The sequence below is a fragment of the Odontesthes bonariensis genome, chromosome 14 (genome assembly GCF_027942865.1).
Source record: "Odontesthes bonariensis isolate fOdoBon6 chromosome 14, fOdoBon6.hap1, whole genome shotgun sequence".
Classification (NCBI taxonomy): domain Eukaryota; kingdom Metazoa; phylum Chordata; class Actinopteri; order Atheriniformes; family Atherinopsidae; genus Odontesthes; species Odontesthes bonariensis.
The window spans coordinates 22,130,620-22,191,567 of NC_134519.1; the positions used below are offsets into that span (position 1 = coordinate 22,130,620).

Here is a 60,948-nt window from a genome sequence, read left to right on the forward strand (position 1 = left end):
TTAATAAAGGCACGAATATCAGGTAGTTCAGATAAATCTGAGTCTCCCAAACACTGGCTGGCGCCATTTATCGTCACCAGACATTACCGCACCAACCAAACTTGTGGAGTAAGACTATTCATCTGCGGCATGTGAACGCCTAACAGTTTATATATGTTTCTTCCATCTTTAGGGCCAAATTTGTACCATAAGAAGAACAGATTGTGAAAAGCATGAATACACCTCCTCTCCCAACACCTCTAAAACGATAACGCCAAACTTGCTCTTAATTTTCACTTAACCTGTTTTAATTATACCCTGTACGATTAAATAGATTCAGTTCCCAATGTCTACGCCAGGGTTTCTTACTTTACTGAAGCTTGAATATAGTTAATCTCTTTTAATCCCCTAAGTGAAAGTGTCTACAAGATAACTAAAATGGAAATGAAAGAGTAGGACGCTGATGCATCAGACTGCAATTTGACTTTAACGATATTTTTCAAACCACTTGTCACCAACAAGATGTGAAACACACAGAAAATGTGCTCCGCCACAGGGATGTGTCTTCCCAAACTAAATGTAATCCCGTTCTAAAGTGTATCTTATTTTTGGCGTATTTAACTCTGAACTGGACAATAATTTGCCAAATTAGTACTATTCCGTATTGAAAAATTCAATTCAAAAGTTGTTTCAGGTTTGATTGAACTGCTTTAAGAAAGTTAACTCTTAAAGGCAGGGTAGGGGATCTTTTTCTGTAGCATTTTTTTACATATTGCTTGAAATACTCTTCACACCTCCATTGCAACCAATTAATTAAAAGTTTTGACACAAATATGAAAAGTTTTAGTGGCCTCTAGAACGTACAATCTAGGAAAAACAGTATCCAATCATTGTGAACGGACCGTTCACAATGATTGGATACTGATGCCGTCTATCAAACTGCAATCTGCTCCTCCCTCCCCCTCCTTCCCTCCGTGCTCTTACCCTGCTCCGTGAACGAATTATGTGTCCAGAAGCTTGGCAGAAAGCTAAACTAGAGCCAGCTTGGCTAGCACCTAGCATTATTAAACGTATAGTTAGCATATACTAAATACTAAATACAGCAACGATCGATGCTTGCTGTCAGAACAGCGCTCGTGCACCTTCGTGCTCGTGCACGTTCATGTACTCTAGAGGCGTGCCTTCGGGGGGAAAGTGAAGAAAAGGGTTGGGACTTTTTACCTGTGTATTTTCAAAATGCAGCTTCCTGGACTCAAAATCCAGGATCTCCTACCCTACTGCCGTTTGTCTTTGTAGCTGCTTTGTAGTGAAAGATGGTGACTGGTCCAACGCATCTGTACTTTGGCCACAAACACAGTCTGTCAAGGTGGAATCGCGTAATTGTGATCAGAGCATAGTGTTGGGAAGTCAAAGAGGGGGGTGCCCCACAATGAAAGGACCCCCTACCCCACTCTTTGTGCACGCCACTGTCTGTCACATACATACGGCATGATGTACTGTGATACATCATTGTCATTCAAAAACATGCCATTATTGTTTCATAATAACAAGTCTGTAGATTAGCTGAAAGTTTGTGGGTCGAGTGGATGGATGCAGGCGGTGCCCCGCAGGCAGCAGCAGAAGGCAGGCAGGCAGGCAGGCAGGCAGCAGGTTGGGCTGGGCTGCATGGGCTGGGCAGACCGCAGTCAGCGTATCGGCACAGAAAGAACCAGCAAGGCAGGGACACAGACGCGGAGGAGGGACCGTTAACCAGCAAAACAAACGGCGCTGACGATACCGAGCGGTACCGTCGTGACACCGCCTGTCGACAGCGTGGACAGAGTCCGGGGACAGCGTTTTCATCCCATGTATTTTTAGAAACAGGTGAGCTTGAGTTAATGGCAGCTCAGCGGCTGTTTTTTGTTGTTGGGTGGAAAGCTGTCACCCCGCCCGTCCAGCTAACTAGCGGATGATGCCTCTCCCCTCCTCGGCCTGGCTTTCCCGTCAGTCTCCCTCCTACAGCTGGTAAAATTAGTCCGCTTTGTATGAGATTTGACAGTAACTAGCTATTTGGTGGTATTGCTTTAATCCGGTGGCTAAATTCGATGCCTATATAAAGCTAACAAGTAGCTTAAGCTTCTTATGCTGTTTGACTTGTGGCTTAGAGCCAGTATTATGGGCTAACCATGTCTCAGGCTAGCTTAGCAGGACTGCAGTGCTTGTGCCTGATTATTTGCTGGCCCGTTAAAGTAGCTTTCTGGCTAGTTTATTTACAGCTGTTTGTGTGTAAATAAAACCTCGCCCATACGGCCAGATGAGCACGAATGTGTCAGGGAAAACTGACAGTTAAAAACGAAGTTGTATTGGGTGTTTTGTTCTGTGTGGACACAACACGTGAATGGCTGTGCATCATTTCAGGCTGTGTTAGATGAAGCAGTTTGTGACTTCACTAAAAATCGTTGCACTTCACATTTCGGTCAAATGTGATTGAAATGACACCACACCACCCCCAACCTATTCACGAGGAGAAATTCAATAGATAAAGCAATTGTGTTGTAAGTCAGATACTGAGTGTCCTGTGTCAGACTCACTGAGTTCATTTACATAAAGCACATTATAACAGCAGACTGGTCAGCTGGGATTTATAGCTTCATATGTGTGCTGTAGTTTTACTCCAGTTAGGAGACTTTTGTTCAGCACATTTGCTATGGTGACAGTGTATCCATTGGAATTTATTTGATTATTATTATTTTGAATCCCCCCCCCCCAAAAAAAATGAGACTTCGTGTCACATTTATACAGTTGTCAGTCAGTGCAGCTGCCCAGCTTCACTCCAGCATTTGAACGTTTCTTTGACTGTAATTGGAGAAACTCCAGATCTGAGAGATCAGACTGAAATCGACAGTCCATTCAAATATATTCATATTTTTACAATAGATGCTCGGCACGGGCAGAATCTGGTCGAAAGACACGACAGAACCCCTCAAACTCTTCTGACCGCTCTTTTGTCATTTGTGTTCTGATTCCTCCGGTCATCGGCAGTCCGTCGTCACCATGACAGCGGAAGAAACCATAAATGTGAAGGAGGTGGAGATCATCAAGGTGATCTTGGACTTTCTCAACTCCAGGAAGTTGCACATCAGCATGCTGGCGCTGGAAAAGGAAAGTGGCGTCATCAATGGACTCTATTCAGACGACATGCTCTTCCTCAGGTGATCAGACTAAACTTTCGCACTCCACAGTCTGGGTTTAGAAGACTTAAAGTAGAGCGGCACAAAATATCGAAAATGTGTATGTCTTTGGGATCTCAACATGCTAAGTATCGAAAGACTTTTTTTTTCTTTTTTTTTACTCCAAACAATGGTAGAATATAGACGTTTTTCTGAAGAAAAAGAAGAAAGATGGTAGGAGAAATTCTCGAGGACTTGGGAAAAGATCATTGATCACCTCCACCCTTCTGTCCTCATATTTATCAACCGGAATCGCAGCTGGAAGCACCGATGCTCCTTTCTTTAGCATTTAGATTAGCATTTGGGCAGCTCCTGTCATGGTTGAGCTGAAAACGCTAAACGACCAGACCCCAGGTGTCTTAAAGAGGGCTGCGTTCCCCTTAGTGGAGGTTCTGATTTTGAGCATTGTTCTCAAACTAACCGGAAGTGGAACCAAGCTCTAATGAATACGTCTGAGCTTCACTTTATATCCTCAACATCGCCACAACATGTAACATTGATGTTGCATGTTTTCCAAACTTTTGTGCGGCCATAACTTACAGTTTCAGTTCCGTGAAGCAGAAACAGGTGGCGAACAAACTCCAGCCTTAAGTTTAGCGTTTCCGACTGTATTCGCCACCCTAAAGATTGCTTTACACTGCACACCTGTGATAGACGTGAGCCAATGATGTGTCGTATCACTTCTACGCAGTGTTTAATTCCCCTCTGCGGCGGCGCATCTTGTCACGATAAATCTTTTTTCAGAAAATCAGGAAAAAAGCAGGAAATCAGAACATTCAGAAAGGTTTTTTTTTTTTTCCCCCTCCGACTGTTACGACTCTGCACACGTGTGTGATGGAAAGTAAGGCAACGGTTTTCGTTTCCGTTTCAGGCAATTGGTCCTCGACGGCCAGTGGGATGAGGTCTTGCAGTTCATTCAGCCTTTAGAGGGCATGGACAAGTTTGATAGAAAAAGGTGAGCTCGTTTCACTCTTTAATCTTTGAGGACGTGACTTTTAGTATCGATTGTAAACAAACGTTCTGGATGTTGTGCGCAGGTTTCGTTACATCGTCCTGAAGCAGAAGTTTCTTGAGGCTCTGTGTGTGAACAACGCCATGTCTGCCGAAGACGAGCCACAGCACGTAAGTTCAAACGCTACAATTAAAGAGACTGGTTTAGGAGGCTTAGATAACTTCAGCAACACCTCACAACTAGACTTGGATCTCTCTACTTTGTAAGAGCGCCGCTGCTTTGTCTTGTAATTTGGGGTCATGACGAGAAGACCACTGCTGTCTTTATTCGCTCTGTTGTACGGTATCACACACGCGTGAGTGTTGCTGGATCAATAGTGAAATAAGTTGGCATCAAAATTAACCCAATATGGCAATAAAAGTTTGACTTATTACACAGATGGAGAGCTCAAATCTAAATGAGACTATTTCAAACGAGTATCTGGCTTGATCAGGATCATTTTCAAAATAACAGCCGATATATTATACTTTATATTGTATTATATTATATTATATTATATGTACTAATGCAAAACTTTCTGAATTTAAGAATTGGTCTTTCTCTGCCTTTCATGACTCAATCATTTGGAGTGACAAATTGTCACACAAAACGAATGACGGTGTGACTTTGCCTTTAGCTGTTGGATGTTGTTGCGGACATGCTTCAATGTTTTCTAACATTTTATATATCGGCAGATGAATCCATATTTGAATCGGTGCCAGTTGCCCGGATGGATTGTTGCAGCTAGTATTAAAGTGGATGTTTTCCATGTGTTGCATAAATGTCAGAGCATAAAATACTGACTTCAGCGCTGGTGGCAACTTAGTAATAAATGCTTGTACAGGCTTCAAAGTGTGTTAGATTACTAATGTTCTCTGTTAATGCCAATGAATAGATATTTCACTTTCTAAATGCTTAATAAATATGACTCACTGTTTCAGACAGACAGTTGCAAAACTCACTTTACTTCTCCGTTCATGGTCTTTGTCTGTGGAGGCAGCTTCCAACACAGTCAGAGCTACATTATTGTTTCCTATCAATTGGATTAGCTCGGATACTTGGTTGTGTTCTGTTCAACATGATTTAGTACACAGCTTCAGGCGTTAGGTGAAGAAGCTTCCCCTCTTGTTGTGGAAGCTAGCATGCATACCTTGCCAGTATCCTCCCGGAGTGGAATGTCCTTCAGTTCTTAATCCAGATTAGGTACCGCTCTGCTCCTGTATCAAAACATCATCCACACGACTGCCAGGATCTGGGGCTTCTAAGGACAACCTTTTGTAAGATCTGTTGTTCAAGTCACCTCTCAGTGGTGTTGATGTTGTGGCTGGTGTATATTTATTGTTTTTCAGTTGGAGTTCACCATGCAGGAAGCAGTCAAGTATCTCCACGCTCTGGAGGAGTTCTGCCCCACTAAAGATGACTACAGCAAACTGTGTCTGCTCCTCACACTGCCACGCCTCACAAACCACGCTGAGTTCAAGGTGTTTTATTCTTGAATTTATCCTCCGTTGTCTTATTGTTTTTTTTACCTTTGTTTGAAATGTGAGTCACCTGTGCAGGTTTACGTCAGTTAAAACAAAGATTTTCGACTTTCGCCTGGTTGTTTTGCTGAAGGTTTGCTTTTGTCTGAACGTCTTGATTTTTTTCCTGTCAGGACTGGAACCCGAGCACGGCCAGGGTGCAGTGTTTTGAGGAGGCCTGCAACATGGTGGCAGAGTTCATTCCTGCGGACAGGAAGCTGAGTGAGGCTGGGTTCAAGGCCAGCAGAGATCGACTCTTCCAGCTGCTTCTGAAGGGAGTCCTCTATGAGTGCTGTGTGGAGTTCTGCCAGGTGTGCACAGTGTTTCCCACACATAGACTAATTCGTGGCGGTGCGCCACAGATTAAACACCGGCCGCCACATATTGTGTTTCGTTATTATTTTTTTTTAACGCTATTTAAAAAATACTCTTATTCGTTAAGCTGCATTTCCTTTCCCTGCTCTACCTCCGTCTCTCTGTCCCTCGCGTCTCTATCGCATAGCCTACTCACACACACAGCCCCTCCCCTCCGTGCTTCCCTGGAAGCTTGGAAGCTTGCTAGCTTCAGCGTCGCGTTAGATTAGCTCAACCGAAAGAATTCACGAAAGGTTGGTATCACGTGCACCTTTATAAAATCACACATTAAAAAGTCCTATAAAAATATTTTATATTTTTAATACAATGTTGTCCCGTCCCGTCCCGTCCCGTCCCGTCCCGACCCATAGCAAACAAGCGATTAAGCCTTCTTTATAAAGTTAACTAGTCGCAAGTTTGCCGGAAAAAAAAAAAGAAAATGTAGTTGGGTTTGTCGAGGTCTAAACACTAGCAGCTGTGAATCAAATAAAGTAGGTTTTTTAAACTCTTACACTGAATGTTTGCTGCTTCAATCCAGATGAGTATTGAAAAAAATTTTCCGCGATTGAAAAAGAGACGTGCGTGTTGAGGATGAGGACCAGCCTGAACCGGAGGTATCAGTCTGAAACAGCTGAACAGTCCGACCAGTGTAATTAGCTATGTTATTAATTTGTTTACAATGAAGATGTGAAAATCTGCAGATAAGCCGCACCTGTGTCACCCACCGTGACACAGGTGTCACACATCCTTACGTCCCCCATAATTTTCCTTGATGGAGAAATTATCCAGGTTCTTAAGTCCCAATGTGACATATATGTCACATTACAGATCTCTGACAGTGGGGGGTGGTATTTTGGAAACAAATTCTGAAATGGGTTCTATGTGGTCTATTTAGAATTTTAATTTAAGTAGAAATGGGTCTGGGTTCTTATGGGTTAATACAATAAAGTTCTGTGAGACCAATTATTAACGAAGGAATTATTTTGAAGAATTTTTTACTCCCCCCCCCCCCGTGGCCCACCACCACCACACATTGCCTTCACATCTGTGGGAAACACTGGTGCACTTCTAAAACTAAATAAGTGAATAAATACTTTAACCTAAACTCATTTCTACCTTGTTACTGCTTGTTAGCTAGCTTATATATGAGTCACCTTGATAGCACCTTGAGGTATTCCATTTTGAGTGAAATGCTTTTGTGTGCAGAGCAAGGCGACGGGTGAAGAGATCACAGAGAGTGAGGTCCTCCTGGGTGTGGACATGCTGTGCGGTAATGGCTGCGATGACCTGGACCTGTCTTTGCTCTCCTGGATGCAGAACCTCTCCCACAGCGTTTTCTCCTGCGCCTTTGAACAGAAGCAGCTCAACATACACGTAGACCGCCTGGTCAAGCCCGCGAAGACCGGCTACTCTGACCTCCTCACCCCGCTGATCAGCAAACTCTCGCCGTACCCCTCCTCCCCCCTCCGCCGCCCTCAGTCCGCTGATACGTACATGTCCCGCTCCTTGAACCCAGCATTGGATGGCTTGTCCTATGGGCTTTCTGGTCAGGATAAGCGAGCGAGTGGTGGGGAGGTAGCGCCGGGTAAAGGGGTCTCTCCAATGTCTCATTCGTTTGCCAACTTCCATTACCCTGGAGCAGGAGGGCAGAGCCTGAGCAGGAGTCTCATGATGGAGAGCTCCGACTGCCACAGCATCTTTGAGGAATCGCCTGAAACGTAAGAGCTGAATTAGAGATGAAACCCGTTTCTGTTTTGTCTTTAAATCCTCCCCCCAGAGACACTAAAGGAATGAGCACAGTGGTGGTTTAGATTTAGTTTTTATGTCGCTGTGTTTTCTCTGTGTAGGTCAAGGACAGACACACCTGTGGATAAGATGATGAGTTCAGGTGGAGTTCAGAACACGCGTCCCGCTTCAGCTCCAGGCGAGGACGCACCGTCAGGTGGCCCTGCTGAAAAGAATGAGGTAAAGGCCACTGACGAGGTTTCCATACACTTGCAAAGCAAGTGTAAAAACAGAATTTTAAATCGGACACATTTTCATTAGCTGGTTTGAAGCGGAAAAAAACGTGGGAGCATAGAGTCTACCGAGGGTGGCGTTATAGGGTATATTGCCAGTGTTTGTAATTTAGTAAAAGAAGTAGATGTTTTAACCAGAAAGAGAAAAAAAGCCATAACAACTGCGGTGGACATCCACAAGAGGAAAGGAGAGAGCTCTTCTTCAGGAAGTGCTTTAATCTCAGTGAATATCTGGAATGATCTATCTGGGAATATGCCAGTGTCTCCTGTGAGCAGTGTTGTTTAAGTTCACACTTTACGAGAACTGGTCCGTCAATAGTTCAAAAGTTCTGTCAACACAGATTAAAACTGAATTCTGAGTTCATCAGATCGAATCATTCTTGGTGGCAGTGGAGGACAATGCTGAGGAGAGTCGGTGAACCTGTAGCTGTCAGCACCAAGTCCAAAACAAAAGCTAAACATACAGGAGCTCTCCTCTGGCTTTCTGCTCTGCACAGGCATCTATTACATCCTTGCGATTCAGCTAATGGGCCTTTTTTTTTTCACTCCTTTATAGTTCTTCTGAAACCTCCTTTTGTTTGAATGTGCTACTTGTTGTCTATTTCTGTCATGCCCTCTGCTGCTAGGGGTTCTGCGCAGTTGAAACAAGTCTGTAATTGTCCTTGCACCGTTGCTTTAGGTCTATAAACAGTATTTAAGGTGGTGATCGGTGCAGAATTCACTGCAGAGTGCGCGCCTGCGGGGCGAATGCAGCCACAACTCGGCATGACACGCTGCTCAATGCTGTGAAGGAGAGTTTCACTCAATTCATGTTTATCAATTAAAAAGCTGCTTCATTTAGTTTTTTTTTCTGTTTTTACTGTTGCCGTGGAATTTTTCTTCTTCACATCTCAGGTGACCCCAGGTCGGGGGTGACATGGGGCTGGAGAGCCCAGGGGCTCATGTTGCCTGTAAACACGTTGTTAACAGAGTATATGTGTCTGACTGCCTCATGGTTTCTATTCTGGGCCCCCTTGTGCTTTGCGCTGCTCTCCCCATCACCCTGGAGACCCATGAAGAGGTTAGGGAGAGAAGCAGTCTTTGGGGCCTCTGTGATCTCACTGTCACGTCCCTGCCCCCACTTTCTGGTTTTCCTGTCCACCCTCTACCCCACCCCACCCCACCCCCCGGGGCTGGCACTAGGCCAGTGTGCGTCCTCTTTCCAAACATCCAGTAAATCTATTCCCATCAGATTGTTAGGGCAGGACACAGAGGACAGAAGAGGGAAGTGACCTGTCCTCAGCTCTCAGTCTCGCCCTCCTTCCTCCTCTAATACCCGAGCTGACAAGAGTGAGGAGGAGAAGGGTTCACATGACCACAAAGCTGCCGTCGGATAGCGTTGAAGCTCCTGATCGAGCCTCGCTCATTTGAAATGTTTATAATAGTATTTTAAGCCATCAAACAAAAAACAAACAAACTTTTGCTTCTTCAAATGAATGCAACAGTAGAATATAATCATAAATAACCAGAGAATTTGAATGAATCTGTCAGTTGTCATGAAATCATGAAATCTTCATAAATTCTCTTTTTTATCAGCATTTCTACTGTAACTGTATATCGTCTTCTTATAAGGGCCATTAAGATTATATATAAACAATTTAGATTTCTGAAAGGGTTCAACCCCCCCCCCCCCCCCCCCTGTCATTCCAGTTCAAGTATAACCCAGCAAGTGTGTTTATAACAGAGGAAGTATTTTTCTTACATAAAAATGGATGTGCTTCTCTGGAGCACGGCCAGTTTACCAGCACTGCGTTTCATCCCCAGCTTCGTGACTCAACAGAGAAGTATGAGGAGTATTATCGCCAGCGTCTGCGTGTGCAGCAGCATCTGGAGCAGAAGCAGCAGCAGAGGCAAATGTACCAGCAGATGCTGCTGGAAGGAGGGGTCCAGCAGGAGCCCCCGCCCAGCGAAATGCAGAACAGCCTCACAGAGAAGTTCCTCAATAGGTACAGACACAGCAATAACACCTGAGACTGGCAGGACTCAAACGTGTATTTGTGTTCCTAACATTTAGGGCAGATGTGAAACGTAAGGTGAAGGGGAAAAAAAGATTCTAAGTCGGGCTACTTTGGGCATTAAGCATGTTAATTATTGAATGGCTTTCAGTATGGTCAAACAATAGAGGAGCAGCTGTCAGAAAACATAAAGCTGACATGTTAAACCCTGAGAATGATGGGTCCCATGTGGTTTTTTATTATAGTCACTCCCCCCCAGCCTGCACGGCACCATCTGCTCTGATGGGCTGCATCTCATGTTTATCATAGTTCTGCACAATATTGAACCCTGTCAAAACTAGCATAATCCTGCATGCATCCTGCCACATCAGCATTCTCTCAAACCACCACGTCATTACATTTGGCTGGAATACAATGAATAAAATGAGGTAGGAAAACAGTTTGTTTTCTTTTCCTCTTTCAGCAGGACAAAGGGCCTTTGATTTACATTTCCTCCCAGTCCTCCCTCTCCACTACATCTGTTGTCCTCTGAATAATTGCCTAGGGTTGCCATGCATAATGACATCATTATTTCTGTTTCCTTTGGTCCCTTTTCTTTAAGTTTGAACTAGATTTCACTAACATGTCAGCCCAAAAACAGCCTGTTGGAAAAAGCTCAAATGCCTTTTAAAGGAAAAGAGAAGAATACTAAAAGAAAGAGTCCAAAAAAAACGTCATTATGGATACGAGCTCTCATATGTCTGTGCTTGTAATTGTTGGTTCAGGTCCATCCAGAAACTGGAAGAGCTCAACGTGGGGATGGAGAATTTAGGAGAAGAGGTGAAGTCCTTGGCCCAGCAGTGTAATGGCAACGGGAACACGCCCACCTCAGAGGACAATAACAATCCTCCATCTGTGACCCCGGAGCAGAGCCGGACCCAAGGGGAAGGGTTGCTCAGCAGCACCCCGCAACGCACCGTGGGAGGTCGGGTGGTCCCGCCTCCAAACGAGTCCCCCGTTGTCTCGCAGAGGTTGGTGTGAATTCTTTTTGCTTTTTTTGCACCACAGTTTTGTTGAATGAGACGATGACTGATATTTCCTGTTTGTTGACAGCGAGCAGAAACCAAAAAGTCAACCTGGAGATTCTCCTGGATCTTTATCCCGAAGCAAAGAGGTAAGAGGTGCACAAGAAACAGCATGACAGGGCAGAAACAAATCCGGTGCAGAAAACACAATTCCATCAGGCCTGCTGTTAATAATTTATGCTTGGATGATCTTCACAGTCTGACTCAGTTTAGATCCACAGTTCTGTGAGAACAGTAATTATGCAGCACACCTTGTCTCTGATCCGATTGTAAAGCTAACTCTCCACGAGACGATGCACAGTAATGATACGTTGGTATTGTGCCAAGCAGATTTTATTGGTTGCTATATGAACACGTATATATATATATATATATATATATATATATATTTTTTTAAATGTGTTCTCAGGATGACAAACCAAAAAGCCTGTTTGTACCGGTGCATACTTTGGAGGACACTCAGGCTGTGCGAGCTGTTGCCTTCCACCCGTCTGGAACGCTGTACGCTGTGGGTTCAAACTCTAAAACTCTACGTGTGTGCGCATATCCAGAAACACTGGACACGAGGTAAGCTGTCGATAATCAGCTGAAGAGCTTCATTTTAAAAACAGCTTCAGGGGAGACTCGTTGAATGGAAGTGGAAAAAAAAATCATGACTAATGACTTTTATGAACTATGGACAGACTTTTTTTACATGTAGCCTTACTTCATGTTAAACAACAATATTTTTCCACCTTGGCTCACTTTAGTCTTTAGTTTTGTTTCTATCCAGATGTTTTGAGTCCAAATTGAAAATAATGCATAAAAACAGCTGGATGGAAACAGTTGAGATGTTGAACACTTGACAAAGGTACAATGGAAAAGGGTTCATTGACTCTACAATGCACACTGGGGTGTTGGAAAAAGAAAAAAGAAAAAAACTATTTCTTTTGGTGATTTGATCAGCATCTTTTTTTGCCCCAAAGTTTGGACACGTCTGTTACTGTCGTTAAGCACGTTTTTCGTTTTCCTCCTCTCTCCATTTTTCCTCTCTTCAGCGAATCGAGTCCAACGAAGCAGCCGGTCGTTCGCTTCAAGAGGAACAAACACCACAAAGGCTCCATCTACTGCGTGGCCTGGAGCCACTGCGGGCAGCTGCTGGCGACGGGCTCCAACGACAAATACGTCAAAGTCTTACCTTTCAGCGCTGAGACATGCAACGCCACAGGTGGGGCCGCTCTGCAGGGTTACCCGATGGCCGTCGAGTTTGGTGCAGTCGGGATTCTAATTTTTGTGCCTCCGTGCGTCCCAGGTCCAGACCTGGAGTTCAGCATGCACGACGGAACCATCAGAGACCTGGCCTTCATGGAGGGTCCAGAAAGCGGAGGAGCCATCTTGATCAGTGCTGGAGCAGGAGACTGTAACATCTACACCACCGACTGCCAGAGAGGACAGGGGCTGCACGCCCTCAGCGGACACACAGGTACGCCCACTGATTCAACCCTCCACCCGAGCACAAAGCGAGGAGTCCAACAGAGAAATATGCGTACAGACAAGTGAACAATGTATCGTTTCTGTCCAGGTCACATTCTGTCTCTTTACACGTGGGGAGGCTGGATGATTGCCTCCGGTTCTCAGGACAAGACGGTGCGCTTCTGGGATCTCAGGGTGCCCAGCTGTGTGCGGGTGGTGGGAACTGCTTTCCACGGCTCAGGTATGGATCACGCCTCGTGGGCTGTGAGTTTCACCTCCATAACGCTCTTCACACAGACTTAGAGGCTGTGAGCAATACATGAAACCAGAAGCAGCACTACGTGGACAGTTAGTGCATATTATTGAAACGGATGCTGATGATGACTATAAATCAGAACAGATACTATTTGTAGTGAAATAGTGATTCATACAGCTACACCCACGTTTTTTACCATACAGGCAGTCCCGTTGCCTCGGTAGCAGTCGATCCAAGTGCCCGTCTCCTAGCAACGGGACAGGAAGACAGTGCCTGCATGCTGTATGACATCAGAGGAGGACGGATCGTCCAGGTGTACCGGCCGCACAGCAGCGACGTTCGGTCCGTCAGGTTTTCCCCCGGCGCTCACTACCTGCTTACTGGTTCCTACGACACAAAAGTCCTGGTCACCAACCTTCAAGGTACGTCTGTGAGCCAGTAAGAATAAAATCCTCCACTGTGGTGTGTAGGATTTAGTGTGGCAACTAACTTGACTTCTTCGAAGTGATTATTTCCCTTAATTATTTCCCTTTACTCACAGACTACTAAAACCGAAAATGGGCTGTTTCTCAACTTCAGTTTTTCATGTCTTGTTTTCTGTTGAAAACCAGAGTATCATATGTGCAGGACAAAAAAGAAAAAGTGGTGCGAAATGGTTGTGTTGTTATGTACTTTTGTGTAAGTGTATGTGTAGTGTAACGGTTCCCTGTCCTCTGTTGCTAGGTGACCTGACCAAACAGTTGCCTGTGACTGTGGTGGGAGAGCACGGCGACAAGGTGATTCAGTGTCGATGGCACACACAGGACCTGTCCTTCCTCTCGTCTTCGGCTGACCGCACTGTCACTCTCTGGACACACAACCCTTAACGCGCCCACGCACACAAACAAGACAACTAGTTGCTAGAATCGGAAACACACACGCACATTCCCCTTTCTCTGTAAAACACCCGTCGTACCCTTTCGCCACACTTCAGTTGGAAAAAAAACCCACTTGCGCACACTCGCACGCCGGTTTCACAAACAGGTGAATGAGCCCTTGGTGTCTGTAGGACACCAGTTGGATATGCATCTGGGACACATCAGAAGCACATGTTCTCCCCTCTCTGGACATCTCTCACCCCGATTGTTGCAATGCTGAGGTTTAAAATTGCTGGATTGTCCACTACTCTCAGTACACGCCTCCATTTTCACCCCCCCCCTTACGAACACCCATCATTCACTGCATGTCTGTGTGAGGTCACTGAGGAGTTGTGGAGGTTAACAGGACAGGAGTGCGTTGTTCATGATGGTGCCTTCCTTGAGTTATCAGTTTCCGTAACAACAGTGATACTGTGGTAATCTTTTACGATCAAGTTCCAAGTCGTTTTGAAACGTTGTCCATTCCTTCTTTTGCATCATTTTCTCTCGGCTGATGTAAATGCTGCTATTGTGTAGAAAAAAGAACAAAAGCTCGTGTAAATGTCAATTTTACGTGGTGAGCTTTTCATATCCGGAGGCTGAGTCTGTGGAGACCCTCATACTCTCTGTTGATCCCCCGCGGGACGTCTAATGCTACTGTATCAGCTGCAATGCTACGACTCAAAAATGTGTTAATTAGCTGGTGCATTTGTTCCAAAATAGTTTTTGTTCATTTAGCTGAAGCTGTTAGTCTCTTGCAGTGGCTTGTTTGCAGTGGAAGACCATTATTAACTCAGCATCAAAGGGAAATAGGAAAAAAAATAAATCACTTTTGGTAGGGCACCCCTACATTGAGTTAATGCTGTTGTGGTGTAATAACAGTAGGTGGCAGACTTCCACTACCAAGAGTCTAACCATATGCACAATGAAATCTGGATGAAGGAACGGGTGTTTTTCTTATTTATTTAGAAACTGTATTTGGGGCATATAAGTTATGTTGTTTTATTTTCCATGCGCACTTTGTCTTTTAACATTTTCTTCTAATATTGATTTACTTACAGAGATGCATATTTAAGTTTTTATCTTGATGTAAAGTATATATTGTTTTCAGAAATGAGGCCAAACTAATACGAACATAGCTGTATTTATTTCATTGCGTTTACGTATATAGTTACTTGTTTTTGAAACGCTAGCGGCTCTTGTATTTAAGCCTTTCTAATTCTTGTTTTTAAAAAAAGTGACTTAAATTAATTCAAGCTAACCGAAGTCTGTTTGCTGGTACGTTCAATAAAGTGTCTTTTACAAACCGTTCCGTTATTTGTACGCGAATGCAGCAAGTCCAGCCATGAATGAAGTTTTATTTCTGACCTCACTCGGACTCATTTAGTACAAAAGAGCAAACGGCTGTACATGGGTTAAATTCATTCAAATGCAACTTATTTCCTTTTGCTACCCTGCGATAACTCTAAAACCAAACAAAGACCTTTCATATAAACACAATACAGGGTGTTTCTATGCAGAGTGCTGTACCTCTGTCCATACTGACTCATACACCGCTGTGAGTAAGCGCTTACTTTATAGTGGCGGGACGGCAGTTAACAGAATCATAACAATCGTAAAAAGTACAATAAATACAAACATATCTGCAGTCGTGTATTAAAAAATACACTTTGGATTAAATGAAATATGCAGCAGTACAGAATCATTAAAAGACTTTAAAAAAATACATATATTATTGTCCCTGATGCTACTGAACACATTATTTTGAGATTTTTCTATACTGACTTGTTCATGTAATGCTGATAGTGCTTTGTTTCGTCCAATAGGACAAATGAAAGAGACACAAGTGTTATATACTGAATCGATAGCAATGCTGGCCGCACCTTCATGAAATTAGGAAAAAAAAAAAAAAACTTGTCTGTTTAGTGCTTAGTTCAGCTTGAGCTGGAAGTGGACCTGGCTGCAGTGTTGGCTGCAGAAGGCAAGGTGACGCGTTGCTCGTCCATTCGTTTGGCCTGAGAGCGCATGATGAGGCTGAAGAAGTCCTCGTCCGGTACAGTGGGTCCTCGGACCGGAGGAGGGGGAGGGGCACACCGCTGGTCATCCAAGCGTGAGCCCTGAGAGGAAGGTGAAGAGAATCGAGGTTTTGACATCTGGTGATCTACAATTATATCATTTGTTATCATCATGTTACATTTAGTCTGTACTTCTCAGTTCGGACCAAACAGGAGATCGGACGTGCGTTTCCTTCACACGCTTTCTTCTAGCTAAGATCAAGTACCTGGCACTTGACGAGCATATCAAAGAAGTCGTCATCGGGCTCAGCGTTGTCAGCGTTGGCCATCAGGTGGCTGAGCACGGCCTGACTGCTGCTCTGATTGAGCCTGAGGCCGGGCAGGCTCCCACCTGTCACCGCCACCGAATCCTCTAACCGCCTGCCTGTGGCGCCTGAGATGTTGACGGACTCGGAAACAGCTAAAGATTAAGGAGAGGGGAGGTAGATCAGTCTGAAAACCAAGTATCACTGTGATGGCAGACAAAAGTGCGACTTGAAGATGAACATTTTCAGAGACTTAAGGGAACGTTGTTAAAACACACACCGCAGAAGTGGGGGCTGCTGACAACTCGTACAGAAATTCTCCGACACGCACTGGCTTCGTACACGCTGGACTTCACTTGTCGCTCTATTCCTGTGCGTTGTGTGGATTTTTTTGGGAGCCAACATTAAGAACCGCTGCTTATATTAGCAACATTTCACCCGTGTTAGTTTTTGTAACGGCAGTCACTGATGGTGCATTCAGTGACAAACAAGAAATTTGAATTTTCCACTTTCCAACTGTTAAAAAGTAAGGAACGCTAATCAGAGGTCAGATATCCACGTGGGGATCTAGAACATCAAAAAGTAAAGTACAAGCAAAGCACTATTAGCTCATTTATTTCCTCAGTTTAGAGAACTATAGAACTAATATTGTGATCTGAAGTTCATAGCAAAGTAAAAACATTTGAACTTCTTTAACAGCATCATCTGAAGTTGAAGTTAGGTAGAGACACAGAGGGAGGAGGTTGGGTACGCCTGCCAATCTTTACAGCTCACAGAATGTCACATTTTCAGATGTGGGGGTCCAACATGCTAGGGTAATGTTTATCTGAGTTGGTAATGACTTCGGATACCCAAATATCTCCTATCGAACACAGAAAACAAGTGTTTTTTTTCAATAATATGTTCCCCATTAAAGTGTAGAAGCTTGAATTTGCTTGCTTCGAATTATTTTAGCTCACTCATCGGGACAACGTCTGATTCTCCAAACAGAGAGCACTTTGACCACTTTCTACTGCAGGTGAGACTCTGACTATATGTGACATATTCCCTTTAAGCCACAGAAGCTCTGAACCTGCAAGTTGCACTTTGAGTTTTGTGTAGATTGAAAATGAGCACCCACATTTCCTGATGGTTCTGGGAGGCGAATCCAGACCGCTGTTCAATGACAACCGGCTGCCTCGGTCCTGTATTGAACAACGTTGATCATCCATACGGTTGCTCTGGAAACGGCTCAGAAGGTCAAAGAAACCTTCATCTCCGAGCATGTCAGGACTGAGTCTCTGATTTAAACAGAAAAAAAAAAGACAGAAGAAACGTGAAAAACAGGGAAGCAGAGTCAACACTGTTCGAAGACGGCTAAAGGCGTTTAAACCAGAGGTTTGGTTATGGAATGAGTGCGTCCTGTACTGCATACTTTCTGGGATCCCTGTGCAGGAGTTTGGCTGGTGTCCAGCGTGTTGCTGGTATCCTGGAGGACCTTACTGGAGCCACCAGACTTGTACTTCTTCCCACGCAAACGGCTGACAAAGAACAGCTTGGAGGAGCTCTTAGTCAGAGAGGGCTTAGACTGTTTCGTCAGGATGTCACTGCTCCACTTTTGACCCTTTAATGCACAGGAATAGACTGATTATGACAGAAAATATGAAATTAAAAAGGAATAAACAGAACTAGATGAAGAGAAATTATCATTTTTTTCAGAGGGAAAAAAAGAGGCATGTATCACGTTTAAGCAGTTCTTACATTGATCTTGTCTGGAGTGAGTTTCATCAGCTCTAGGTTCTCCATGCTATGTCGTCTGCCCATCCTGGGCCGTGCTCCTAAAAAAAACAAATAACAATTATTAAATCATCAGAAAAAGAAAAAAAAGAAGAGAGACCAAGCAGTGTTGTAACTTTTTTTTTTTACCGTGTAAGTTGTAGTCTATTTCCTTATTTTCCGACAGCGTGGAGCCATTTGTGCTGTAGCTCAAACCTAGAACCGTCTGCAGATCCGACACGTTCATGCGAGCCGTCAGCTCCCCGCTCCTGTCTCCAGTCTGAAGCACACCAAAAGAAAATCGGCATAAGCACACAGGTGAAGCCACTTTACTGTAACTTTGTTTTCTTTCAGTTCACGAACCTCTTTGCAGATCTCCAGGTGCTTCTCAGCAAAGTGCATAGCCTGGTCGTGGTTTCCCAGTGCAGTGTGAGCATTTCCAAGACTCCAGCATGCACGACCCTCCCCAATCCTACGCACGAGAAAACGTACATAAAATCCATGTGAATGGTTGCGTTAAAATAGAGGAAACGCAACAGCAGTTTCTATTAGTGTGTTTTTAACCTGTCATTGAGGTCCTGGGCTATGATGAGGTGTTTGAGGTGATAGTCTATGGCTCTCTCATAGTCCTGAAGTAGCGTGTAGGTGTTGCCCAGACTGTAGCAGGCCTGCGCCTCCACTGCTCGGTCCTTCAACTGCCTCGCCAGCTGCAGCGTCCTCCTGACAAACAAACACACACACACACACACACTCACTCTCAAGCTGAATCAAAACATTGCAGACGGGCTTCGGTATATTTGCTTCCTTCTTCAAAGCCCCGCTGGCCCACTCCCTCAGAAGGAGCTCAGTCTGGGTACATGCTTTCAGAGTGTTTCATCAGAAAGACAGCTTAAAGATATATACACCTATACACCTAGAAACTACCAACCAGGCCAGAAATCTGGGTGTAGTGATGGACTCAGACCTAAATTTGGAAAAACACATTAAGGCACTAACAAAGTCAGCCTACTGTCACCTTAAGAATATATCAAGGTTAAAAGATCTGATGTCTCAGCAGGACCTGGAAAAACTAGTCCATGCATTCATCTTTAGTAGGCTTGATTACTGTAACAGCATCTTTACAGGTCTACCTAAAAAGTCAGTTAGACAACTGCAGCTTATTCAGAACTCTGCTGCTCGAGTCCTCACTAAGACCAAAAAAGTGGAGCACATCAGTCCAGCTCTGAGGTCATTACACTGGCTGCCTGTCCATCAGAGGATAGACTTTAAAGTTCTGATGCTGGTCTATAAAGCTCTGAATGGTCTAGGAACAAAATACATCAGTGACTCAGTATGAACCTTCCAGACCCCTCAGGTCATCTGAATCCTATGCTCCACATGTCTGGAACAAACTCCCAGAAAGCCTCAGATCAGCTGAAACACTCAGTGTATTTAAGTCCAGGTTGAAGACACACCTATTTTAACTACTGATTTTATCTGATTTTATCTATTGTTCTCATCTCTTTCTTTTTTTGTTTAAAATTTAAATCATGTTTTTTTATTTCTACTGTTTTAATGTATCTGTAAAGCACTTTGAATCGCCTTGTTTTTTAATTGTGCTATGCAAATAAACTTGCCTTGCCTAAAGAGCAGTGGATGGAAAAAGCAAAACAAAAGGCCTAATTTAGGCACAGATGGGATCTTTCAACAAAGATGATATACCCTGGTGGGAATAAGCTGACAGATACATCTGTTTTAGTGTCGTTCCTCAAACTTCCTTCAACCCTGCAGGTTCACTTGAGATTTCAAAGAGAAAATGAAAAAACAAATCACATTACCTTACTTGCAGGTCTGATAAACCAAAGCAGTATCACATGGGTGAATGCACTGTCATCATTTTAACATGCACGCATGAGTGAGCCGGGGCTTACTTGTAATGCTCGGCTGCCACTTCAAATTCCCCCAAAAAGATATATGCGTTTCCCAGGTTGCAGTAAGCGCGTCTTTCTGCAGAGCGGTCGCCGAACTCCTTGGCAATCAGCAAGCGCTGAAACAGAAATATTCTTGAATAACCAGGCTTGTTTACACTCTCGATAAAGAAAAAGCCGTCAAGGGTCAGCCTCACCTGTTCATGAGAAGCCACGGCTTTGCCAAAATTTCCCAACAAGTAATGCGTGTTGCCCAGATTGCCACAAGTTCGACCCTGGGCAGCTCGGTCCCCGAGCTCCTTCACTATCGCCAAGTTTGCCCTAATATTCCAAAACAGCAAACGTGTTAAGTGTTCAATGACTAAATGTATTTTTAGCATGCTGGATTAGTATGATTCAAACATCCACACACTACTACTTACTCATAGAACTCAGCTGCCTTCCTCAGTGCTGTCATGACCTCTTCTGGGAAATCTCCAGGCTCTGCCCCACTCCAACAGATACTTTTGCCTTTGGCATGGTACACATTCCCAAAGTTATAGAGAGCTCGCGCTTGCCCCACCTAAAGTAAGCCAGGAAAAGCGTGTCACCGGTGACATCTTCTGGAACTACAGAATATCTGACTGCCAGCACTGTTTTGCTTGAATATGCAGCCTCACCTTGTCATTAATGTCCCTTGCTATGTCCAAGTGCCTCTGGCAGCAAACCACAGCCTCATCAAACCGCCCCAGCACCTTTAATGTGTTGCCAAGGTTTCCACTGGCTTTGGCTTCTCCAAGCAGGTCACCAATTGTCCTAAGCAACACTTGGGATGTTAATAATGATAAATATTCCAATAATATTTGCAGGGTAGCTTGTGTTGAGTGTGTCCAACCTGGTTAAGGTGAGATCATGTCGGTGGAACTCCAAAGCCTTGGCGTAGTCGTGCAAGTGGAAGTAGGCATTGCCCAGCTGGCTGTAGATAGCACTGAGCACCTGAAGGTCCTCTGTGCCCACCTGGATGGCGGCTTCAAAGAAGGAGACACCTGCTCTGTAGTCGCCCACCTTACATAGCCGCTCACCCTCCAATGCGAGCTCCAAGCAGGACACCTCCATCCTACGGCGGAGAGAAGCTGTCAAACAAAGGTCCGAACTTCTGTTTGAGCTGATTTAGCCTCGAGGAAAAATAAAAATGAAGCTTTTCGATGAGTCTTAAACCACAAGTTGAACAAACTGAGGAAAAACAAGTCTTCTGTGGCTGCAACCAAATGCCAAATAAAGAGAGTTCACCCTCAGCAAGGGAACAAAACTTCTCTCGAAGCAAAAGCTTTCAACAGGGAATGTTGTTCAGCTACTTCCTTCCACCTAAAGAGAACAATGGCTCAAACTGAGCTTTAGTTTATTTTTGATAGATCTCACATCCTTCTGACATGCCTCTGATTGCGAGATCTTGTCTAAAGTTGAACAAAGCAAGCCAATATCATGCTTGTCTACTGCGGCCGATTTAAAACAAATATCAAATATCTTGTGTTATGAGTAAAAAGAAGTAGGTTTCAGCCCGTAATAACTGAAAGCTGTGCATACTTTTCTGGACTTTACTGTCAAAAATTTCAAATAATGCTCCGAAAACATAGCGCGTTTCTTTTCAAAACGTTAAAAGCTGCACCATATTCTAATAGAAAACTACAGGATAGCAGCATTTACAAATGGGTGCTCTTAGACAATGAAATAACAAAGCTTAGTAGAGTTAAACGGAGTGTCAGACCTGCTAGTGGCTTATCGACCAACGGGAGATTAAGCAGCGTACTGGTGCGAAGCGAAAACAGACGGCCAACTTTGGTCTTTCAGGAAACTATTCTTGGGAAAAGATTAGCTTCATTCAAAATCTATTCAGCTTGTTTATCTCGAGTTTTCCTTTTGTACCCACCCAACTGTTATCTAAAGGCTCTCAAAAACAGACCAAGAAAACACTAGCACGCAGGCATGATCTGCTCTGGAGTCCTTGCATGAAGTAACAGCTTACACAGGCTATTGTGTTCAACTGGGGTGACGCAAAAACACCAAACGCAGTAGCTTGTCTCACCAAACAGCTAGGCTATAATTTGTGAACAAAAGCAAACATGGTGTCCCAAAGCTCAGCTCAGCAGTCTTAGGCCTTTAATTACAGGATCCTATTTTTTGTTCACTACTTACTTTACATTATGCCATGTAACACTACAGCTCTGGTGAATACTAGCCTACCTGCCAGCTTTTTGTGTCTTACAACAGCAGCAGCACATGGAACATCTGGGAGGCATCTACTGATGTTTTCACTGGAAAAACTTCCAGGCTGCAGCTCCTTCTGTGTCTCTGAAGCATGGACCTGGGTCTATTACCTTGGACCCACAGAGCAGGCTTTACTAAAAGAAGTCCACGAGCTTGTTTGTTGCTCGTTTGCCTAAAAAAAGGTTAAAAATATATAGCATTCCTTTTTCTTTGATACCAAAACTAGCACTCATTTGACGTCACAGAGATATTTAAACACATTCAAGGAGACCCGTGTGATGCGGTCACAGTATTAACTTCCAATGCATGGCAGCAGGGAAATCGCTCAATCAGCACTTTTTCAGCTAATCTGCTTGTCTTTCCTCCAAGTGCTCTCTCTTCTGGCGACCTGGTCATCTTGAGATTACGTCTGTAGGGTATGCACCTGACAGATTACAAAGCTGGAGAATGCTAAGTAGCTTGATTAGACCTGTCTGACCTAAGCAGACTCTGCATTGACGTATAATGGAATCAATTCATTGATGTTGCCCGTCCTTCCAGAAGAAATCAGCCATCCTCTCGCTTAGCACAGATATACACTGTCCAAGTGAGATGGACACATGTGTGGCCATGAAGAAAGCCAGCAGGGATGAATTTTTCAGGGCTTGTTTAAATATTAAAGCCAAAAGGTCTCTGGTCCACAGGTCGCACCTGCTGCAAGAGCGGTTTACCTGAGTTTGTTGGGACAGCTGGCTGATGCCTTTGTGAAGAAGCACACCTGACTTCAGACAGGCACAGACCGCACCATAACCAAGCTTTTCCAAGCTATACTTTACTACATCCATTTCTGATGCCACATTACAGCCAACAACAGTCTGCTAAATAAAAGCAAACTCTGTTCCATGAAACTGACACAAAGATAAAAACAGAAAGAGTGTTTGTTCCCTTTTATCCACCTACAAATAATTCAACCAACAGCTACATTTCAAACTCGTGAGCAGAAATGAAAATGACCAAAAGCTGAACAACCGGAGCCACAATTTCTACGCTATGACCACACTTTAGCAAAGAGTCTTGAGATTCCTACCTGTAGCGGACATGAAAGGGCTGCTCCTCAGCTCGCATGCTAACCAATGAGCCGCCGGTGTCCATTGAAGTTCATAATATGAGGGAAAATCCCAGTTTCGTTCCCGGAAAAATGATTGCGTTTAAAAAAAAAAAAACCCTAACCCCAACAAAAAGTCACCAAATGTGACAAAGTCCGAGACTGCCCCTCTGCTGAATGTTCACAGGGGAAGGTAAACCCATGGGTGTTAGGGCTGCAGAGTCCTGAGCGTCAGTCCACACAGCTGCTTTCGTATATTGTGCGTTTTGCGTCACTGCCTCTCTGGTTAGTAGCGCTCTGTGAAGAGAACACAAGATGCTGTTTGTGAAGCCTCTTTTTGGCTACACGGTTCCATGGCAACACCAACCAAACAGCAGCGTGCACAAGCAGGGCAGGCAAGAAGCGAGAGAGTGGGGCGGGAAAAGAAAGGACGGGGCCAGCGCAGTGGAGCTGTCAATCTCACACGGTGACTCAGTTCGTCCAGAGTGTGTGTGTGTGTGTGTGTGTGTGTGTGTGTGTGAGCTCTAAAGTTGCTAGAAAGTGACAAAGCTACAAATGTCTCAGGACGTAAACTTTTGTGAGCGGAGGGGGCAGGAAAAATGTGCAAATGTGGGTCAGGAAAACACTAAAAACAGAGAGTGCGACAAGAAAACTGCTTGCCTGATTTGTCAAGAAAAAAAAAGTTTTTAAGTTAATGGAACCTCTGGAAAAAAAAGAAAAGAATCTTAATCTATGAAACTTCCACCGAAGGAAAGAACACAGATAAAGCAAACTACATGGACAAGAGTGACAGCATAGAATGAAGACCAGAGCCAACCATTACCTAATTTCTCCATGAGATCATATAAGCCACCACCATTTATGCCCCCAAGTTTAAGCCGCAGGCCCCTCCCCACCACCTCACACACGGACATACAAATAACTCACTAACTGGGTTAAATCCTCATGATGAAGAACAATAAAACAGCAACACAAACGTGACAAACAAGCAGTGTGTGTAGGAAAACAGTTAAAAGAATTCCAGAGCCTGAGGATGTCTTCCATTTCTCTGATACAGGGACTTACAGCTTATGTACACACTGCAGGTTCACATTATTTCAACAAACATCATCATGAAGGCACTGCAAACCACTACTCCCGTGTTTCTTTTTTCCATCTAAATGACATAGAGCCCACTCTGCTAAGGTCCATTTCGACTATCTTAGCAAATGAACACTTGCTTGTTTTGCATTTGAATGTTAAGAAGGCCCGAAAAGTGAAGAGCCACTCAGGCTGGGCACGTCAACTGTAAAATCCCTGCTAATGAGGACTGTTACAGTGATTATCAGATTAGCCGTTTCGATATCATCTCGCAGTACAAAACAAATCTGGCAGTTAAGAGGACACCAGCACAAAAAAACACTTATTTAATAACATATTTGTTATTACAATACGATTTAAATGTACTTTTTCCCCCCCATTTTTTTGCTAAGTATTTGTGACGCTGCAAATTTGTTACCCTGCTACTTGAGCAGCTGTGTAAAAAAAAAAAAAAATGCTGGAATTCAAAGCAATTGTCTTTGGGCTCATCTTTTAATTCGTCCCGCTGTGTAGTTGTGAACAGTTGTGACACCGGTTACTTCTCAAGGTTTTTTGGAAGCCTTACAGTGCCCGAGCCTAAACACGCAGCCCCTTTTTCCTTCACTATGTGCCAGCTGGGTGTGTTTTTGCCCTTCCCAGTTGACAAACAGGAACAATGAATGCATTTAAAAAAGGCACATCAAAAAAAAAAAAAAAAAGGAAAACAGACTCTTTTAATGACAGTTTTGTGGGAGGTAATCACCGACTCCTTTTAAAGCCACAAACAGGACATGATTTCATCACTGAGCAGTCGTGATCTATTTTCTTTGGGCTTTAATGCACTAAAATTACAACTGCCTATGACCGCAAAATCTAAATATGGACACGCTACAATTGCACTATTAGGCAGTAAAGAGCTTGGACCAAAACATAGGACAGAAATAACTCAGTTAGTTCTGACTGGGATACTGACCGGTAATTCTTCCACACAGGAACAGGAAATCTGGGAAGCCTGGAGAAAACAATGTTGTGACCATGAATAACTTTACATTTGATAAACCCGTGTAGCAATATCTGGTTACATAATACATAATATTTCTGTATCTTACAACCCTACAAACCTTTACAATGTACATAATAAAACAGACACTACAACAAGCTGCAACGAATATGCCAGTTAGATTTGTAACAAAATCTTTCTGAAACAGTTTAAACACCATGGAACATTAATGGGTTATTTGCAGGTCTATTGCACTTGTTTTAACTAAGTGTCTAAAGAAATTCTGTATACATTAGTCACACAGTTTAATGCAGTGTGTGCAAGCAAGAGACATTACGTGCGAGTGTGTAAAAGCTTTGATGGCTTAATTACGACCATGAATGCTGATATGATGCGAGGTCAAATTTGTGAGACAGTTATTATCGTTCAATACAAAACAGCTGAAAAGCTTTTTTCCATATGTTCATCAAATGGATAAAGCACGCTCGAACTAATAAATGTAAGATTCCTATTGATAACTGACATGAGCAGGTAGAAAGCACTAAAACAAAACCTATTTTCTGAGTTTGTGTGGTTAGTTAATTCCCTTTCAGACAGACCCCCCCCTCTGTCAGCTCCATTCATGCATATTTATCCTCAGTGAGTACGCCTGACTAAGGAGAGGAATGTAAACATTAGAGTTGTATCGTGTGCACTGCTGTCAGAGCTTCGATGTCCCCAGAAAAGTTGGAATTAACTCCAGTTCGAGGCTACAGACGTGTGCAGCGAATTCATCCCTCTCCATGCAGCTAAAGATTAGCTCCGTTAGCTTGTTAGCCGCTAAACTTACGTTAAGTGATCCAGCTCGAACAATGGTGGCTTCTCTTCTTCTTTTCTTCACTTTCTCACAACATTAAAAAATGTGAACGTTTTAAAATCAACCGCAGCGGTTTTTTAAAAACGATTCTCTCTTCAGTTTAACACTACATTGTCTTTTTTTTTACTTCAGTAAAACTTCAATTTTAACTTTTAGGGGACAGAAAAAAATACCTCACTGTACTACTAGCTTAGTGTGTTTTCGACAAGCAACCAATCAGGGGCCTTCATTCAAAGATAGCCACACCCGAATACAGTCATTACACCAATCAATTTGAAAGAGAAGAGATGACGTATTACAATATCTAATCTGTCAGTACCTGGTGAACACAAACATAGATATATATGTTTGACCTACCATTTGCGTTATTATTTGTAAAAATAACTCTACTTGGCCCTTCGCTGTATATTGTTCAGATAGGAGAGAGTGAGTTCTCTCTATTAGAACTTCTTAAAAGATATAAGCACTATATCCACGAATAACCTTGAGATGTACTGAGGTTGATGATCCAAAACTCATTCAAACTCAGCTTAAAACAATAACCCATTCAGCAGGACGTGGTTTCAGCACAGTTACTTAGCAACCACACCCCGCTTGATCACGCTGCCAGTCCTGGTCCAGACGGGCAGCGCTGCTGTGTAGATTACATTATTAATGATGCCACAGAAACTAAACCTGTCCAAGAAGCCATATGTCATGAAAGAAAGAGGGCGGAATACTGTAGCTACTTTCAAGATGATGTCAAGAGCCAAAGCACGTCTGTGGATCGGATCAACTTTGTCGCACCGCTGCGGGACCAGTTCATAGTCACTGTGAGTTACCAGCACCAACAAAATGTTTCTGACAGACTTGAGCCCAGGTGCTATTATGAGACTGCTAATGCAACACTCAACAAGCAAAAACAATTTTAAGGGGACTTTTTTTTTCAGTTCTATTCTCTTTCCCCCTTAGTTTCTTTTTCTTTTTTTAAAACTTGAGAAGGAAATGTGATAGCTTTAACCTTCTTTCATTTGACAGGTGTAGTTTGCCAATTTAACTTGCAAACAAATCTGTCTGTGAAAAGTTCAGCATTTCTAAAGCATTTTCAGATTAGACAGATAGAACTGACAATATCTTAATGATCTACAACATTAAAGGATGCTGACGGGCTATTTGATGCATTTTAACTGCTGAATATGTGTTAAATATGTTGTTTATGCTTTTTTTTTCTGTCAGTCTTTCTCAAAAACACACATCACTTCACATAATTAACAGTTGGTCATGCAAACTGCCATGCCCACAATGTGTTGAATGTTGAATAATTGACGGCTTTGCAGATTTTGATCCAATGTTGTCAGTTCACAAGTTGCGTTGCTAAGTGATGAACTGGTGTTCCATCCTCTTTTCTTACCCCCGTTCCTAAAACAGGTGAAGGAGAAGTTGAATGACATGTTTTCTGTTACAGAGTGAGTACACATGGAAGGAGATTCAGAGGAATCAGAAGAGGATGTTCAGGGAGAGGACAAGCCTACAGTGTTGTGGGAGAGGTGCATTGAGCAGAGCATCATTGTTGACCTAAGTGAGGATGAAAGTCTCCACCTCAGTGATCTGGAGAGTTCTTTGGCGTTGCATATGTCTCAAGCAGAGTCTGCTACATCAGAGGCCAGCATCCATCTTAATGGTAAGTCATTGTTTATTTTTATCTATAGTGTTTTTATTGGCTAGTAAAACCATTTCTTGTATTTGTAGATATGATAACTCATGTAGAGTTGGACCTTTTGGGTGGGGTCACATATTGTAAGACAGATCAAAAGGCTTTGAAATGGGTAACCAGTGCTGACAACGTATATGTTGTTGCTTTCATTGTTTATGGCGGGCAATCTGAAAAAGGTCGTGGCAAACAGACGATCACTGTGACTCTCGAATTAGGCTTTTATGCTGTTTGTGTTTTTTTTAATTTGCAGGGAGTGCAGAGCTGTCAGAGTTGGATGACACCTCCTCAGAGAGCAGCGCTGTCAGCAGTAAGAGTGTAAAGGCATTCGAGAGCAACACTAAAAGCCGCATATGCCATGTTTCTGCCCAAAGACCAAACACCGAGCAAGATGAGCCGCCCATAAAGCAGGAGTGTGAGGACTCAGGACAAAATACCAGCGATGAGGATCAGGAGGATCTACCGTATGATGGTAACCTTGGAAGCCGTTACTTCAACCAGATAGCAAGCTCTGAGGGAAACTCTGATGGAAGATGCACTGTTCTTGGAAGTCCGGATCTCCCTGGTCTGTCTGAGTGGTTGCCAGGGGATGTCATCACTAAACGGGACAGTCATTTTGAAACTTCCAGTCCTACAAAGAGAGCCCCACCACGCCCTGGTTCTGCCCACATTAACCACTTGTTGCTGCGACACTTGTCCCAGGAGGAGCTGCTGCTATCGGGTAGGCTGATCGAGGCTGAGATACTGCCGGAGGTGTCACTGCTGGAGAGTGTGGATGACCCTGTTTTAAGCTTGGCTCTAACACGCCACAGTAAAGCAATACACGATAACCACACCGAAAGCTCAAATGAAAGGAGTAATACTGCATCAAAAAATGTAAGCTTAGGTGTAAAGACAGAAAAGATTATTGATGATCTTACATCATTTTACAAAAATATATCCAGCTCTGCAAATTCAAACCAGAGCAGTGGGGATATCACTGCAAATGTAGTGAAGAATGAAAAGGTAGAAGAGGATGATCAGATTCAGAGAGTCCCTCTGGTGCGTACCAGATCCTTCAGCGAGCTTAAGTATGGCCAAGGCCAAGTTCATTACCCCCTCCCCGACTTCTCCAAGGTTGCACCAAAGGTAAAGATCCCCAAAGCTCCAAGCGGGCCCATCAGATCTGTTCCTCAGAGTCCTCGCAGCATGCACGGAGCCCAGTCTTCACCAGAGATGTTAGAGGTGATCAGCAGAGTCCTGGAGGATTCGGTGCAGCCACCAGTGAAGCCCTATGTCTTCAAAGACAATCACAAACAGACTTCACCAGTCCTGGTGCATAACCTGCAGGTAGAATTAAGTGTTAAAAATTCATTGTCCATCCACACCTAACGCATTATGTCTCTTCTGCCTTTATTTCTTTGTATCACAAGGTTGTGCTCTCGGAGATTCTCTAAGACCAACAATTTGTATCTAATTTCTTTAGGCTGAATATGATAAATTGCTAACCAAGTATGCCCAGGCAGAGAACTTGATAGACCAAATGAGACTAGGAACAAATGTAAGTGATACACTGTTTCTGTGTGAGTGCAGATTTGTAAGAAAATATTCACAAGTTCAGAAAAACATGTACTCAATTTACAAACTCATTGATCTCTCTTCCCAGACTCAGCCATCCTCAGAGACGTTTTATTCACAACATGACGATAATGAACAGGTTGAGTTTGATAAAGGGAATCATCTTGGACTCTTGTGTCCTCATCTTTCCCCCTCAGGTATTTCTCTGAGTCTAACACATGATGTCCACCTCCAAAGATATTCTCTTTGTGACATTTTCCAACCTTGAAAGAAACTGAGGCCCAACATTAAAGTTGATTATTACTCCTAGATTAAGACAGAGTGCATAGAGGCTTGTTTTTTTTCCCTCAACGTTATCGCCACAGCCAAATGAGTTAGTCCACTTGGTACTTGACAAACTTAATATAAAAGAGATTTAGTTGTCCTAAAATATTATGACTTTCCAGAATTTTCTTTTTTACAGTGTACACTTTTAAATTCTCACAGGAATCGGACTTTCTCATGCAGATTATTCAGAATTTGTCAGCCTATGTTGCTATGTTAGGTACACACTCCTGTGTTGGTATATTTTCAGAGGATTTACGTGAAAAAGAAGCAACTCGCCATAAAACCATTAAGGAGCAGACCACAGTTTCCTCAAACCAGCATGACGATGGTTCCAGTGACGGTGGGAGAATGACTGCCGAGCTCATAGACATCATCGGCCAGTTTATGCAGAAGGTACTGTGAGTTTGAAAATGTTCCTTCAACAGTATTACTCTGTTATCATTGAATTCAGAGACTTATTAAGCCATTTTAACAAACATTCCTCTCAGGTGGAGGAATTTAAATTTAGCGTGAGCAACATGGCTGTAAACACAGCAGAAAAGCAAATGGTATGAACTCCTTTTGTTTTGCTGTATTTTGAACTTACTAATAGCATCTTCGCTGCATGTGTATGAATAAAAATCCTTGTCTTTTGTCAGATGTTGAGGAGAATGATGGAGGCTCAGGACCAGCTGGAAAGGAAATACATCAGTAAGAAGGAAGAGCACAGAGCCCTGGAGATGCAAAGCCACATGGGCCTGACCAGGAATACTGGCACCTTTGACCCACACAGGTTTAATAGACCCCGTTGTCGAAATTGTGAGAATGTGTCAATTATCCTGTATGTACATCCTGTCATATAAGTGTGTGTGTGCCCATGTTCTTGTATGCAGACTCGTGGAGGGAGACATATTCAGGATAGGCATGCACCTCGAGGACATAAAGGAGATGATTGACAAAAACATGTATGAGCAGATTTCTCCGCCCCAGTCATCCTCCACTCCCAACCCCATAACAGTGTCTCTGCACGTTAAGCCTGACCCACTCTGCATGCCCACACTTTCACCCCCACCATCCCTGCACGAGGTAACAAGCTCGCAGTCACACCAACGCTCTTAATGTGCTTAATGGCAATCAATCCACAGAGAACTGAATGTTGTTACACATTGCAACAACATTTGACCAGAGTACCTCTAAACCTTTTCTAGACAGTATATTACCAGAATTACACACAGAAGTCTGGATATCCAACATAGCGCATATGTTATTCCATACTTTTTGCTCGCAATTTCATGCATATTCATTCAATCATCTCACAATTTCCCCTTTTTTCATTAGTTATCTACTCATTTCCACTCATTTCCACTGCATATTTATTCCATTACTTTCATCAGTTTTTCCATTTTATTTGTTTAACCACTAAGCTGACAGATTCAAATGTTAATCCATACTTTTAGCTAATCATTATATAACATTTTTCATGCAGTCGTCTTACAGTTTATCCTGTGGTAGAAATCCCTATATGGTTTAAAGTGTTGTTAAAGTGTACGCAGTTCATCACAACACTATCAAATACAAGTTAAAACAAGTTGCTTGTTTGAACTGATCTTTCTTAAAAAGTAGCAGCGTATTTGGATGCACACGCTGCATCCTCATAAACAACAAATCCTCTCCTGGAGGACACGCCGAGTATCAACGAACGTTTACACTAACAAGAAAATACCTGACGGGATTTCGCGTTGCAGGGTGCACGTCTGAGCTTTCCCACAGTGAGCTGTAAGACGGATGCACAGGAAGAGGAAGTAAAACACGAGGAAGTGGAGAAGACCAGTGAGCTCCATGGTGGATCGAACCAAAGCAGTGAGCTCATAACAGTTGACCGTTTAATGAAAAACACTGGACGAAACATCTGCCATTCACGGTACAAACGATTTGTCCTTTTCATTGTTTGATGCAGCATTTGTTGTTTAAGTTTAGATTTCATTTTCTGTATTTATTACATCTTTATCAATGCTTCTCGCCTTAGAAACATACTGTAAACTTTATATGTATTAAAACCACCATATTGTCTTCAGCTATTGATACTCTGAGGGGCACTTGCATGTGTGTTTGTTCTCATATAGAAGGCACGTTCTCGGCCTTCCCATGGGCAGATAGTGTTTCAGGTGCAGATTGGTGTTAGGTTTCCCAGTACAGAGGGAACAGAGTGTTTGGATCTATTTGCGCATGTTGTCCTCTCTGCCCTGTTTCAGGGACTTACTGGACTCAGTGGAAGGACCAGACACCCGGACAACTGAGGATGAGGAGGGAAACGGGGAGGAGAGGAGTTCTGTTTTATCAGCGGCGATAGATCACAGCGACATCGTAGCATATCTAAGAAGAACCAGTTCCAACTTAAGACAGACGCAGAGGGCAGCCAACAGGTCAGTGTGGAGATACGTTGAAATGTGTGACCATATAAACAGCTGTCTAAGACAGGAGTACATGTAATCTGAAGAATTAGAATTATTTAATACATGTATTACTTACTCCCATCGCTGTTTCTCTCCTCTACAAACTCTTCATATCTAAACATCTCTCTTGTCAGTGGTGTGTGTGATCTTGGTGATTGTATGAGTCTGGCAGTGAAGGTCTCCTCTTCTTCTGAAGCTCCCAGAGACTCAGACAGCCGCTCTGTCTCAGAGCCTCCTCTCAACAGCTCATATGTGTCACAGGTCAGTCGCAGATGAATGTTTCATGGTAATTAGCAACTCCTCCAGACCCCAGAATCTGGTTCGAATTTGATCTCATGCTGCTGGGTTTCAGGGATACTATTTCAATTACAATTACAGTGGATGCATGATGATACACGATGCGTAAGATACTTTATGGTAACCAGTGTGTCTTTTTGGGTTGCAGAGGATCGTGAGTCCAGAGACAGACAGTGGATTTGGTAGTTCGTATTTGAATCAGTCCCCCTCTGGAACATTTCAACCAAATCTCACAGGAAGGTAAAAAACTGAGTTTTTATATGACTGATTGTCATCCACACATCATGCAGGTCCAACTTGAGAGTGAATTAGCGTTGGTCTCCCCTCTACAGTGTTCAGTCCCAGAGTGATGGAATAAGTAGATCAGACAGTGAAGGCTCCTGCTCCAACCTGCAGACAGCCATCCCCTCTGCAGCCCTGACTGACCACCAGTGGGCAAGCCCCCACACATCTGCCCAACTACGGCACCGTGAAGCAGCAGCTGCAGTGGAACTGTGGGTGGAGAGCACCACTAAGGAGCCCTCAGTCAGGCTGCAAGGTGCGTGAACCCTTCTTCACGCTCACTTTTAATGTCAGATTAATACTGAGGTGATTGACTGTTCTCCACTGCTGGCCAAACAGGAACTGACCAAAAGCTGCCTCCTCAGCTCAAGCACTACATACCTGAGCCTGTGCTCAGCACCGCCATGGATACAGTAGACGGAGGCAGCCCACTGCGCCCTTGCTCATGTAATGGGTCAGTATGTGGTAGTATATGACAGCTCCACTGGTGAAAGAGAGACAGAAAGATTTCATTGCTGTCTTCTTTTCCGTTCCTTATTTGTGAACTACAACATATATGTGTGTACCCAGTGAGGCCATCCTGGCATTGCAGTCAGAAGTGTCGAGGCTAAAGACGGACCTGGAGGAAGGCTTAGTCCAGCTGCCTCAGTTAGCGCAGAGGATGGACTATCTTACCTCAAAGTATACTCAAGAAGGTCAGGGGTGCAGGTCTAAAACCAGATCCCACCAGACACCAGCTATTAGCAGGTGGGGATCTGATGCTGAAGTGACTTGATGAGAAGATGTGGATTGTTAGTGTTCATGTGACTTTATTTGGTTGAATTTAACCTACAATAGTTGGATGAAATGAGACATCTGAGCTGTTGTGTTCTCATAACTGAGTGCAACTATTTACAGAGAGGGGAAGTCAAGTGACAGAGGTGTGAGTAACCTCAGTTCCAGCCAGCTGAGGATAGAGGACTGGATCTCTTCAGACATGGATCCCAGCAAGAGCAAAGGTGTACATTGATATGATGTTATTAATATTATAATAATAGATAGATCGATCGATCTAAATATGGTTAGAATAATAATATATACATTTTTGTCTCTAAATCCATTTCTGTACTGAAACTTGTGACTGAAGGTATTTCTTACACCCTTGAATTTAATTTGGTCATTTGCTCTGCAGGCACCGTCAGCAGTGACGCAAGCTGCCAGGAGATCATGCTCCAAGATTCATCTGGAAGAGGCAGGAGAGGAAAAAGAAATGTTTTTCCAGTGGCTGAGTTTCAAGATACGACAACACAGTCCAACAAGGGTCAGTCATCTCACAGTGTACTCAGCTATTTGTTCCAACTCTTTAAAGAAAGAAAAGAAAGGTTGATCTGTTCCTAGGAAGTGAAACTAAACATTATGTTGGTCCTCCTGCAGGGACACTGGAAAACGACCTCATTTTAAAGGAAGAGAAGAATTTGGTCACTAAAAGCAACATGAAGCAAAGACCACAGAGTGAGCAACCTTCTCATCGGAGGCTGAGAATGCCATGTTTTGATTTCATCTTGAGTAATCAAACGACTTGAATTTAATTTCCATTTGTTTAAACATGAGGAACAAGTGCACACAAGCGATAGCATGAAAACGACTACAGTACATGAATGCCATGACAAAACAAGGAGTCAAACTTAGTGTCACTGAAGCCTGCACTGTCTGTATGTACAGCAGCATGGGTTATTAGAACATGCACTGTATGATATCTCATCTATCTGTGATCAACAGCCATCAAGAGTTTTTACTCCAAGGATAGGTGGTCTCATTTCTCCATTCCATCTCTCCAGAAACCCCTTCTCCAGGTGAGCTATGGCTCATCCAGCAGCCTGCCGGCCAGGTAAGCCTGTCTCATCTGTGCAAAGATAGCATACAGGTGCTGGTCAACGAATTAGAATAATTTGAAATAGTGCAATCAATAAATTCTTTGAATGCATTTTTCGTGCAGAAAGCAAATCAGGTGTTCACCGCACCTGTCCTACTCGTTAGACTAATCACAGAACTCGTTACCTGTAAAAAATTTGCTCAGCTGATCTTTCCAAAAGGCCCATTTAGGCCATTTAACTGTGACACTGTTGTTTTATTGAATTAGAATAATGGAGAAACCGTTTCATTGAATTAGAATAATTTTTATTATAATTAGAATCATCACTTTCTCAGTATTTTGTGGCTGCCCCCTTGGCTTGTATGACTGCCTGAAGTCTCCGCGGCATCGATTTGACCAGCTTGTCGCAAGTTTCCGCACTCACAGAAAGCCTACTACGCTGGACCAACTGAAGCAGAACATCGCCACTGCCTGGGAAGCTGTGAGTGCGGAAACTTGCGACAAGCTGGTCAAATCGATGCCGCGGAGACTTCAGGCAGTCATACAAGCCAAGGGGGCAGCCACAAAATACTGAGAAAGTGATGATTCTAATTATAATAAAAATTATTCTAATTTAATGAAACGGTTTCTCCATTATTCTAATTCAATAAAACAACAGTGTCACAGTTAAATGGCCTAAATGGGCCTTTTGGAAAGATAAGCTGAGCAAATTTTTTACAGGTAACGAGTTCTGTGATTAGTCTAACGAGTAGGACAGGTGCGGTGAACACCTGATTTGCTTTCTGCACGAAAAATGCATTCAAAGAATTTATTGATTGCACTATTTCAAATTATTCTAATTCGTTGACCAGCACCTGTACAGCTACTAGCAACAGCCTTTTGTCAAGTTAATGAGCAATTAGGCTCTTTTAAAGTTCTTCTCTCATTGTTTGCACTCAAATCCAGCTATAAAGTGAGGGAGCCACACTCCCAGTCCATGTCTGATTATAGAAAACGCTCCACCCAGTCAGACACTGCACTCCTGCCCAGCAACGTGTACTTCCAGCACACACTGACTCCAGTCTCATTGTCCTCCAGGACTGCCAGTAAGACCAGCAGACGAAGAGGGAAAAAGGTCAGAAATGTTATTTTTAATGTGAAAATTGCGATAGCTTCTTTTTCTTTATGCAAAGAACATCTGTTGCTCATCTTAAAATGGAACAGTTGGCTAATACCGTTGTGCGTCGCTATGAAATGTGCTCAGCTTTTTTTAAATAGTTTCTTACTGTTTCACAGGAGGAGGACATAAACAGGACTTTGGATCAAGCGATTGAGGTGGCCCGCACCATGAAGTGGACCACAGACCGCATGGCCAGAAGGCTGTCTGCAGACTTGGCCAAGGCTCAGCTGCACAGGAAACTTCACAACATGCAGCCACTGGGGGGCAGGAAACACCAGGCTTCATAACACCAGAGTACAGATCGGTTTATGTTCTTGTCATCACCTGCCAGTCTGTATGACACCCGAGGTCCATGTAGCATTCATCTAATAACAAAATCTTTTTTTAATTTATCTGCAGATGGACTTTTGTGCTGAGTTTGTTTATGCTCAAGTTTCTTTTGTACATCATTTATAACAGACAGAAATCAGTAAAATGACTGCGATCAGACTGTAAAACTAAGATTTTGGTATTATAATCTTGTGTAAAGTTAATTTTTTTATTCATTTTGTTTATATCAAATGTGTTTTCATACTTTTATTAGATTTCTTCAGGGCATTTCATTCTTTGAAAGAAATCCTCCTTGATCTCAACCTTATTCTCATCAGTGTGTAAAACGTACACAGAACAAACCCTTTGTATTAACTGTAATAGGTCAAACTTAAGGGCAGTATTGTTCAGTCCATTGCTCAGAACTTTATAGAGTTCATCGGTAATATTTTACCATGAAGAAGAACAGAGGCACCGCAGTTGTGAGTGCAACTGTAGTCATTCACTACAAAGTCAGCCATTTTTTATTTTGTTTTGATTTTAACTGCTTCCTCACTGTATGTTATTTAAGACATTCAGGCTGCCACAGGCAAAGAAAAGTGCGGTTAAATCAAATTAAATCAGGTCAGATTTGTAATATTTAGTTTCGGGGAAAACCCTCCCTGTCTTTAGTTTGAGTATCAGCTTCTCTCCTTTAAGCTAATGTGCTCATTTGACGCCTTGAATTCCCATCCCTGCTGGCCTTTGGGTGTTACTGACACAGTGTCTTCTTACTGAGTTTCTGTCGAACAGCTTTGCGTCCCTGTTCTTGTCACTGCCAAAGCTTGCTGGTACCGGACTGCGTTCGGTTATTTTTTTGTGTGGTGTTGAGTTTGGAAAGGTCCAAACAAGATTCCTGAGCCACCTGCTCTCATTGTTTAAGCAAGAGGTGGAGTTCTTGATGTTCTCTAAACCTGTAGGCCATCAGAAGGGCCACTGGCAACAGTGAACTAAGCATGACTTCTCAACCGGTGCAGTTCAATGTGTGTTCATATCAAAGCCATATACAACGATAGAGCAGATCAATTAGCCCGTGCTCTGAAGACTGCACAAATAGAGACCTTCTGTGATTGATAATCCAGTTTTAAACTTCAAAGTTTAGTACATTCATGCAATCAGCAAAGAGATCAACCTAAGCCGTTACTGTGGGAGCCAGAGAAACTCTGCAGGTAGCTTTGTCTCACGTAAGCTGGTAAGGTTGATTCGAAATCACCTTAACTCAACTCAACTTTTTATACAGCACTGTTTAAACACAAGTGAAGCCCAAAGCACTTTACAAAGTATGAAGTAATAAAAAGAGATTATAAAGATTAAATTGATTATAAAACAGTTTGCAGATAGCCGTAATATGAAAGCAATAAATGGAAAAACTGGGTAAAAACAAATGGGTTGAAAATAAAAGGAACAGTGTCAGCATTTTGTACCCCCGCAGGGAGCTGGATCCACGGGAAAAGGGCCTGGAAACTGAAAGCTCTGCCACCCATTCCGGTTGGAAAAAATATCCACGGCATCACAAGCAGGCCAGCGTTTTGGGAACAAAGAGCTTCTGTGGGGTAAAAAGGAACAAAAAAGGCGGAGCTTTGCTGTTATAGATTTGATGAAATTTACAGGGAGTCAGTATAGCAAGGCTAACACAGGAAGAGTGTCATCTCTCTTGGTGGTTCTGTTTAGCAGCTTTTTGGATCAACTGAAGGATTTTAGTCCAGCCCAGATGTGATGACCAATTTTTCAGCATCACTTTTGGATAGGGTGGCCCAGATCCATGTTATATTACATAAATGAAAGACTTTACGTTTTTTTACTGTTTATTCACACACTCATCAGTCATCAATCATGAAATTAAATACATGTGTACAGTACACATTTTCATAGTGTGAAAGGGTCACCGAAAGGAAGCTACTTAAAGCTTCTGTTAGGGGCCCAGTTTTCTACAATAAAGTGGTTATAGACAAGATATGGGCCGGATAGTGTTTTCTAATATGACAACAGACACAATAGATCATCCCTGCTTTCTGGTTACATTAGATTAGTTGATATGGTCATGGTATAATGGCAAAGATTTATGCAGCACTAATGGAGAGAAATCAATAGAATAAACATTGGGGCATTAATCAATTCACACATAAGGTAATTTCTTGATAATATCAGTAAGTTAATTGCATGATGATAGGAGGTTTTTTTTCGCTTTTTCTAAAAGATGGAGAAGGAATGTGACATTTTTAGTCTGATAGAAGAATGAAACTCAGACCACGATCAGGCACGTATTACTTTCTTTTGAAGAATTTCTAGCTTTTTTTAGGTGGGTTGGAAATGTGTTACACAATATTATATTACAATAATCTAAATGAGACTCAAATAAAGTTTTATATGAGTTGAGAAGTACAGGGAATGGAAGAGAGCTGACTCTCCATTTATTTTGGGACAAATTTTTTTAATTTTTTTTATTGGAACGGAATACAATGTAGTTTGTAGGAGGAGAACTGAACGGAATACAAGTTCATTTGGAATTCTTGTGGGCAAGAAACCAGTTTGTGTCGTCATCAAATTATACTTGATGTAATACAGACAGGGATTTAACAAAGTCACTTATATACAGACTAAAAAGAGGTGGCCATGGGATGGAACCCTGGAAGAGCCCATGACTGATGATTTGAGATCATTTACATAAACACTGCGGTGTCTTCCATACAGATATCTACTCAACCAATCTTTTGCTGGAAATTTCATCAGCTCCAGCTGAATTCGTACTGTTCATATTTATAATGATTTTATGAACTTCATCACAATCAGTTGGCTTCAGAAAGAAAGAGCTTGGAGAAGTACCCGATAGGTAATGTTTAAAAGAGGCACTCCGAGGAAGGGAGATTTTTTTATATAGGGTTTCTCCAGTGGAGATGAAATGATTATCACATTTTTTGAGTTTGTTTCTATATTCACTGATGTAAATTCATATTATTCATGTTTGGATTTTTTACGTAGCGTTTATGCAATTTATTTTTGTGCTTAATAGATTTTGAATGGTTGTATGACATATGACAGTCTGTAATTTCTTTCGTCAGAGTGTCAAATGCAGCATCAGCATCGCTACAATTGTAAATTCTTGTCCATGCCACTCCAGAGATCTGTTTGATATGAAAACTAAAAGAGTAATCCCGGTCAAAAAATACTCCAAGGTTCATCTCGGTAGAACTGGAAACCAAGGTAATACCTTCCAGAGTAACTAAGGGCCAAAATGCTGCAAACACCAATCAAACTGAATAGAATGCAATAGGTATATGTAAATATATATATTCATGGAGTGGATTTATAATTACTCGAGCATTAGCAAATCACGGACAAAGTTGCTAATTGTTTTCTTAAAAAGCATCCCGAGAGAACCACAAGGGTTGAACTGTTGTTTAGCTGAAACTTTACAAAGCAAGAAAATAGGTCATCACTTGTTTCAAGTTACCCATTGATGGAAGAAGTGTGTATTTCTCAGCTGGCTTGTCAGGGTAGTTTCTTTGATGGATACAAATAACTAACATGTAGGACACAGTCGCAACGCTTTTATTCAAATGAAATGGCAGAACAGAATACACCAGTTTGGAATCCACGTGTCCTTATCAACATCCTCATCTAACAAAGATGAGCTTCCATATCTCACTCTGATAGGCCACGTAAACACCCCTGAGGGGTGGAGTTACAGCCTTGGGGCTCTTTGGTATTTGCTGAAACAATAAAGCACCTGTGGTCTCCTCTGAGAGGGAGAAAGAGAGCAAACAGGAGTGAAAAAAAAAGTTCAATTTAAGTCTGAGCTGCTGCCCCGAAGTCACTTTGAGAAACAGCATCACACATCTCTCCCCCGGGCAGAAAACCCCCAAAAGCATGGGAACAATGCAGTTAAGGATGTTAAAACTTCTGCTTTTACTTGTCTCTACAGGGGTAAGTTATGACAATTTATTCACATAGTTTTATTGATTGAATCGCAAGTGTTTTGACAATTTGCCAACACAGAGAAGAACCTCATTGTGCAGCAGATGCCACTTTTTCCTATCTTTTATTTCATTAGATATTTTCTCTATCCAGATAAGAAACAGTGTGTATTGGACGGATTTTTGAAACAAATGAACACAGGCTCTTTGAGTGTATCTGCTTTCAACGAGTGCGTGTGGCGGCCCCAGCCTTAGCTCAATAGACAAATTCATTCCGACCTGAAAGAAATACCTGCGCTGAGAAGGCCTGAAATCTGTGTTGAGTGAAGGTAATGTGCAGCCTGCTGCCTCTCTTGCTCTGAGAATATGATACAGGGTATAATGTGGAATACCTACAGTTTGCTACCTCTGCAATTACGCCCTGTCACTCATCATCCAGATATTTTCTTGTTTCACTCATTAACCTGCTATGTTATCTCATTTTCAGATATGCACAGCTCAAAATGGTAAGTAATTCTCTATCTTTTTGTTTTGCTTTTCAAAGATTCTTCATGGCAAGTTCAAACAAAGGGCGTTATCTCTTAAAAACGCGCTACAATGATTCTGAAAACAACCCAAATGTGCACACTTTGCTTTATTTTCACCTCAAATCTGAATACGAAATATTTCCATCGGCACTCAGAAGTAATTTTGAATTAAATCCAACATTTCTCTCGCTTTATCTACCTCAGACATCACGCTGTCAGTGTTTACGGTGACATCAAAGAGTATGACTGTGCAGTGGAGCGGTCTCACTGGTGCCAGCTCCTACAAGATTACAGCGACCCCCAAGAACTCTCCAGAGCAACCGGTCTTTGCTCAGTTCAGCGGCAACACCGTGATGGGCTCAGTTAACTCCCTGTCACCAAACACAGTGTACACCATGCAGTTGGAAGCCATGGACAATGCCCTCAATGTCCTCAGCAGTGCAGAGACTGAGGAGACAACAGGTCAGTAACAGAAGCAGACCCAGAAGTAGAGCCACAGAGGAGCTGCGCTGTCAGAAAATGACCTGCATTAAGAGGCAGAATGACCCCCTTTAACATAAATATATCTGTCATATGTGAGCAGTATGTTGTAATTGGCTTAGTGTACTTTAAGGTGGTTTTGTTGAAAGTGCAACATTATATTTCAATAGTGCTAAAACACTTCAAAATGACTTTGAAATTTCTACTTATAAAGTCAATGATCATACAGTACATCACTGTTTCCTAAAAAGGTTGCGACACTGGGTGAAATGTAAATGAGAACAAACACACGCACAATCAGACTCTACTTTGAATTAGCTACAGTGACCCAACCTTTTTTAGGAGATGAAGGTTATGTATATATTTAATTACACACAATTAATTTCAATATATTTATTTTTTTACCAGTTACAACTGTAAATCTTTAAAGTGAACTATTTGGGCTATGGTAACGATTAAAGTATTAAGGAGACGTGTCCTGTTTTTTGATAAAGCAACAAATTTGATCGTTAGATTAAAAAGAATACAAGGAAATGATTAATTTCACTACTTATTCGTGAGTTGTTCTTATATTTTGCAAACACAAGTTTAATCTGTAAAGTAAATAGTTACCACAGCATTCAAATAATTGCACTTGAGTGAAAAGTGGAACATTTATTTAATTAATTTAACATTAAATGAACCTTTTCACAGGAGATGAACACAGTGAGACTTATTAGATCCTTATTTAGGTGAGGATGGGAGCTTCCCTCTACCATCAAAGTCCTGTCAGTTATTTATACTACCCTGAAACACAACCCAATATCATGCCATGGTTACCATGGTTTTAGACAAGCTGCAGCCAGAATGTGATAGAATGGCTGTCAGAGAGGAGTAAAAGTGAATAAACAGTATCAAAGAATATGACACTTTAGAGAATTTAGAGTCCATGAAGTAAAAAGGAAAACAAACAGATACATATTATTTATACTTATATACTAAGCAAAGTAGAGTTGAGTAAATGTACTCAGTAGAGGTAAATGAATCTACATAAGACGAGCAGTTATCTTTAAACCTTTTGTTTTTTACTCCTTTTTTTGTGTAATATTTTGACATCCGTATCTCTTTGTGATTTGCTCTGCAGCTCCTGATGTGCCCAGCATTGACCAGGCCTACTCGAAAAACAGCGACAGCATCACTGTTGAGTTCACAGAGGTTTCTGGGGCAACCAGCTACATCCTAAGGGCAGTGTCAAAGATGGGGGATTTCTTCTCTGAGACCAACGTGAACGGCTCTGCTGGCACTGTGGAGCAGCTCCAGCCCTACACCGACTACATTCTGAGTGTCATATCCGTCAACTCAGGGGGAAGAAGCCAACCGTCATACCCCACTGAGGCCAGGACAGGTACCAGTCCCTAACATATCACATTCTGTGTATCTCAGATACTGAACAAAGACAGATAAAAAACATTGTACATATTTTACCGTCAGGACGAACAATACTGTTACAACTAAAGTCTTTTCAGTCCACTCTCACTTGTCCAGACAGTACACATTATGAGTTTACTCAATAAGGTAATCAGTGTATGAAGCGTGAAATGCAGCCTTTATGTTGTTCCCGTCAAACAATAACGTGTTATCTCATTCCGTCAGCAATAACGGATCATCGTTTCACTGCCCATTGTCACGGATTTCTACTTGTTGTTGCGAACGCAAGAGGGTGGAAACTTTATCCAACCTTCTGTACTGTACCATTTTCATAACATGAAAAGAGAAACCATGAGAACTGGGTTGTCTCCATGCCTGAAAGTAAATGAATGAAATACGATCCCAGTAAAATTGTTTCATACTCCATAAAAAAAGAATTGGCAAAGACAGAGTTGAATTAGGGAATATCAATGGGTTTTTCTTGCTTTGTTTTTCTTTTATTTCAACTCATTGCTCTCTTCGTGACCTTGTTTCTAGTTGTAATGGCACCAAAGTTGAACAAATCCTCCCCCAGCAACGACACCATCTTTGTGACCTGGGCCCCCGTGAAACACGCCGTCCTCTACACGCTGTGCATCATCAGAGAGGACTCCAACACCCGCCTCAAACTGAACACCACTGACACAGCGATGACTTTTGACAATCTCGAAGCAGGAACTACCTACTGTATCAAAAGCACGGCCTGGGACGCTGAGGGTCGCACTGGTGATGACCTCACCGTCTGCCAGATCACACGTAAGCACCAAGTACACTGATAAACATGTGAATTTAAGTCTGCACCACACAAACCTGATAAATAACTGGCTGGTAACGTTCTGGTATCTCTTCCAGGTCCTCTAAGCCCAGATGTGACACATGTCCAAGTGACTCAAGGTCGTGCTCTTGGTATTGCTGTCTACTGGGTGTCAGTGCAGGGAGCCAAGAGCTACATGGGTTGGACTTCTAGTGGCCAAAACTGTTCCACGGAAAATAATTATTGTTACATCATACCCGCAGAGTGCGGCCAGAACCACTCTGTCTCCGTCACAGCCTACAACGACGCTGGACCCAGCAGCCCCTCACAACCAGCTGACTACATTACATGTGGGCTAATCACACCCAACCACAGTCATGTGCATGTACTTGCAGTCATGAAAAAGACAGTACCCCCTCTTTCAATTCCTCAAGGTTTTATGTATCAGGATATAACCGAAAATAATCTGTTCCTTACCAGGTCTTTAATTAGGTAAAATGCAACCTCAGATAAACTGCTACAACCAAATACATTTCAATAACTGATCGTCAGCAGGTGTGAGCGACTCCAGTTTGCCAGTCTGGAGCATCCAGGTGTGTGTCAACACAATGCCAAAGAGGGGAGACATCAGCAATTATCTTAAAGAAGCAACTGTTGCTGCCCATCAATCTGGGAAGGGTTAATGAGGTCATTTAAAAATAATTTAGAATCCATCATTCTACAGTGAGAAGGATTATTCACAAGGGGTAAACATTCAAGAAATTCAGCTGTAAATCTCCCAGGAGCGGACATCTCAGCAAGTTCACCCCAAGTGTGCAAAGCTTGTAGAAACTTCATCTCATTTTCTACAGGCCTCAGTTACATGTTAAATGTACATTTAGAAAAAAGACTGCACAACTATGCTTTGTTTGGAACGGATGCAGGAGAAAACCCACAGGTTTGCAAAGCTGTATCTGAACAAACTAAAAGACTTCTAGAACAATGTCATGTCGACAGACAAGATGAAAATGCAGATGTTGATATAATCTTGATACATACAACCTTAAAATTGAAAGAAGGGCTACTTTAATTTTCACATGACTGCATATAGATTTGTCCTATCAAGATCTTTTATGTTTAGAATAGTAAATACAGCATTTTTTTAAACATGCGTTCTTGGTTTTCCAGCTGCAAATAACTGGAAGTGTCAGCAAGAAAGCAAATAAGTATATAATCCTCTCTTATATTCCTTTTTATGACAGACCCCTGTCCCCCAGAAAACATCTGGGTGGAGGAGCCCACCGCTGGTAACTGCTCGGTGGTGTGGGAAGAAGTGCCCCTGGTGGAGTACTATGTGGCTTTTATAAAGAGGGACGATGGGACGGAGAAGTCATGCAACACCACTGATACCACCTGCACTTTTTTTTGCATGTGTGGCTACACCTACCTCACCAGCGTGTTCCCCTACAACCAGGCCGGCACCAGCCTTTACGCGCATGTCCGCAACTACACCACCAGTGAGATCATAGCACCCTCAATTCTTCAAGTCACGCTCTTGTACAAAATGTGATATCAAACATCGTTATAAGTATCGAGTACTTTATATTACATTATCATGTATAACTACTGTGCGCCACAGCTTCTTAAATAACCATTGTACTAAAAGAAACACTCCACCTCTTTCTTTTTATAACTGGCTTTTCTTTTTCTTTTCTTTCCTTCTCTTTTCTTTTCTTTGTCACCGTATTCCATGGCTCAAAGGTTTTGGCAGCTTGTTCTAAAATCTTAGATCTATGAACTTCCCTGAAATGTCCACCATTTCATTGTTTTGAAAATACGCCTTTTCAAGGAAGAAACTTTGGGATATAATGACGGTAAAAGCACAGGTGTAAATCATACTGTATTAGGTGTGCCACCTCTTTTAATATAGCGCTGGTTCAGCGGTACATCTTTGAGGGGAAATGAAACCGATCCATCATGTCTGTGGTTACATTTTCTGATCAGTGAAATGTTTGCTTCTTATCCTACAGAACACAACTCAACAAAAGAACAATGGACCCAAGTTTCAAATACAAGCAGCATTATGCCAAAAATGCTCTGATTTGAATGTAAAATCGAACATTTTTCGAAAAGGTTCATTTACAAATCTTAATCATTTTTCCTATCTGCACTTCTTCTTCCCCCTGCGTCATCCCACTCCCAGTTCCTTGCTGTCCACAGGATGTTACCGTAAAGCTGGTTTCCACAGAGACCCTGGAGGTCATGTGGTCACCAGTCAAAGGGGCCGAGCTGTACGAGACCACAGCAGCACAGACTAATCACATCATCCACTGTAATGACACATCGCCAGTGTGCGCACTCTCAGATTTGAGGTGTAACACGGCTTATTCTGTGACCGTGACACCTTGCAGTGAGTTACGAGGATGCAACCGGACGTGTACCCCACACACACATGAAACAGGTATTGTGAGGTTACTTCAAAATACACAAGAGATAAATGAAGAATAGGATTTTATATCATGAATTCACATGAAACACGCACACAAAACGAAAAAAAGGAAATATAACTCTTTGAGATAAGTTAAAGTTAAGACAGGTGAGACACATCAAAGTAGGCCTACTACAATACCCTAGAATGTATGAAATAAATAAATAAATAAATAAATAAATGTATGAATAAACGTTTACTCTGCATCTTTTTGCATTTTTGGAACAACAACTTCTTTTTTTATCCCGCCTGCCCTGCTGTAGCTCCCTGCGCTCCAGAGATCCTGAACATGATGCAGACCGGCAATTCATCTTACAGAGTCTTCGTCACCACACCCAACTCCCCTAGTACAAACTACACCATCACTGCCACCGGACGCACCAACAAACATACGTGCCAGTCCAAAAATAACTCCTGTGAGCTCACACAGCTGCCCTGTGGCTCAACCTATGAGGTCGTAGCGGTGGCCAATACAGCAGTGGGGAAAAGTCTACCTGGATTCAGTAAAACTTTGGAAACAGGTACGTCTGTATTTTTTCTGATTACATTTTAAGTTTATACAGCCAAAAAAGTGCACCGTTCAAACTTTAGCAGAAAGGTGTCCAGAGGAAAAAAAAAGCTCACTTTTGGCATGAATCTCAGGATTATCTGAAAGGCTTCTTCTCTCAAATGTGTTGTCTTTTATGCTCGCATGGCTGCAGACTAAATTTATCATCTGTGTAACTGAGTTATTTGAACTATGGTGATGACTTGTGACACAAAACAAAAGCCTCACAAATGCAAACTCTAGCATTTTGAAAAACACTTTTTTTTTGCTTTTTGTTCCTTCTCCAAAGGTCCCTGCTGCCCCGCATCAGTGAATGTGACCCAGGTCACCCAAGCTATGACCAATGTAACGTGGTCACCCGGCAGTGGAGCTCGCTCTTACATTGCCACCCTGACGTCCCCACGTGGACACGCCAAATGTCACACTCTGGATGCCCACTGCCTGATGGGGTGCATCACCTGTGGCACCAACTACAGCGTCCACCTGGAAGCCATCAGCAGCACAGGACACAAGTCAGAGTGCAAATACCACGGATTCTCATCCAGTGAGAACAAATACATACTTACAGACATTTATCTATTTCAAGGAAAAAAATTGTAAACCCGAAGTTAAGTCACAAGAACAAATATGAAAAAGTTAGATCATTAACATAAATCTAAAATAATGCATCCTTTGTTGTAGGTGCCTGCTGTCCAACAGGTGTCAAGCTCTATCGCCGGACCAATAACTCACTCAGGGTGTACTGGCGCTCTCCGGGCCCTCAGGCCCATAATCACACAGTAGAGCTGTACGGGACAGGAGCCAACTATACCTGCATCGCAGCTGCAGGCAGCATGTACTGTGATATCCAGGAGGAAACATGTGGGGATGTCTACACTGTCGTGGCGGCACCAGTGGGACAGTACGGGATCAAAGTCACCTTCTGCCAGCCCAGAACATACTCAGGTGGGTCATCTGTGAACTCTGATATGATTAACAAAGCACATTCCAATTTGGGGAGACAATATAAGAGTCCGGATACATTTGTTGATTTCTTTTATCTTCTCAGTTCCCTGTCCAGGAAGTAATGCTGGGATGGGTGAGTATCAACTGTCGACACTATGGGTGTTTAGTTAAATATTCAATTTCTTGCCAAAAGTTAAATGGAAAAGTTTCTACACTTTTATGGCTGTGCGATAAACATGAAGCTGCATCTAGAGGTCTGTTAGCCTAGCTCAGCATGACGACTAGAATCTAGGATAACTGCAATGTGCCCATGAGTTGTATGTTTATGCAGGCAGGCATGACGGCGGAGGATAATGTGACCTCTTACGATAATGTGGTCGTAAGAGTAACTGCAGATAAAGGGTAAAAGTGGCATCCATGAAAAGTTACAGGACGTATTAAAAAATAAATAAAAAAGGTTTTTAGCCCTGACCATGAAGGCTTTCTAACTCTTACTAACTAGTTTTGACTTCTTACCCTGATGAAGTGAAGTGCCCAAAGCCAACCCGGAACTGACAGAGTTCCACAGTAACATTTTGTGTTCACATGTCACTGAGGCAACCAGAAAGATGGTGAAGGTGACAGCCGTGTTGGTAAAAGAACACTTTCAGTCCTGCATGATCATTTTTAAACTGTAACTAATTGTTGTTATTACCTAAACCCAACCAGGAAGTGACAAGAGTGTTTTAGTAAAGTGTTGTTCATTGACTGAAATGAAAAAACAGTTGTCATATCTTTGCTTTGATCACGCATCACACAAAGTCGTAAGGTTGAAGCCCTGATATGATATAGGTGATATTTAACAGTATAAAGAAATGAACTACTACATGGTGGTATCGTTTGGAGGACTTGCAGTAACATAATCGCATACAAGCACTGTCAAAGCTCACTTAGTGTTACTGTATATATGGTTTGCGAAATCCTTTTTAAAGGAAAAACCTGTCTCAGTTTTGTTTATTTCATCATTCACCATAAGTTAAGCAAACCAGCCCCCACTTCATACTTGTTCACCTTTGGCAAGAAAGTGAATAAGTTAACAACATTTCTTATGAATGTAATTCAATTATGAGCTTCTAATTTAAAAAAAAAAACACAACTGTACTGAAACGTCTTCTTTCTCTCTCTCAAGTGGTCTCCCGTGGAAGACGAAGTGTGAAGTAACTGCGGTAAGTTTCTTATTTCTCAACCGCCATCCAGATCCCAAACACACTGGATGTGAGACGATCACACAGAAACCCTGTTACATAACAGCCTGAGACCAACAGCACACGTTCCTTTACATCGTGCTGTCGATTGTGAAAGAAATGGATAAAAGCTGTTTACATGTGACTCATCCATGATGTCGCCTCGCAAAATGAAGGGTATCTTGTGACAGCATCATAAGCAGCCGTAAACTAGCTGTACTGGGGTAGAACAATGAGAGTGAATGTTTGAGCGGAACAAAAGGGTGCAGGAGAGTGTTTTGGCTGATCTATGTCTGCTTTTACCTCTGGGACTTTCACCTCTGTTGCATCCCTTTTACCTTCGGGACTTGTTGGATACCTGTGATGGTAATGAGGAGAACGTGACTCAGGTAAAAGCAGATGGAGATCTGCTGCGGGAACGTGATTTGGACATCTCATTGTGTTTTTGTTGAGTGATTGAAAGAATAAACTCAGCTGTCTTCTGACTTATAGTGTAGAAAGTTTAACAAAGCATTAGGTCAAGCTGGTTATGAGCACTTATACTTCCATGATTTATAATAAACAGTTTTTTCCATCAAGTCATCTTTTATATTTCTCTTTTGACTTACAGAGAACACTGTCCACCACCAACACAGCAACAAGGATAGACGACTGTGTTCACACCAGTGGAAACTGTAAAGATCCAAGGCACACACATGGAATATTTGACAAATTGTTCATGGAAATCGCTGACAAGAGAAAAAAAAACAAAGCCATACAGTAGACAGTAAAAAGAAAGGATCGGGGAAAAATTTACTATGAACATTCACTCAGCATATTTGAAAATTATTTTTAGTTTTGCTGCTTTCGAAGGAATGCATTTTTGCTGTAAATTTAGGAATTACAAATATAATTTCAGTGCAACTTGATGTAACCTCAACATTTAATGGTAAAAATGAACAAAAAGCAGCCGAACTTGGAAAAAGCAAAAGCCGACACATAAAAGTTTGGCGAACAGAAATGTAAAATCCATGCGGCCCTTTTATTCTGGCAAATGGGTTGAAAATCCTCACAGCAGTGATCATTTAAAGGTGAAATAATATATTAGGACCTCTCCAAGTAGAAGACCTCCATATGGCTGCAGTTCGACATGTCTCCTGTTTGGAGGCCTACAGTAAAAGGGAGTAAACGTGAAAGTGGAACAGAAGGAATAGATCTTGTCTGCCTGGAGTCATGCATGCCTGTCCTGTGGAAGATACATCCGATCATGTTGCTGGAGAAAGATTCAGTGTTACCTCCACTTTCACTGGATACGTTTGCTCCCACTTGACGGATGAGAACAATAAAGCACAACGTTTTTGCATCCCAACACATCGTGCTGTGAATCATTTTATGTGACTGCTTTTTTTAAGAAGTAGAGTTCAGTTCATTACAATCATATATAAGGTCCATCCAAATGAATTGGACAACATGAAATAAATTTTATTTTACTTTACGATGTTGAAATTATTGCAAGTTTTCTAATTAAGTGCAGTGTATCATTTGTCATGACATTAAACTTGTACTATTCTTTTTATTGTTTAAATTTCCATAATTTGAAGAATTTACCTTTTTATAATGTAGCAGGGAGGCACTAGGACACAAGCACACTCTACACATGTTTACCACTGTGTCGCATCTTGTTTTACACCTGGGAAATGAGGCGGCCACGTGCTGGATCTTCGGAGAAAAATGTTGACCCATTCCTGTCTGATAGGATTCCAGCTGCTCACCAGTCTTATGTCTTCTTTGTCGTATTTTGTGTTTCGTGATCCTCAAAATGTTTTCAGTTGGTCAAAGGCCAGTCCAGCATTCAGGCTCTTCTACTTCAAAGCAATGCTGCTGTAATAGATGTGGTATGTGGTGTAGCATTGTCTTGCTGAAATGTGTGAGGCCTTCTCTGAAAAGGACATTATTTGAAACCTGTATACACCTTTGAGCATTGGTAGTTCCTTTCTAGATGTACAGGCTGTCAGTTCCATAGGCCCTAATGCATTCCCATACCATTAGAGATGCAGGCTTTTGAACTGAATGTTGATTATAAGCCAGATGGTTCCATCTCCTCTTTAGTCTGGAGATGCAGTGTCCAGACTAAAGTGTCCAGAACTTCAAATTAAGATTTGTCTGACCGCAGATCAGTTTTTCCCTTTGCCTCAATCCATTTGAAATGAGCTTTTGTCCAGAGAAGAAGACAGTGTCTCTGGATCATGTTTACAAATGGCTCCTTTTTTGTATGATAGAGCTTTAACTTGCGTTTTTTTAACGGAACAGTGAACTGAGTTCACAGACAATGATTTCTGGTAGTGTTCCCGAGCCCACGCAGTGATTTCCATGGTAGAATAATGCCTGTTTTCAATGCAGTGTTGCCCAAGGGCCTGAAGATTAAAGGCATCCAAAACTGATATTTCAGTCATGTTCCTTTTGCACAGAGAGGACCTCAGATTCTCTGAATATTTTGATGATATGTATCATGTAGTGCAGATGATAGAATATCCAAAGTCTTCACAATTTTACATTTTTTTACTTCAAAGCGTCCGTGTTGGTGCCATCGAATTCAAGATCAGCTGCTATTTTTTCTTGATACAGTTTTCGATGCTCCTTTGTGTCAAATCACTGCATTTTGCATTTGTTTATGTCTTACACAGCATCCTAGCTTTTTTTGGAATTGGTGTTGATTTCATCTTTCTAAAAAGTTGCTTTTCCACTCATCTTCTTCATAACCCGCAGTGCGGTTTATGCTGCCTGTTTCCTACTAAACGTGTTTCTTGTGCGTGTGCACGTGTGTGACAGGATACCGCGTGTCAGATCTATAGTATTTCCCTCCAGACATCTCAGGGGCAAGCGAACAAAAACAATTACTCGTCTGAATTGGTGAAATGTTCATGTGTTGTCATTATTGTAAAAGACACGCAGCCAGATGTCAGATTTCAGTGTGACTGTAACACAAGCAGCTGTGTTGAGCTGACGGAAGAGGTGGAGGAGAGCTCGGCACCTTTTGTAAGCTGCTCTCATTGTTAAGCACTGCAATGGGCAACATGCTATCACATTCATTTATGTAACAGCATCAGCAGAAATACAGCAAACTTATAAAAGCGATGCTTTTGTGAACAGGAAAACCCTGAAGCCACACAGTTTTTCTAGTATCAACGTTTTGAGTTAATTCATGACATGTAGTTTCTATCGTGGATTTTTCAATCTGATCAGTGATAAAGTTTGAATGAATGAGTTCAACCTTGTCCAAGCCTTTGGACAGGTTTCTTATTTTTGTTTAAACATTATACAGTGTGACTGCAACTGTGTGGCTCTCAACAGTTTTTATATTAGCCTTGGGTTTCATGTATTCAGGAATGTTTTTTATAGGGACTAACAGCAATAAACAGGAGAAGACACTTGAGTTTAACATATTAAGTTTTACATATTATTCTATTTTATTTTCATTATCATTTCCAAGACATCCGTTCCCTCTTTATAGACTGCCTGTTGGTGTGGTATTGTCAGTTTTAGGAGCTCTGATATTCTGCATTTCTGTTCCGTAAACGATCTCCATGTCAGAAGGGATGTGATGTTGAACTGTGCTGATTATGTTGTTATTCAGTCATGGGTTAACATCCAACTCACTTTTGAAGTCATCAGCTACTCCTCTGCAATTTTGTCTTGAATTAAATTTCATAGAAATGAATTATTTCATTAAACTCATCAACTTTTGAGATCAGTATGATCTGAACATGATCACACAAATAACATTTCAATTCTCTGCTATAAGGAGTGCAGTGAGACACATGACAAGTATCTCTTCGGTGCAAATATCATGGACTTCAGCAAACACTTAATCCATCACAGATTTTTGTCTTTTGTCTTTGATTATCTTTTTTACTATTTTCCTCAACCGTTATGTTGACAACATAACAAACACAGACATTGGCTTCTATAAACACAGGCTCTGAAACTATTTTACTGGACAATGGTGCTTGAAAGTTTGTGAACTCTCAGATCCGTTTCTGCAACAACAGGGCTTAAAACGTGATCCGATTTATACATACAAGTAAGTAACAAAGCAAATGGCATTCTGTTGTTGATGAAAAATAAATGATTCTCCAGCCCCAGAGCAGCAGCAGGCCGTGCAAAAACTGTTGAGGAAGTATTCAAAAGCACAACAGAAAGTCTCCCAAATACCAATCTGATGCAATAAAGTTCATGTAAAATGAGTGATTTGGGAAATGTGGAAGTACCCGAAGCATTTAATGATGCATTTAATTGTAACAATGTCAGCTTCACTGTTTTTGCTGTCAGCATGAAGTTGTTAGCAATGTAATGTCTCTGGATGCTGTGCTGCTGGAAGGACTTCTGCTGGTAACTCTGGGAATCTTTTACATCTGATGGAGCTCTGAGCTCTCCAAAGCCCAATAAATGCCTGAAAAAAAGCCCTAAATCAAAATGAGTTGAAGGGGAGACATATTAGGATGCAGAGCAGGAACAAAACTGAGAAAAAGACGAAAGAGGGTACAACCCTTCATTCCCTTGAACATCACTGAAAGGTCGAGATCACTGGCAGATAAAATGGACAAGCTTGGACCCTTGATAAGGACACAGCAGGGAGATCAGGAAGAGACATGGCTGTGGGAACAACTCTTAACCCCCCTCTTCTTAGCTTTAAAGGTATTTTGTCAGACAGAAACTGCAGACAAAGAGGTAACAGTGAAGGAGGAGGATTAAAGTGCTTGTTAACAACAGATGATGTAATCCAGGACATGTCAATGAGCATCTCTCCCTTGCCAATGCTGCATGTGTACTCATCAACGAAGATGTTGTCAAGCTACAAAAATAACACCCCAACCAACTGATGGCGACCTCTGAAGATTTTTTTATTTTTTTATTTTTTAAATGTGTTTATTAATTTTCCTTTTTCAACATAAACAAACACAAAACTCCAACACAACACTCAAGCAACACACAATGACTCAGTTACACACAATCAGTATCCATATCGATAAAGACAGTAAAAAAGAAGTACATAAATGGGTAAATAAAAGAAAAGAAGAATGGGTGCACAACAATGTGTCCTGTTATTATGACCTTCCAGAGAATCCCTCTAAAAGAATGGAAGATACATTGGGATCCAAGTAATTCAAATAAGGTTTCCAAACCTGATAAAATTGGTTGGAGTTTGAATGTGATACGCAAGTCAGGTATTCCAGAGGCACTAACTCAAACAGCACTTTATGCCATCCCTTAACATTTGGTTCCTTATTGCTAATCCACTGCAATAAAATATTCTTCCTCGCTGCAAATGTAAGAATACAAAACAGTCTGTGATTTATTAACCTTACACCTTTAGCAGGAAGGCCTAATATAACAGACAATGGGTCCATCCCCAGCTTTAATCCCAGAATCTTTTCAATTTCTGTTAAGACATTAGACCAATATTTCTGCAGCTTATGGCATGACCAAAGAATTGCCAATTTCTGTTTTACATTTAAGACACATTGGAGACAAACTAGGGCTGAACTTCTGTCTGCGATCAGGGGATGGATGCATCCTATGCAAAATCTTAATATGTATTGATTTCACACTGTTACAAACTGAGATTAATTTAGCATAGGTCCATACTTTCCCAGTCAACAGCATTGATTGTGACAGACAATTCTCTCCCCCACTTTTCTCTGAGTTCTTGTAAAGCCGTGAATGGAGCAGCGCACATGGCTCCATAAAGTAGACTAATAGACATCTTCCTAACTGCTCCAAACAACATTTTCTCCGGTGGAGATATATCAGGGTTATCCATTAAGGTCGTGTTGTGTACTATAAAATGCCTTATCTGTAAATACTCTGAAGATTTCTAATACACCTTCCTCTCCGCTACACTTCAACTTTCTACATGTTTGTCATTTAATTTGTGTTTAATTTTGGTGTCTAACCATAGCAAAAGCATATCTTTAAATCAAAATGTATACTCCAGCGATATAATGTCCCTTTGGGAATGAATAAAGTGTTAATGAATTGAACTGAATAAAAATGATTTGACATAACCACAGGATACTTGATACAATAATGTCCAGTAACAAAGCATTTCCAAGAAATATGACATCAATCCAGGAAGGACTTGTTGGGAACTTGTTTAAGTTCACCTTTGAGTCACAGTATCACATAGAAGAGATCAGATTACTTTACAGCAAAGCAATTCTGTTTTCGGAAGAAGACAGTGTGACAGTAATACATTGTCGGTTTTGAGAGTGTTATAGCTCATGTTGAAGGGTAGGGTAGGAGTCCAGAGCTATGAGAGAAATTAATTCAACATTCCAGGAACATGGAGCAAATGGTGTCTGAATGTGATAGGATGGGGGTTTGAAAGTACCCTCACCTCCACCCAACTTACCAAATACTGTACTTTGTTTCCTTCTCATGATGATAGGGAGCCCACGGGCATCCACCTGTCCTCGTTTAAGACCTGCTGATTGGTTCCCATGACACTGATCTACAACACTCAGCCTGTAAAGGTTCCAGATGAGCTGCTGAGTACAGTCCTACCAGATAGTTGTAACACAGTGGAAGCTATACACTTACAGTGGATAAGATGTGGATGTTATATTCATCATTTGCCATTTTCTCTGTCCTACAGGTATTTACATAGATTAGTCAATTTGTTTATTGGGTTTTTAGTTTGTAATTGTCTCTAATTAATTCCCTTTCTTTTTGTTTTTTTAGATACAACATGTAATTGTGGCTTCAGGTAAGTGATCTGTTTTGTTTGCTCTTTGCGTCTATCTGCAAAGTTTTCTTTTTTTTAAAAAAAAAAGCATCAACAATGCATAACATCTTACTGTGTTTGTGGAGTAAACAGATACATTTGAGAAACAGTTGATTCATGCACCAGTTCAAATGAAGCATTTGTGGCTCTCGAGCCAGTATAATGAATCTGTATGCCGAGCATTTCGGAAACGCGTGCTTGGGGAGCATTTAATTGAATGAAGACAAAAGTTCATATTGTAGAATATTGTAGCTTGTACAATATTTTATTTGGAGCCAAACAAAACTGATGACATGCGCAGTCCTCTCATTGTTCTCGCTGGTCAGTATAAGTTTACACGGATCTATTGATACTTCAGAACATTAGAGTATTGCATTTGATGGTCTGAGCATTACGTTTATGATCTGCTCATAATACTTTGCTCCCTACAGAAACCCTTGCGTTGTGTTTGGAGTACCTGTTGCTCTTTTCGTTCCCTGTCCAAAAACATATCAAATATCTCCTTTCTCTTATTTTAGGATGTGATACACTGTCAGTGACTTCTCCCTCTGAATCTACAATGAAAGTGGTCTGGAGCAGCCACCCTGATGCTTCAGTTTATGTTCTGGACTTGAGAGTTGTGAACTCAACGAATATCGCCCCACTGATGCTGATGCAATCAGCACCCAGCACTCAGAGGCTAATACAGGGCTTAAGACCCGGACATGTTTATCAAGTCACATTGAAGGCCTTTGAGCTTTTGTATGCTCCGTTGTGCAGGGTTACTGAAATAGCCATGACAGGTAAGAAGACAGATTTTAAAAACCTAACCCGTCACATTACCCAGTGGAATCCATTGGTTGAATAATTCTGATTTCTTCCTTTCAACATTTCCATAGTTCCTGCTCGATCTGAAATAACGTTTTCCAAAGCTATCTCAAGTACATCTGTAAAGTTTGAGTGGTCCAGCGTGATGGGGGCGGACAGATACCACTTGTTTGTGGAGGAGATTTTCAGTGTTGCTGCAAAGATTTACAACCGGACCTTCACATCCCTGAGTGGACAAGTGGATGACCTGACTCCCTCTACAGTTTATGTCTGTTACGTTTACTCCTCCAATAGTGCAGGAAGCGGCGCCAAAAGTAACATAAGGACAGTCGTGACTTGTAAGTGCACATGCAGTAAAATGCTTTTTTGCTAAAAAAATTTTTACAAGTTTTTTCTTTTTTTTAGAAACCTCCTGGCATATATGCATGCAAGCACAGTGGTTTTTAGATGGTTAACACTAATATTCTCTGCCCAAAGTGGTGCAGCCACCAACTGGTGTGACTCTTGAAGTAACTGACAAGAGCACAGCCCGAGTGACATGGAACCCCGTCAACAAAATCCTGCTTTACCAAGTGACTGTGAGTGACGACAACCCTGAAAATACCCCAGTCATCAGGAACACCACAGCCACATTTATGGATATTGGTAATCTGGAGCCCTGCTCCACATACACGGTGGGAGTATCATCAGTCAATGTCTTCTTGGTGCCCGGAGAGGCCTCTAACATTACACACACCACCTCTCGTGAGTATCTGAGTATAATATCGCTTTGTCTGGTCAATTTTTTGATTGGGGCCCCTCAAAACTCACAAATCCAAAATCTTTCACTGCATTAAAAGAGTATTCAAAGAAAGATTTGATAAAACACACAAATTCAGTGAGTATTGTACTTGTGTGTGAAATTTGAGGCAGTTCAGATTCAATTTTTCACATCATTCTCTACTTCTGCTCTAACTTTTTAGTTCATTACACTCATTATACTCATCTGACGCAAGTTACTTTTTATATAAAACATACAAAAAAACTGACATCATAGAATATTTTGTCAAAAATTGAACCATCCAACAGTTTGCAGTCCAGCTGGAACAGTATTTTTTGATAAACATCCATAGCAACCATAATGTTATTTCCTGGTATTTCTAAAAACAGACTAAACAAAATCACAAACAATTTATGGAGGAAATAACTGGTAGATTAAAACAAAATAAGCAGTAATTATCAGTTGCAGCTGGATACAATTTCAGACCCTGGTTGTGGCACACAGCTGTTTACTCCCAAAGCCTGATTAGGATGTTCTTTCAATGGTGACTTCCAAGTTATGAAAATGGAGTGGAGGAACAAGAAATGATTCAAAATTAAGAAGCTGAGATCCATTTTGACTTATCATTTCTGATTATTAGATTTTTTTTTACAACATTTGATTGACAATATATTAGTTGACTACTAATTTATTTATCAATTAATAGCACTGATATGTTTACTCTACTGTGATAACAGAATATTTACATATTTTTACTAACAGAAGTTAATGAGGGACTTTCCTCTGTGACTGAGTATTGAGTGAGTGTGGTATTAGTACTTTTACTTAAGTAAAAGATGTGAATGGTTTCTACAACACTGGAGAAGGTAGTGGTGAGAATTCTCATAAATTGCCACCTTAAGAGAAACCAGCGGTCAGTTACAGATGAATAAGTGTACAGCAAACCATCTACACATGCTTGGGGTCTATCTGATGCTGCCGTTGATCTCTTCAAGATAAACTCTTAATGAACTTCGACTGTAAAAGAACTGTATTATTTTACCTGTGTATGTTTTACCTAAAAGTCATTAAAAAAAAGTATTCTCATTAAACAGAAAAATAGTCACACTGGATCATACTGATAAATGAACGTTGATGATGTCATGTGATTTGTTGACAACTGGACAATTATTTTGTGTCATTGTAAAACCCTTTTTAAATTTCGCCAACTTTTTTCCTCAGCTATTAAGGCTGGAACAACAATCTCTGTGGACTACAGCTGCTCCAATGGCATGGTGACAGTAACATGGGATTTGGTGTTCGGGGCCAACCTATACAGGGCCACAGCTGTCGATGGCACCGGTGCCTCCCTTAACTGTACATCGGCCTCCACCAGCTGCCAGATCTCCATGCTAAAATGTGGTGAGAAGTACCGGGTCTACGTCACGGTTGTGTCTGACGACTGTGAGAGCACCTCCAACACCTCCACCTTGTTTGAGACAGGTAAGGGAAGCACCTGTACATGTGAAGGTTAACGTGGATTGAACCTGCTTGCCTTTCCCATTTTCTACTGCTCGTTTTACCGCTCATATTGTACATGCAGGCACACACCTTCTCCTTTTTTTTGTCTCACAAAAACACATACACTTCTGGGCATACTCTAAGTTTACCGTAAGTGTTTCCCATGGGAAGCTGGTTACGGTCTTCTCATGGTGTCCAATACTCATTTCTCTTGTTGAGCAGCATAACACACCCCCTGATTAGCCAAAGAAACCAGCCATCCAACACCAGCTTCCTTAAAGCCCTGCACTTTAGATCTTTTGAAGACAGGGAGTTATCTTAAAGGTCAGATATATTATTAGTCTGAAAAAAGTTAAAAGGTAAAGTAAGCTTGCCAGGGGTGTTGATCTGATACCATGCATACAAACCCTGCACAAAGGCTTGTCTGCTCTGATGAAGTCATGAATGTCACACAAATTTAAATAAAAAAGCGCAGACACTCCACTATTCCACCGTGTTTTTTTCTCCCCTCTCAAACAAATTTTTAACATATTCCATATTCCAACCATTGCATTTCCTCCACGGTAACTTTGCTTTAATGTCTATCTCTCCATCTCATCCCCTTCAGTTCCCTGTGCTCCAGCTCACCCTCAGACCTCACATGACTGCTCCTCCAACGTGATCATCTTCAACTGGCAGCCCACCAACAACACCAACTACTACGTAGCCACGGCTGTGGACAAGACCGGCACTGTGACTGAGTGCAGGACAACAGACACCACGTGTTTCTTCACTAACACTGGCTGTGGTCAGTTCTACACGTACAGAGTGTACGCCGTGAGCTCCGAGTGTAACAGCAGAGTCAGTGAACCCGAGTTTGTCCGGACCTGTGAGTAGGAATTGACTCGTTTGGCACAATTAAACTATAAAAAGGATTTTTCAGAAGGGTAGTTTCTGTGATGTTCTATTTATCTGACAATGAATTTATCTTATGTAATTAATTGTACTGCGTTCATTGTCCCTAAACTGTTTTAACTAATCAAAGAGCCACGTTGAGTGACATGTTCCTTCATGGTCCATCTTCCTCCTGCAGCTCCTTGCAAACCAACAAACATAAAGACTGCAGCAGAGTGTCAGTCTGACATGCTCATCACAACCTGGGACTCTTCTGAAGGAGCTCTTTCATACACTGTAGAAGCTAAGGGGAACAATGGAGAAACCTACAACTGCTCCTCCCCGACAAACAGCTGTGCAATTAGCGGTGTGCCATGTGGTGAACATCTCAGTGTGTGGATTGTCGCCTCTAACGACAACTGCTCCACTGGCAATGTGCTGGGAGAAGCTGCCCAAACTGGTATGTGCCAAGAAAACTGTGACATTGCTGTCCTAGAGACCTGGTATCACACTCTTTTTTTTATTCTGATACACAATGTTTTCCCCCCTATCTGCAGTTCCCTGTACACCCACCAATGTCTCAGCGTCAGCAGAGTGCAGCCAAGATTCTGCAAAGATTAACTGGGCAACCAGTCATGGGGCTATATTCTACATTGCTGTTATCGAAGCTGCAAATGGAAATCCATACAGCTGCCATACACTGGGTACAAGCTGTTTGATTGAAGGCTTGAGATGTGGACAGAACTACACTGCCAGTGTTATTGGCTCTAATTTACTGTGCAACAGCACTGAAAGTCAGAAGGTTGCGTTTTTGACAGGTAGGTGATTGTGTTAGAGGGAAAAAAGCAGGATTAAAAACTGGTTATTCATTTAGGGGGAAAAAAATCCAGAGAGTCACTATAAACTGATTCCTTTGCTTCTGCTCCAGCACCTTGCCCTCCAACCAACATCGAGGCATTCAGAGACTGCGACGCCAATCATGCTCTGGTAGTCTGGCAGAACCATCAGACATCAGGCCTATATACAGCGAGAATAGAGGATCAGAGCGGGGCTCAGCTCAACTGCACCAGCAACACAGTCAACAACTGTAAAATCACCTCTCTGCCTTGTGGACAGAACTACACTGTCACTGTCACCTACAGCGACGGAAACTGTCAGTCCATCTCAACACCTACTAGCATGGACTCAGGTAACACAGCTGTTAGTTATTTTGGTTTTTTAAAACTCTTACAAAATGTTTCCTGTGCAGTTTCTCACCAAAGCACCATCAGCAACCAAGAACTGATCCTTGCAAAAAACTACAATTAGAGTTCAAAGCAAAAACAATTAACCAACTCAGCTGAGTCATTTATAAAATACATAACATACAAAATCAATCATCAAAGACATATGATGACATCTACTTTCTTGTTTCAGTGCCCTGTGGTCCTGAGGATGTGAAGGCCAGTGTGAGCTGCAGCACTGAAGAGTTATCCCTCACCTGGAACATCTCCATCCCTGCAGAGAACTACACCGCCATCATCTCCAGAGGAATGGGTCACCCTCTATACTGTAACTCCAAAGAGACCCAGTGCACCATGGGAGGGTTGCTGTGTGGAAGCTCTTATACGGTGACTGTTTTCTCTGTCACGGGGACGTGCTTCAGCATGCCGAGTACAGAGGTCACGGTGCAAACATGTGAGAACGGCACAAACAGGGCTGCAGATACAGAGGTGGAACTTAATTAAACACATCCTCACATGTCTGCTTCATTTGTGTTTTCCTTCAGTGCCGTGTCCTCCCACCAACGTCACAGCTGTGCACACATGTGCTCCACATCTTGTTCCTGTGTCGTGGGCCGCCTCTAGCAATGCCAGACGCTACACTGCTGTAGCTGTGAGCAGCGAAGGTCACAGGTCTGAGTGTAAAACCAACGAGACGTCGTGCAGCCTTCCTGAGCTGCAGTGTGGGGAAGTTTATACCATCAGCGTTTCAGCTGCTGATGGCAACTGTACAGGTCAACCGAGCAACTCACTCTCCCTGAATACAGGTAAGACGACA

General features: G+C 42.1%; 4 protein-coding genes across 10 annotated transcripts; 3 read left to right on the top strand and 1 right to left on the bottom strand.

The window, feature by feature from the left end:
- Positions 1–1,593: 1,593 nt before the first annotated feature.
- Positions 1,594–15,039, top strand: wdr47a (WD repeat domain 47a). Of its 2 annotated transcripts, none has more exons than XM_075483565.1 (17): positions 1,594–1,842; positions 3,001–3,170; positions 4,060–4,143; positions 4,226–4,310; positions 5,529–5,660; positions 5,834–6,010; positions 7,260–7,771; positions 7,901–8,018; positions 9,875–10,056; positions 10,830–11,075; positions 11,158–11,218; positions 11,539–11,696; positions 12,167–12,336; positions 12,421–12,591; positions 12,691–12,822; positions 13,041–13,259; positions 13,561–15,039. In XM_075483565.1, exons 2-17 carry the CDS (start codon positions 3,013–3,015, stop codon positions 13,701–13,703), a joined length of 2,748 nt encoding a protein of 915 aa, XP_075339680.1. In that variant the 5' UTR covers positions 1,594–1,842; positions 3,001–3,012; the 3' UTR covers positions 13,704–15,039. The 2 variants fall into 2 exon arrangements, with proteins under 2 accessions (XP_075339680.1, XP_075339682.1); XM_075483567.1 differs by lacking the exon at positions 1,594–1,842 and adding an exon at positions 1,882–1,983.
- A 38-nt stretch (positions 15,040–15,077) lies between these two features.
- On the bottom strand, positions 15,078–26,158 carry gpsm2 (G protein signaling modulator 2). Of its 3 annotated transcripts, XM_075483568.1 has the most exons (16): positions 25,932–26,158; positions 25,076–25,114; positions 23,026–23,340; positions 20,590–20,811; positions 20,375–20,510; positions 20,138–20,277; positions 19,913–20,036; positions 19,719–19,834; positions 18,373–18,528; positions 18,172–18,280; positions 17,959–18,088; positions 17,794–17,870; positions 17,468–17,656; positions 17,174–17,333; positions 16,015–16,208; positions 15,078–15,850 (listed from the first exon to the last, which is right to left on the bottom strand). In XM_075483568.1, exons 3-16 carry the CDS (start codon positions 23,088–23,090, stop codon positions 15,668–15,670), a joined length of 2,001 nt encoding a protein of 666 aa, XP_075339683.1. In that variant the 5' UTR covers positions 23,091–23,340; positions 25,076–25,114; positions 25,932–26,158; the 3' UTR covers positions 15,078–15,667. The 3 variants fall into 3 exon arrangements, with proteins under 3 accessions (XP_075339683.1, XP_075339684.1, XP_075339685.1); XM_075483569.1 differs by lacking the exon at positions 23,026–23,340; XM_075483570.1 differs by lacking the exons at positions 23,026–23,340; positions 25,076–25,114.
- A 464-nt stretch (positions 26,159–26,622) lies between these two features.
- Positions 26,623–38,742, top strand: aknad1 (AKNA domain containing 1). 4 transcript variants are annotated; one of them, XM_075483571.1, is made up of 22 exons: positions 26,623–26,770; positions 27,403–27,618; positions 27,902–28,977; positions 29,114–29,188; positions 29,294–29,402; positions 29,780–29,925; positions 30,021–30,080; positions 30,171–30,304; positions 30,405–30,597; positions 31,257–31,432; positions 31,764–31,934; positions 32,099–32,225; positions 32,410–32,501; positions 32,594–32,799; positions 32,883–32,997; positions 33,114–33,290; positions 33,441–33,541; positions 33,715–33,843; positions 33,957–34,034; positions 34,302–34,410; positions 35,341–35,509; positions 35,671–38,742. In XM_075483571.1, exons 2-22 carry the CDS (start codon positions 27,414–27,416, stop codon positions 35,839–35,841), a joined length of 3,819 nt encoding a protein of 1,272 aa, XP_075339686.1. In that variant the 5' UTR covers positions 26,623–26,770; positions 27,403–27,413; the 3' UTR covers positions 35,842–38,742. The 4 variants fall into 4 exon arrangements, with proteins under 4 accessions (XP_075339686.1, XP_075339687.1, XP_075339688.1 ...); XM_075483572.1 differs by having other exon boundaries at positions 35,473–35,509; XM_075483573.1 differs by having other exon boundaries at positions 34,361–34,410; positions 35,473–35,509; positions 35,671–35,702.
- A 1,543-nt stretch (positions 38,743–40,285) lies between these two features.
- fndc7a (fibronectin type III domain containing 7a) lies at positions 40,286–49,629 on the top strand. Its single transcript, XM_075484248.1, has 13 exons — positions 40,286–40,322; positions 40,548–40,805; positions 41,947–42,207; positions 42,768–43,025; positions 43,122–43,373; positions 44,265–44,519; positions 45,206–45,463; positions 45,754–46,011; positions 46,327–46,581; positions 46,719–46,982; positions 47,086–47,115; positions 48,151–48,187; positions 48,816–49,629. The coding sequence occupies exons 1-12, from the start codon at positions 40,286–40,288 to the stop codon at positions 48,180–48,182; spliced, it is 2,418 nt and encodes an 805-aa protein (XP_075340363.1). The 3' UTR covers positions 48,183–48,187; positions 48,816–49,629.
- Positions 49,630–60,948: the final 11,319 nt, after the last annotated feature.

Coding starts and splice junctions, on each gene's coding strand:
- wdr47a (XM_075483565.1), top strand. CDS start 3,013: ATGACAGCGGAAGAAACCATAAATGTGAAGGAGGTGGAGATCATCAAG. Junction 4,144..4,225: donor GACAAGTTTGATAGAAAAAG/GTGAGCTCGTTT, acceptor TGTTGTGCGCAG/GTTTCGTTACATCGTCCTGA. Junction 8,019..9,874: donor GCCCTGCTGAAAAGAATGAG/GTAAAGGCCACT, acceptor TTTCATCCCCAG/CTTCGTGACTCAACAGAGAA.
- gpsm2 (XM_075483568.1), bottom strand. CDS start 23,090: ATGGACACCGGCGGCTCATTGGTTAGCATGCGAGCTGAGGAGCAGCCC. Junction 18,281..18,372: donor GCCCAGGACCTCAATGACAG/GTTAAAAACACA, acceptor TCTCGTGCGTAG/GATTGGGGAGGGTCGTGCAT. Junction 17,871..17,958: donor AATAGACTACAACTTACACG/GTAAAAAAAAAA, acceptor TGTTTTTTTTAG/GAGCACGGCCCAGGATGGGC.
- aknad1 (XM_075483571.1), top strand. CDS start 27,414: ATGGAAGGAGATTCAGAGGAATCAGAAGAGGATGTTCAGGGAGAGGAC. Junction 30,081..30,170: donor ACACAGCAGAAAAGCAAATG/GTATGAACTCCT, acceptor GTCTTTTGTCAG/ATGTTGAGGAGAATGATGGA. Junction 33,542..33,714: donor GGATCCCAGCAAGAGCAAAG/GTGTACATTGAT, acceptor TTTGCTCTGCAG/GCACCGTCAGCAGTGACGCA.
- fndc7a (XM_075484248.1), top strand. CDS start 40,286: ATGTTATCTCATTTTCAGATATGCACAGCTCAAAATG. Junction 45,464..45,753: donor CCCACACACACATGAAACAG/GTATTGTGAGGT, acceptor GCCCTGCTGTAG/CTCCCTGCGCTCCAGAGATC. Junction 46,582..46,718: donor ATACCACGGATTCTCATCCA/GTGAGAACAAAT, acceptor CCTTTGTTGTAG/GTGCCTGCTGTCCAACAGGT.